This window comes from Papaver somniferum, chromosome 1, assembly GCF_003573695.1.
Source record: "Papaver somniferum cultivar HN1 chromosome 1, ASM357369v1, whole genome shotgun sequence".
NCBI lineage: Eukaryota > Viridiplantae > Streptophyta > Magnoliopsida > Ranunculales > Papaveraceae > Papaver > Papaver somniferum.
In genome coordinates this window covers 171,507,448-171,579,536 of record NC_039358.1, presented here as the reverse complement: position 1 = coordinate 171,579,536, position 72,089 = coordinate 171,507,448, and the positions used below count along the sequence as shown (strand labels likewise).

Genomic DNA, 72,089 nt, shown 5'->3' with positions numbered 1-72,089 from the left:
TATCACCGATTGGGGAGAGATGATTAATTCTTTCTACAGAAAATACTTCTTCGTGTCAGAGCAAGTCGCTCTCTCTGATCTATGAAGGATGATTTAAAGGAGCAGTGAACATCCCAATGATTATTTGAAAGGGTTCAGAGTTCAAGCCTTGGACTGTCATTGTACAAACGTCACGGAGCAGCAAATGGTAGACTTGTGTATCAACGGCATGATCCCGGTCTACAGAGCTTTATTAGAAAATCTTCGTTTCCAGACCTTCTCAGAGCTTCATGAAGCGGCGAAGAGATCGACAACTACTGTTCTCGCTTTACTGGAAAGAAAAAAAGCTACAAAGTCTAAAGAACCGCGAGACACTCGAGATGGCAGACGTATGATCAAGAAGCAGTAAAACCTCCAGCCTTCCACAAACACTATTAAAGAAGGGAGCAAATGGAAAGCCAAACCGCTGCGCAAGCATACCCCAACTCCTTCAAAAGCACAAAGGAAGGATGAGCAAGATGCACAAACCTCTGACCAACGCACAAGAGTTCCTGATCAAGAAGCACCTGACTTTCCTTTTTTCCATTAAAGAGGTGATCAAACTCCTGGATGTATGGGTCCAAGATTGTGCAATTAAGTTTCCATATATCAAGAAATAAACAACTGAAGAAGACATGGAAAGTCCTCGTTACTGCCGCTTCCACAGGTTCGTCAATCATCCCACAAGCGACTGCGGAGTTTCGAAGCACATTTTCAAAGAGAAGGTTGATCCACAATAGCTTCAACTGGGGACTGAAGGAGTACACAAGAATCCTCTCCCAGTCAGAACCTTTACACTCTTTGAACAACCTATCAAAGTGGCAGTTCAATCCGTCGAATGTGAATTGCTTTATCTGTCGAAGGCACAAAGGAGAGACATGTGCACAGAACCACATCGTGTCAAGAAGTCTATTCCGGAAATACTTCTTGAGCCTCCAGCTGCAGATCAAGAGATGCACGACTGGGGACTGCTTACCACAGTCAATCTCAGAAGAAACGAATTTGGAAGAACGTTGATCGATGCTGGCACCGCCGTCAACAACATTCCCCTGAAAACCATTGGATCCAAGGGCATCACTCGACAAGAAGCTACTCATGCTCCCATCTCAATCAGAGGCCTTGAAGGAGCGCTCAGAAATACTTATGGCTGCATCACTCTCAAAGTGAACATAAGTTCAACCTGGACAGAAAACAAGTTTCACATAATCAGGAAGATCCAGGATATGACATATCCTTCAGACGAGCGTGGATCCACGCTAAAAATATGGGTACTTAAAAAGCGCCTTTGGTTACACATCTCTCCAACGAATAAAGTTCTGATCCAGAAGATTTGACGGACATTCCATCATCAGAGTACTTTGAGGAATTTCAAACTTTGACGAGGTTGAAACAAGAACCTGCAAAAGATGCATAGACATTCATCAAGAGGTTCCGCACTCAGGAAAGTCACATTCCATGTCTATGTCATTTATTTCCTCGCATGTTATCCTAGCATGGGGACTTAATTATGCTAGCAACTCTACAAGACGTTATGAATGGTAGATTCACCGCATTAGTATTTTACCAAGTGGTTGAATCTGACGTTTCTCCGAATCAAGCACTGAAACATTCATTACTGACGTCCAAACATGGCAAAGAACACTTTGGGAGTTTCTCCTGCAAGTCCATGTGTTCCACAAAATCAGAAAGCTCTGATGTCTGCACAAGTGTCGAAGAACTTGCGCTTTCAGACATCCTCTGAACTCCGTGAAGCTGCTAAACGCTCAGTTGCGACAGCACCTGCCTTGCTAGAAAGAACAAGCCTTCCATTAATGAAGAGCCTCATGATGATGTTCGTGGAAGCATACATCTCACCAATAGGCAATACAACTTTTATCCTTCTCTAAGCAGTTTCGCTGAAGCAGCAAGAGGACAACCACCGAGATACAACATCTTGCGTGTCCAAAATCGCCAACTCCAACTCCAGTACCACGACTGCCACAATGATGAAACAACGTCCAAGATATTCCATATCTGTATCGACGGCAGAAACATCAACGAGAGACGCTTTCAGAATTTTGTTTCCCGTAGAAGAAGTAGTTGCGTTACCAAAGGAGATTGCACATGGGACTTAAGAGGTACATACAGATTCTCCATGAAAAGAGCTTCATCATATTTGCAGAACCTATTAATTAAGTCACTCGCATGAAGGAACTTCCCTACTCCTCAAAGACACAATCCAAAGATGATAATGGCAAAGGAGTGTGACTGGGGACTGCTTAGCACTGCCCATCTCAAAGATGATGAATTTAGAGAGATGCAAGCACGCTATCATTATGATTCCAAGATGTCCAAAGAAGAGGATATACTCAAGAGAGCAGACGTATTGTCAAAGACCAGTGATGTTCCTGGACGTCTATGAAACGCAATGCAACCGTAAAGACGACCTCATGAACCCAACGTGACAACGTCTATCAAGTCGAAGGCTCAGTAGATACTAGTGGGCAGGGGACTATCTCCCTATTTTTCATTCCATGAGGCAACATCAAGGAATTTATAGGTTAGATTTTCCCTCTAATAACGAGACAAGATCTACCACTATATGAAGACTGTCAATCCCGAGCTTCACCATAGAAACAACCACTACGGACAGAGGTAATACGAACTTATGCATATTTTATTTTCCCATGGAGAAATAATAGAGTCACGGAGGCGAGATGGCGATATCTTTATTATGGTAAACCCACCGACCATACAAGATAGAACCATATAAATCACGCTTGGGGACAGAGGCTCAGCATGAAATTCCTGCGCCGTCAATCAAGGACTTCTTCAACACAAGAGAGATGGTCAATCAAGAAGCATGTAATTCGCAAGGGGAAGTCAAACTGAAGAAAAGCCGCTTCAACACTCTCTCCAGAAGAAGCCGCTTCAACGCTCTCTCCTGAAGAAGCCACTTCAACGCTCTCTCAGAAAGAAGGCGCTTCAATACTCTCTCCAGAAGAAGGCGCTTCAACGCTCCCTCCAGCAGAAGCCGCTTCAACACTCTCTCATGAAGAAGCCACTTCAACACTCTCTCAGGAAGAAGGCGCTTCAACACTCTCTCCAGAAGAAGGCGCTTCAACGCTCTCTCTGGGACCCGCTTCGAAGTTCGCTCCAGAAGCTGCTTCAACGCTCTCTCCAGGAGCCGCCTCAACGTTCGATCCATAAGCTGCTTCAACGCTCTCTCCAAGAGCCGCCTCGACGTTCGCTCCGGAAGTTACATCAATGTTCTCTTTGGGAGATGCTTCAACATATTTTTCAGAAATTGCTTCAGCAGCCCTTTAAGGATATTACTCATGATAGGGCTCGTCCTCATCAGAGTCGAGGATTGCGACCTCGTCATGAATAGTTTGAGAATCCAACCAACCATATGCCTAATCTACCTGGGGACAACCGACATCATGGACGAGGAACGCTCACCTGGACGCCTCTTGAACGTGACATGCTCCAATGACGGGACGACCCATCTCTCCTGGTAACATCAAACTTTGTCACATAAGTTTTATCTTTATTTGTCACCATCTAATGCCTACCCCGTAATAGTGCAACCATTGTGTGCTAGGCAGGGGACTTAATGTTGATGGTGGATTTTAGTTCAAGGATAAAATTGTAAAACCAGTATTTTATGCGCTGTCACTCTGCAAAGAGAAAAGTCGTTTAAGAAGTGATGAGTGCAGAAAACCTCTCCACTTTATTTGAAGCAATTCAATATATACATGAAATTCACCCAGAATGATGTGTGCAACAACAATCTCAAATATTCTGTGAATTTATTAGCATTATTAATTAATGCATGATTTTCCTAGTATTTCCCGTGCTATGTTCTCATCCGAACTCTCTTTATTGACATGACATGACGAATGAGTGTTCACTCTCAGTAGAGTAACATGAATCTCCGTGCCAATATTGAGACATGCATGAAATACCCACACGAGCTGCATCACTCTCTGACAAAGAGAATTTCGAATCGACGCGCTTTTGATTAAACACAGCTCGATCGAACGTACTTGATTTCCTTAAGGAAAATCTGGACTGTCCATATCAGTCTCAGAAACGATCGTGGCCACGCAAGTTGGCCGTGCAATTTAACAAGCCTAGCCAAACCCTGGCAAAAATAGGCAATTGTTGTGATGACCACCGATGGGCCCATTTATTCCCTAGCCGGTCGAACACCACACCATATTCCCCAGCGCCGTCAAACGCCAACCCAACGAAGGGTGGCCGCGCTGTTTTGGGAGAGGCTCGAACGAGCAAGACTGTTCAGGGCAGTCTTAAAGCCATCGTAACCGTCCAACTTCGTCGGCCTGGTTGGACGGATTATATCATCCAATGAATGATCAGGGAAGCGCTAACGCACACTTTGACGGGACCACTTCTCCTTCACCCGATCGGTTTTATCACGACGAGGCCATGGAGCAATGAAAGGATTTCTCAAACCATGGAAAAGCGTGATGCTTCTAAGGGTCAAAAAATTCCAGTAGTGTCTTAAATCGATCACAACCATCCAACTTAGCCAACCTATTTGGATGGCTTAGATCGTATTTAGGACATCAGAAAGGTGCACGCAAGTTCACCGTCGACCCAACATGGGACCCATGTGATCGATCTCCCCAAAGAAGGTCACGGCTTGCCAAACCATTTGGCCAAAGTCACGTGTGCGTGACTGATTCAAAACCCTAATTAGGGTTTGCGACAATGCACATCTGTCGTAGTTCGATCATGACCATCCATCTTCGCCAACCTAAATGGAGGGTGTAAATATAGACTCAAGAGGTCCCAAGGATGTAAACGTGATCACCGTGGTCCCACCTTTGCGTGTGACCGTCCGGCCTATGCAGACTAGGGCGCGGCGCCTCGAAACGCAAGCCCAAAAGGTGGCATGCCACACGACTTTTAAACTTTTGCGGCAATGTATTTTTATCACAAATCGATCACGACCACTCATCTTTGCCGGTCAAATTGAGTGGCCTAGATCGAATCTTTGTGGGACCGAGAGGCATAGGCATGCACGCCGACGGACCGTCTCCATGCATTCCTGGTCGATCCCACCAAAACTAGTGCCCATGCTTAGATTGGGTCAAGCCAAAGAGGGGATGTTGTGCACCTCCAAATCCATCAACGACAACAAATATGTGCCGTAAATCATCTCGTCCGTCCAACTTTTCCATCTTGTCGGACGGCTTGGATTAAAAATTAGGCGATCAATGAAGCGCCTCAATGATCACCGTCCGCCTGTCATAGGGAGTGATCGACCAGATGGTGGCCCTCCCATGCGGCTTCCAGACGATCACTCAAAGATGGTTGGACGTGCTGCCATTTTAAGACGCTTAATCCGCGACTTATTCAATCAAGCATTAAAACAACGATGCTTTATGCATATCGATTGTTTTGAGATGTTTGCTTTAAAACGGTGCATTACATGCATCGAACATACACGATATTTCATGGATATCAATTCCATAAATAACGCAGTTATTTAACTTAATAGCCGTACGCCATTTCCTGCGTCGGGTCGCACGACCTGACCCACTCAGTCGAGACATCAAACATGTCACAAACTGGGGGATACTTACTGGGGTATTGGTCTGGCGGTTTACAGCATGCGGCGTGCAACACGCCCATTACGAGAACGTGTTAGGAGGCATGGACGGTTAACGATGATGAGGGAAGTGGGCAAAGGCGTAATCGTGTGACAATCACCTACACGACCCCACTACTCCATCACTCAACTTCCTCCACTTCCTACGAGATGAGGATTGCGCTCAAATGACTTGTATAAATAGGTTCTTCAACCTATTTTCAAGCAAGACTGAGAAATCAAGTGTTGTCACAGTATCCAGAAAACAGCTAGAACTGATGGCTTCCATTGTGCAAGACAGTTCATCATTCTGATACAAGTCATAAACATCCAACACCTTCATAATCTCAACACCTTCTTCGCTTCCCTCCCTAATATCAACCCCATATCCTTTACTTTGTGACCGAAGCAAGTGTGGAACGACCATTTCTTGGTTTAGGCCAGAATTGTATAGATTGATCTCTCGAATCAAAAGCGCTCCCGTGCAGTGCATTTTTTTAGGGTTTAGATTCGTTTCTCATCCACACACCCAAATTTACCAAAACCAGTAGAAACAGTTTTAGCCATAAACAATACCATCAAAATCTACCTCTTAAAATATACCCTTATTCAATTTTTAAAATACTCCTACCTTCTAAATGGTGGAAACAACTAGCACAAGTTGCTTCCAGAAGTGGACGCAACTTTATACAAGTTGTATCCAAAAGTGGAAGCAACTTTCTCAATTGACTCAAAAAAAATATATTTTTCACCCCTCGAAAATATTTGTGCAAGATCAACTAAAATAGAGGGAACTTATAACAATCCCGTCAAGTTAATTTATCATTATATCCTCTACTTAAATTAAAATGGGATCAGGTGATAAGTCTTTGAGAACTATTACTTAATAAAATTAATAAAATATTCAAACTAGATGACTTGCATTGCATGCATTTGGGGTTAGGTGTCATTATATGTAAATAGCATTTTAGTTAGTTACCAATTTTTATATATGTCTTTCGCCATCTCCAGAGAGGCAAAGAGCAGAGAGTTAGAGAAAAAAAGAATAAAACAGGGATACGAGGTTTAGCTAGTGATTGGAATAAGGGTGAAGAAGAGGATTCAAAATAAAGAGAATATATAATGAAATGAAAATAGTAATGATGAGATGTTTAATGCGAGATATCAGCCAAGTTTTTTTAGAAAGATTGATGAGATGATTGCAGTGAGAAAAACAATGGACATGCATATTACAGAAAACAAGCGAAGTGTACTCACTCCTCTCCACTTCAGTTTCAGTAATCAGAAGAAATAGTGTAGTGAAGATATTTGTTTTCAAAAAATTATCGAAATTAGAGATTTTGTATATCTTTTATGATATGTATTCTTAATTTATTTTGTAAAAAAACATATTAATATATATTCATATCACTCGAGAGATTTTTAGTTATACAGTATCATAGAGTTCAGGTTTTGTTGATATCACTCTATATAATTATGATTTTCAAAATCGATAAGATTTGATGCTTCAATTAGGTTGTAATCCTATTAGCTAAGCATGTGATTAGGTTGGGATGTCACGTTTAGTTGAGCCGAGCCTCATCTCATGATGGGACAATCGTCCCTCGCTTCCACGGCCGGTTCTGTTTGGGTCGAGTAACAATTTTCCCACTGGACAAAAAGTGAGTTTGTCCGTCCACCTGGCGTCGCAAACCATCAAATTTGGGTAGTCCCATTGGACTTGCTCTTACGGATAAAAAATCTTGAGGGGAATAATTAAAACCCTCATAAACAGGTGTAACACACGTGCAATAAAAGGGGAGTGTTAAATTTGAGCGTCAGAGGAAGGCTTAAAATGAGGGTGCATTCTAAGCCAGAAATTTTGTTAACGAATGAAAGTCAGAAAAAAACCCCGTGAAATAGTCCAGAACGTGAATACCACACTGTATTAAGCCACTACAAAGACTAGTCTACTATCAGACTTCGCAGTGGAATGTAGTTGAGACCGAATCGACCCAACGAGCAATTCAGTTTCAGTTGTGATCATTTACATCTCTTGGATCTCAAAAGACCCAATGCAACACGATTTCTATAGCTGACTTCTTTTGCAGGCCAGGGAGTTGCTTAAATCTAAATGAAGACTTTTACGACTACTCTGTCTCTAATAAAAAGCATATTTGTTTGTTTCTTTTTCAAAAAGATATTCAATCAAGGTATATAAATCTATATTCTTATGAGAGATCTTCAGGAAATGAAAATATCAAGCAAACTCAAGATTAGGTTGGACTTATTCTCTTCAAAAGGTATAAAGATGCCTAATCAATTCTATTTCATAATAATGATCTAAACAAATCAAACGAGAAGTGATTCAGATATGTATATTGTGGGATCACAAAGTCTGAGACGAAGAAGACTTTATAATTTCTATCTATCAATTTCATGATCTAAAGTTTCGAAAACTTAAAAGATCAATAAGAACGAGATTCGGAAAACAAGAACTATCAGGTAAAAGAAAATCTGACCGGGCTTCACGAATCCCTTAGTGAATTCTTTCAAATTCGTAACCTAATATAGTTTCTCCCCAGGAAACCTAGGTTTTAAAAAAACGACTTTATCCAAAACTAGGACAACGGAGTGCCATAATTGAGTTTCTAGTGTGCAGGGAGTCCTTATTTATATTTATGAACAATGCCAAACAAAACAGGTTCGTGGACTAGATTGTGTGTTGACGAATTTCTTTGTATTCAAGCAAGCTAAACTTCTCCATATAGATTGTGTATAAAAGCATATGAAAAGTTTGCTTTGAATTGGAAAGAAGATGTGTGCAATAATAATGCACCAAGTGTTTTGCTAGAGATCCATGCATAGTGCTTCTGAAACCATTAAGCATAAACAAAGAAATTATCACAAGACCTAATCAGTTTGTGAACTGTCAAAAGAGTTTGCGGACTCAAATTCGTACCGTAACTCAGGAACCTTTTGATTTTCTCAAGTCAAAATAGTTTGTGTACCCGGAAACAAACAGTGTACATGAAACATTAAAAATCAGCTAGTTCGCAATCTGTTTGACTAATTCGCGAAATAAGCAATTCAGTTCATGTACATGAGTTAATTGGGGTAAAAAAATCAAGTATTTTATATTTATAATTTCAAGTTCATGAATTGGTAAAATAGTTCACGAGCAAGTAAAATAGTTTGTGAACTTTAAGAACTAACTTGCGTTACTTCTTAGCTTGCATTCTTCTTTGCAAATATTCATCACTGTACTAAAGTCAGACGACTTGTCTCGGTAGATAGAAATAATAGATAATATGATTAAATAGGATATTTAGTCTTCACATACCTTTGTTGATGAAGTTCAGTTGACATAGTCTTCAGACTTTAATCTTCAAGGTGGATTGGTGAATTCTGATACTCAACTACATGCTCTAGTCCTAGTCCGAGATAGACTTTAGTAGGATATAAATCAAGACATAATTTTCATCAACTAGAACTGACAAAAAGCTTGACATACCAAAAGTTATAAGTTTGACCGTAGGATGCTCCAACAATAAGGCATCCCAGTCGAGACGTTAGACTGTCGGTTCGCAAGAACTGACTGAATTGCGCTGGAAGATAACACATGTCCTAAACCTTGGTTTGTACGATGTTCCCAACCAACAGTGCAATCTCATCCACATTCTTGGATTCTCCTGAAATGTTTTTATAATAAGGCTCGGCTCTGATTGCACGAGCTCCTTTGGCTTCTCTCGACCAATTTAAGGTGAGCACTAGCTTGCTAGCTCGCCACTTGGACCAATCAGGGTCTCTGGGTTATGTTATCTTGGGGTAATTTGTACACGTGGTACTTCCTTCCTTAGCATCTTTAATTAAGTCATTCTATTGTTATTTGATGATTCAACCTAAAAAAAAATACAAGAAAACTCGCAAAAAAACACATGTATTCGACCCTAGATACATATACACTTATCAACGAGACCAGAATATTTGTGCTCTACACAAGCACCAAATTGTATCCTATTAATTTACGAACGTGCAAGTTTATAAACTGACTAGGAATAACTAGTGAAACAAACGGTGCATGAAATCAAAATCGAAACACCCGTCCTTTAAGCAAGCAGTGCACCTAGATATGCACCCGTCCTTTAAGCAAGCATTACAGCTAGATATTTAGCGAAGAGATAAAACACTTTCTAGAGAAAAAAGTAATATTCAAAAGTGTTTTCCAAAAATGGTTACATAAGAGTGAAAACGTTATGTAATTTTAGAGGATAAATAAACACACGAGACAAATAATGATATGATAGTAAGTAAATATTATTTCAAATAAATCAAATACTAGCTTGTTGAGCTCCTAAATACTTAGGATTACATAGTAAACACTTTTCATATTTGGTACCAAATTATTTTTTCACCTTAGGATAAAGGTTATCGTTTCTATTTATAGTTTTAGGTGCATAGGGCCAATAATATGGAATGAGAAAACTATTCAATTTGCCAATTTTGAGCTACAATAGGATGGGCATGTTCGCAAAATGGATGAGAAAATTGGAAAATTTTCCAATTTATCGATCTTATCTCAACATCAACCGCTGAAACTATACACTTAGGTTTTGTATTTGACGCCCAACGGTTATATCGTCCAATACCAAACTTATTTCACTAATATATACCTAATAAAAAACTCGTTTCACCTTACACATTCTCTACATTTCTTACAAATTTCTTCTAATCCCAAATAAAACTTATTTAATTTTCTTTAATATGGATTCTAGTTGCCAACCTTCTCGGTCTTCACAAGGTAGCTACATAGTTTGGGGTTCCGGAAATACATCAAACAAAGATGAATGCAACTGTAATAATTACGTATATATTATACACCATAACATCAATGACTTCCAACAACAAGCCAGCATGCTCCTTTTAGGAAACGTATTTCGTAAATTTCAAAAATAGACAACGAACATTAGACATTGTGACTAGAAAGGTTGTTAAATATTTTTGTGCAATCAACAAAAAAATGGCCTTATATGTGGGTACAATGTTACAAGCCAATAAATTTAATAAAAATGTTAGAGTATTTTAATAGTATGTTTAATCTTAACGTAATAGTTTTCGTAAGAGCTTCACTTAGTATTTAGTTAGTTTAATTTGGATTAATACGTACTTAGTTTGATTTAAATGTATTTTAACTAAAATGTAATTGTTTGTTTCAACTGAAGCGATAATTTATTAATTACTTGAAATTCATATTACATTACTTGAAAACTTAAAATTAAATGACAATTTAAACAGTAGACAATTCCTACTAAACTTTGCATACAATTTAAATAGTAGACAATTCATATCCACTAGAGTTGACCATTGTGGATAAATTCCATTTGCTTGATATTATCCATGAGCGTAGCGATTTCCGTAGATTGTGTAATATAATTTGTGGAAAATTCTATACTTTAGGTCTTCGTACAAATGCGATTTGTACAAAATATTTATGTCATTTTGTGAACTCGGAAGAACAAACAAAGCATGCGATATCTAATATTCATAGGTAGCAACAACTTCCAAAATAACATTTGGTTTTCGATAGTGACCCTTATATTGACCTACTAAAAAGGTGGGGCATCCCTACTGTACCTAATGCATACTGAAAAAACGGGGGTCTAACAACCACACCCAATATTTCGCTTAGCAATCTATATGGACTAACTCCAATATACTTTCAAGATAATCAACTAGACATTCAGACTCAATCTTAAGAAAAGTATATCCAAGAGTTATATCTCAATTTCTCAATTCAATCTGCAATCAAACAAATAGGAATTTACGAGCCCGATTGAATATAAGAAACAACTTGGACGGTATCAAAAACCAATATACAAGTGTCAATCAATTTAATCAAAACCAAAGGTTGGATTCACAATTGGTTGAACTTATGCACAACCTGTGATATTTCAATTATATAAACAAATATAATGCGGAAAAGAAATAACACATACACTAGAAATTTTGTTAACGAGGAAACCGCAAATGCAGAAAAACCCCGGGACCTAGTCCAGATTTGAACACCACATTGTATTAAGCCGCTACAGACACTAGCCTACTCCAAGTTAACTTTAGACTGGAATGTAGTTGAGCCCTAACCAATCTCACAGTGATAAAGGTACAGTTGCGCTCCTTACGTCTCTGAATCCCAGCAGGACCCTACGCACTTGATTCCCTTAGCTGATCTCACCCACAACTAAGAGTTGCTACGACCCAAAGTCGAAGACTTGATAAACCAATCTGTCTCACACAGAAAAATCTATTGAATAGATAAATCTGTCTCCCACAGATATACCTATGAGTTTTGTTCCGTATTTTGATAAATCAAGGTGAACAGGAACCAATTAATATACCAGACTTATATTCCCGAAGAACAGCCTAGAAATATCAACCACCTCACAATAATCTTAATCGTATGGTAGCGAAACAAGATATTGTGGAATCACAAACGATGAGAAGAAGATGTTTGTGACTACTTTTTATCTTGCCTATCAGTGATTAAATCTCGAGCCAATCTTAGAGAAGATAATACTCAATCACGATAGAAAACAGCAAGATCAGAACATGCAACTACAGAGAAAATAGTTGGGTCTGGATTCACAATCCCAATGAAGTCTTCAAGTCGTTAACCTACAGGGTTTTGGAAAAACCTAAGGTTAAAGGAGAATCGACTCTAGTCGCAACTGGTATCACACAGGAGGTGTGGGGATTAGGTTTCCCAGTTGCTGGAGTTCTCCCTTATATAGTCTTCAAATCAGGGTTTGCAACCAATGATACCTTGGTAACAAAACATTCAATATTCAACGTTAGATGAAAACCTTATTAGACTCAAGATAATATCTTTCAACCGTTATGTTACACACAAATGGAAAGTGACTTCATTTTAGATATGAGTAACCGTACCTAAACGTGTACACGTTTGTTGGCTCAACAATAGTTAACCGAAGTTATCTATATGAACACTTTGATATCAACCATATTCATCTTAACCATAAATAGTTCTAAGGACTCAAATGAAACTAGTTCCAGAGTTGTTCAATTGTTTATATTCTCATAGAAGTATACCAGACACAATTGAAGCAAAATCGATTTTGATTCACTCGAATCTATTCATGAACATTATAGCCATGATTTGCAAAATATTGCATTCCTTAATATATAAATGTATTAGTTCATGAAAAAACCGATTTTAGAACATAACCTACTCGAGTATGCAAACGGGTACACATACCTAAGTAGCCGGACTTGGATTGTGTTCGCCAGTATGCAAACGGGTACGCATACTGTCGTTCACATCCGAACTCAGTTGAATGTAGTGCGCGTACGGGTACGCATACTAAAGTTCCCGGACTTCAACTGACTTCGCCACTACGCATACGGGTATGCATACTATAGCTCCCGGATAGAGCTGGCAAACAAGCCAAAATCCACGGGTTAACCCGTGCCCGACCCGTGAAAACCCGAACCCGGCTCGGTTTGTTTCAAAACAAGCCGGGTTAGGGTTGGAGAAATGTCGGCCTGTGGAGAAACGGGTTAACCCGGCCCGTCTTGTAAACTCGCGGGTTTAACCCGTTACCCGCAACTCCATTTCCCTCGGTATATTGCACCGTGTGTCCCCTGCTCTGAGTATAACGTGTCATCTCAACATTACTTGCTGTTCTTCTTCCCTTTCTTCCTTTTCTTTTCTTTATTCTTCTCCGTATACCAGTAAAAGTGATATAGAGAGCCAACTGAAACACCCAGAAACAAATCAAAAACTACAATAACTTAAACCATAACTGATTATGGGAAGATATAAGATTTGGATACGTAATCTTCAAAGGAATTCATAGCCTTCACCTTCTTGACGTGTTTTTCATCTTCTAATTTGTAAGTCTTTGCCATTAAATGGTCGATATTTACAGAAGCAAGATAGATCGAAGCAACATATGGATTGAAGTAGGGCTTGATTTGTGAACTGAGATCTGAAATTGATGAGGATTTAAGAATTCAGAATAAGAAATTTAAGATTCTTTTGTTGAATCCAAGATATGGGTATTGATTGTTTTAGAATCCAGATTGGCAGAGAGGTGCGATATTCAAAACACAACCCTCTTCCCGATTTGTAGATCTGTATACCCAACTTCGAATTTTCGTAAACCTAGAAAAAAAAAGTTTCTGAAATCGAAAACACAACGTTGTTGATAGGTTATCCACAATCCCAACTTTGTTGACAGGTATAAATCACAACCTTATGGCTTAATCATGTTTGATTTTGACCTAACTTGTGTAATTTTTTATTTCAGTTGGTTTATCAGATTTTTTTTCGGTTTCAGTAATTTTTATTTCTTCTTTTTGATTTAATTTAGTTTGCTTTGTTGATGATGTTTTTCAATTAATTTGTTTAGTTCACCGTACTTTATTTGTGAAAGTTTTATTTGAAGAGTCTGTGGCATGTAATGCATGGTAGGATTTACTTTGTCTTAGAATTAGTTTGCTTTGTCTTTGAAACTTTGTTTGAAGACTTTATGGTTTGTTTTGTTGATGTTGTTAAGATTCTGCTGAGTTCAACTCTTTAGATGCATAGTAAATCAGTGATGGTGGGATTTAAGTGGGGGTGGATGGTGAAGGTGGCTGGTTGTGAGAGCTTTTGAGTATAGCTACCAAGTCCTGTTTATGTTCTTTGTGGAGTATATGAACGTAATAGTATATGGGTATTCTTAGGATGCTTATTTTATCTTTTCTTTCTTTTTGTTTTCTTTCGTCTTCTTCTTCCGTAATTGTTGTTGTCTTTACCATTGAAGTAAAGATTGTAGCAGTGTGTAATGTAGCAGTGTGTAATGTCTTGAATGTGTGAGTGCACTGAATGAATTAGATGAATGTTAGGTTGCACGGAAAATGCTTTAGATGGCCTGAATGTGGCCGAAAAGAAACCAGGAAACAGAGGAAACTCTGTCAACATCAGTTTCTGGCAAGTTGACTGACCAGAAACGGGTTAACCTGTGAGCCCGCAAGCTTAACCCGTTACGGGCGCGGGTTTAAGAAATGACCACCCGTGAAGAATATCGACCCGCAGGTTTTGGCCCGTGTTAACCCGAACCCGTGTAACCCGTAACAAGCCATCCCCGACCCGCCCGTTTGCCAGCTCTACTCCCGGACTTCACCTGACCAACCAGTACGCATACGGGTATGCATACTAGATTACCGGTCTTGGACTATACATATGCAAGTACGCATACTGTGTTTATATCCAATCATGGTTAGTCGTTCTAAACTCCCATTTCAATTATTGAAACATTCTTGGAAGATGGCAATAACTGTCTCACACAAACTATTAGCTTCAAAGCAATTTTCAAGTGATCGAATGATCAATACGAAACATTCCGAGTCTACATTAAATGACTGTCTCGCACAAATCATGTAAGATGTTACAAGGCGATTTTCACATAATCATCTTTTGACTTTCGTCAAGAATATAAGATGAACTTGGTTAAAGCGAAAGCTTACCAACACATATTTCGAGAAATATGTAAGCGAGTTAAACTCAGCTCGAAATATCAAATGTGTGTAATCGAAGTCTATATAACTATATGACTTTTGTCTCAAATAAGAGATAGAGTAAATAGACTTTTGAGTGATAGATGAGTTCAAGTATCCACATACCTTTTGTTGATGAAGTTCCACAAGATCCCATCAGTAGTTCTTCGTCTTCAATCGATGAACGCCGTGAAGTCTAATGCTCAACTACACTTTCTATCCTAATCAGAGACTTAGCTATAAGTAGACTAGAAATCAAGACTGATAGTTTTGATAACTAAACTTGACAAACAATATTGAGATAACAACACTTGCAATTTCGACCAAGCAGTGGTCTAACACATACAATCAAAGACTACCTAGCATGTTTGAAAATCCTGTATCATCGTTTTACAATTGTATTTCTCTAACAGTTGCCTGGGTTGGTTTTGGTAAAAACGTTGGCTAAAAAATGATTAATTTTGTTTCACAAAACAATAACAAGTACTTGTATGCAGTTGTGTAGCTCATATTAACGTACTCATCGGCGATATCCACTAGCATGTCATAACTTGGAATCCTTAGGGCTTCCGTAACCTTTTGTTCAAGACTATGACTATAATATTTTGTGTATCATAATGATAATGAAATAAAGGTTGTACATAACAAAGAAAATCAATAATGTTTATCACAAGTATCGGACCTGCAAGATCGATCCCAGAATTTTTTTATCAGAATTCATACAACTGGGAAAAAAATAACCGTGCATCAGCCTTAAATGTAATTGCATCGTTGTCTCTCCTCATCCGACTCAGCATCCAGTTGTTGCAATATCTTAATATATTTTTTTTGGTTCGTCATTAAACCGATTGATACTCATTTGCGTCCCTTCATCCATTTGTTATGATTTTTAAAATAAGTAAACAAATAAATTTAGGTACGAAATAGGAAAACAATTGTGAAATTTTGTGTAAGAAAGATGTGAGTTAGTTGAAGGTGAAATCGGGTGTACATGATAACATCGCCATTGGACAATGTTTATAAAAATAGCGGTTAACGACAAAACTACGCCAAGCAGTAGACTTTTACGCGTAAAACGACAAACTCTTAACCGTTTGGCATTGTTACTACAACTGTTTAACTCGAATTTCCACACTCGTCAGGCACATTTGCCACCCACCTGGCTTGGAAAATTTGTTCATTTGCCGATCACCACAGATCATTCAATCTGAACGACAGGGCAACTGTCCCCACTTTTCTGTAAAATCTTCCTGCCGTTGATTGATTGTGCTTCCCAAAAAATAACAACCTTTCTCTCTCCTCTCACATACTCCTTGTTTTTCTTCAACAAAACCATCAAGAAATAGACCAGATCTGAGCAGATTTCTTCACTATTTCTTGTTTTCTAGGTTAATCAGTAGTTTTAGCTTAATTTTTATTATGTTTTTTACTTATCTACACCATTATGGTGGTTTTATATACTTGTTGATGGTGGTTTTTAGCTTAGGGTTAAAATTATAAAACCTTGTATCTGATGTGACGTCACTATGTAAGGAAACGGAGCCATGAGTGTTAACCTCTCCACTGGCATATTTATGCCGCTCAGTATATTTACATGAAATTTATCCAGACTGGCGCATGTAGCAACCATCCTAGATGTTCTGTAAATTTCGGCGCCCTGCCTATATTACTTATTAATATAAGATTCAATGAGTACTATTCATGTGCTATGTTCCCCGGCAGAACCCTTAATATCGGTATGGTATGACGGATTTGTGTTCACTCACAGCAGAGTAGCACGGATATCCAAGTACCAAAGTTAAGGCCATTGCACAAAACGCTCAGACAGAAAGCACACTGCACTCTTTAAATAAGGAATTTTGTGGCAGCACACAAAATCCAATTATAGATGGTGGATTTTCAACAAAGGGAAAACCGTAAAATCATGAGGCATGTTTTTGACATGGCTTTCAAGCATGCAACGATTCATATTTTACGAAGCCATGACGAATATGTTTTCGAAAAGCCTCCACTAGATGAGCGTTCGATCCCTGGCATTTCATCGTGCCCTCTATGCATAATAACGTATTTGGGCGGTTCTCCGTAGATTGAGAACTTAAACGCCTTCAGGACGTCGATGATACTCACTGTTCCCTGACTGCAGGAGAGAGACCCACCTCCACATAGAAGAATAGTTGGGCGGAGGACGCCTTCAGGACGTCGGTGACACTCACCGTTCCCTGATTATGTGGAGAGAGTGTATAGATTCAGGCCGTTCTCCGTAGATTGAGAACACTAACGCCTTCAGGTCGTAAACAACGTCGTGACTCCCTGACTGTGCACCATTCAGAATGGATGTGACGCTTTAACTGGCTAATATCTTTTCTGAAATAGATTACTTCTGCCGTGACATTCACTACTGAATTCCCAGAATAATCTATCATTGCTCCTATTCCATGGTGGAATCCACGGCCTGGTCCCATGGAATGGAAATAATATTGCTCCTATTCCATGGTCGAATCCACGGACTGATCCCATGGAATGGCAATAACAATTGCTCCGATTCTATGATCGAATCCACGACTTGATCTCATAGAATGGCAATAAAACACAACTGTGTTATCTCATTACTCCAATTTCATGATCGAATCCACTGATCTCATGAAATGGTAATGGATAATTTTAATTACTCCGATTCTATGGTCGAATCCACGATCCCATAGGGTGGTAATGCTCATTTTATTATTCTGAATTCGTAGTCGAATCCATAGCTGATTCTATGAATTAATAATGAACAATTATTCATTTTTTATTACTCAGTTTCATGAACAATTCTCCACTGAATTTCATAAATTAGTAATAAATACTCCGCAATCGGGCATCTGGACCATCACTGAGTAAGCCCCACAAAAATGGTGCGAGTTTACTCGACAATGCACGACTGAGCACCCGGATGCACGAACGAGCGTCCAAAAACATGAAATAATGAGGAATCCTACGCAAAAATAGGAGAGAAAAAATAATAATAAAATAATGGAGAAGCGCCCATGGGACGGGCCCACCGACCGGCCTGCCGGCCGTGCCCTAGTTGTGGCCGGTCCCATGCTTCCTCCATTATTTTTCCTTATTTTATTTTCATAAACTCATGAAGGTTTCCCCATCTTAGAAAAATTCCTTATTTTGTGCAAAACTTGTGAATTCTCCATGACATGGTGGATTCACCAAATAATATTATAAAATAAGGAAAGGTGTGCGGGACCGGGCAACTTAGCCGGCCGGCCATGCCCATGGCCGGTCCCACACCTCACAATCCTTAGCTTTTTATAATTATTATTCCCAATCTTACGAAACTCCTCCGTTTCAACAAAAACTCATGGATTCTCCATATCTTCAAGGATTCTCCATAACTTCAAAGATTCATGAAAAAATAATATTATAAAATAGAGAAGGTGTGCAGGACTAGATATGGTCGGTCCCACACCTTGCAATCCCTAATCTTTCATAATTATTATTTTTCTCAACTCGTGAAACTCCCGGATTTGAGCAAATTTCATGATTTCTTCATATTTTCTCAAATATTGCTCAAATCACGAAAAACCAAAAGCCAACTTGGTCACACGACTGGCTAGCCTCCCACGAAAATTTTAAATATTAAAACACTTTTATTTTAATATTTTCAAAATATTGATGAATTGAGCATACATGCTCATTCCACCAAAAAATCGAGAATTCTCAGTCAAGATGAAACTCTTCTGAAAACTCACAGTATTGCTCAAACGCGCATCAGAAAATACTGAAACTCTCGGTATGGAGACACGGGCTTCATGGCAACACGTACATGCCTCCATGACCGACTAGGTCGTTCCTAGGGGTTGCACGAAGCCGGTCCCACACGTTTTCGCAATTCTTACCTAATTTGCTCAATTGCTCATACTGGCCCGAACTCTCTCTAACCAACTGGGGATTCTCCAAATGACCAACAACTGGTCCCGTGACTACCAAGAGCCGGTCCCATTCCCCTTGGTCAGTCCCATCTCTCATACTTAGGTTTTACCACTTAATGATGAATCCATGAATATTTTCAGTAAATGGTGAAACCACCATTTAATCATCATTCTTTCAGCAACTCTCAAACTGAGAACCCTGGTGCGTGCTCACTCGAGCACTGGGCATCATATGGGCGTTCATCATCCCATGTGGTCGGTCCCTCTTCATTCATGACTAATTTTCAACAATTCTCCAATTGATGGAGGATTGATCAAAAATTAGGGTTTCGAATAAACGCTCTGTGAAACCATCATTCTGAGCAATTTGAAACACTAATAAATTTATGTTGATCCACCAATCATCATAAAAATTAATTATATAATATTCGGTAATCTACCGATATTTTAATTAATATTTTATTGGGTCACGTCACCAATAAATAATTTTCCAAATCGAGCAATACTTGCTCAATTGCTCGAATATTGATCAATATTCAGCAACTTATCAGTAATTTGTCGAATTGAGCAATACTTGCTCACTTGCACGACAGACTATCAAAATCACTAATTTGATGAATTGAGAAATGCTTGCTCAGTTGCTCATCAAATCCTCAATATTCAGTAATCCGCAGAATTGAGCAATACTTCCTCAGTCGCTCGTCAGTAATTCATCAATGAATCAACAATACTGACTAATCAAAACACGTCTTCCCTGCAGACTCCACGACTTGTGAGACATCAATCACGTCACAAATGGGGGGGATATCACATAGGGTTTTGGTCTGGCGGTCTACGGCACATGGATTCATCCACAACGAGAAATGTGCGTAAGTCGTGTAAACGGTTGAAGGAGTTAGCAAAGTAGTGGGTGCACGATTAAAAGTCTCCACACGACATGGAACTGACTTTACCACGATCTCCCACTTTTCCACTCTTTCACTCAAGAAACCGTCACACTTACAGGGATCAAGGTGTTCACGACTCTGACAATATAAATAAGTCTCTGAAACCATGATTGAACAGACAGACTCTCGTCTACGTAGAATTTCTCGAGCTATCACTCTCAGGAATTCATCAATCCATCAGAACTAATTAGAACTTATCAGTTCACCATTATTTCAGAAACTTCAACACACCCACAATCCTCGATCATCACTGATCACACACAATTCTCAGCTTCCCTCCTACAAATCAACCCATCTCCCTCTTTGCGACCGAATTGACTCTGGAACGGCCATTGTCTTGGTTTAGGCCGGAGTCATACAGATTGATTTCCCGAATCTAAGCACCCCCTTTGCAGCGTTGCATCTGTGTGAGGATTAACATTTTTCCCGGCTGAAGAGTCTCGACAGCACGCTCGACTCTCCACTTTCCCGAAAAATCGGCGACCCTTTTTTCCCCATCCACAGATTGGCGACCACACTGGGAGATTAATCTCTCGGTTGCAATCTCTCATTTTTCACAAGATGGTCGATCTTAGGTCAGGTTCAGTTACAATTCCCAACACCAACAACGCTAGCACCAGCAACAACAGTGGTGGTACTCCGGAAACCATTCCTGCTTCTAATCATGGTGTAGACATTACTCCTCCTCACACCAATGTCGAAAATCATCCTCTCTTCGGGCGGCATCCAGAAGAAATCAGAGAAAATCCGCCTACCATATCCGATCTCATGAAGGTCCAAGAAGTTCTCGCCAAGAATCAAACTGACATGGATGCTACTCAGAAGGAACTATTTGAATATCTCAAAACTCTCACTGACAAGATGTCAGAAAAAACTCAAGAGAAAGGAAAAGACAAGGAAACATCTCCAACTGCCGATCCCGAAGTTATTCTAGTCCCTCACGATGATGAAACCGCAAAGATGCACAACCTGAACCTGCCAGTTTCATCTCCCGTGAAGACCTGGAACGTTTTATGGAAAATCGAGGAAGAGTCCATGCACCGTCCGTGCACCGTCACCAACCTCCATATCCCGCTGTTACGCAATGAATCCCTCTCCCAAAGGGTTACACTTCTCCAACGTTCACACTCTACAATGGGACGGGGAATGCTCGAGAACACATTTCTCGGTCCCTGGAAGTATTAGGAGAACATGAACATAACCATGTTGTCCGTTTGAAGGAGTTTTCAAAATCCCTGACGGGTCGAGCGTATACTTGGTACAACAACATTGCACCAGGGAGCGTAGCTAATTGGGGAGAAATGATTAATGCTTTCTACAGGAAGTATTTCTTTGTTTCTGAGCAAATTACTCTTTCTGACTTGGGAAGGATGGGTCAGAAAGCTGCCGAAAATCCAAATGATTATGTGAAGAGGTTATGAGTTCAAGCTTTGGACTGTCATGATCCCAACGTTACTGAACAACAATTGGTGGACTTGTGCATCAATGGGATGATCTCAGTCTACAGAGCTTTGATGGAAAATATTCGTTTCCAGACCTTCTCAGAACTTCATGAAGCGGCCAAGCGATCGACGACTACTGCTCTGGCCTTGCTGGAAAGAACTAAAACAGTCAAAGTAGAGGAATCAAAAGATAATCGAAGCAGCACCTCCCGGCGTCTGATCAACAAGCAGTACAACGTCGAAACTTCCATGAATGTTGTTGAAGGGAGCAAGAAAAAATCCGAGGCACAGTAACATAAGAATGCTGCTCCGACGTCTCATCCTCCGAAATCTCCAAGGAAGGACAACCAGACTAGAAATGCACAACCTCAGCAGAATGATCAAGAAGTTCTTGACTTCCCTTTTCCCATTGAAGAAGTGATCAAACTATTATAAGTCTGGATCTAAGATGGTGCAATCAAACTACCTCATGTCAAAAAGTAACCAACTGCGGAACAAATGGAAAATGCACGCTAATGTCATTTCCATAGGTATGTCAGTCATCCAACGAGTGATTGCAGAAATTTGAAGCGCATTTTCAAAGAGAAGGCCGACTCAGGAGAACTGGGGACTGAAGGAGTGCACAGAAATCCTCTCCCAATAAGAGCGTTTGCACTCTCCGAGCAGCAAGTCAAATAAGTAGTTCAATCCTTAATTGAGCACGTTTGCGAGTTGCTGTACTTGTCAAAGGCTCAAAGAAATGATATGTTTGCTGCACTGAACCATATTGTGTCAGGCAAACGACCGCCAGTGATGGACAAAGAGATGTACGACTGGGGACTTCTCACTATGGTGCATCTCAAGGAAAATGAATTCAAACGAGCATTGATCGATATTGGCACTGCTGTTAACATCATCCCTTTGAAAACCCTCAGAGCTGCTGGAATTACTCGACAAGAAGCAACTCATGCCCCTATTTCAATCTGAGATCATGAGGGAACCTCTAGGGAGGCTTATGGTTACATCATTCTCAACATAAGAAACGATTCAGCATGGACCGAAACTAAATTCTTCATAATTAAGGAGGATCCGACATATGACATGGTTCTGGGGCGAGCATGGATTCATGATGGAAAAGTTGCTGCGATATCTTCATCATCTTCAGTTGCACAATTCTCCGTAGAAGAAAGCTCTGACTCGGAAGACGATCAACCTTTCGAGCATTTGGGAAAAGTCAAAGCCTTGATGGAGCTCGCACAAAAACCTGGGGAGAACGCCCACGAGTTTTTTGGAAGGTTTCGCAATCAGGCAAGTCTTATTCCTCATGATGCATATGTGTTACCAACTTTCAAATATGCTACTCTGATCCGGGGACTCGCTCAAAACCTAGCCATCACCAAACGCTATGAGTGGTTAGTATCACCTCAGCAATACTTCACCAAATGGTTTGACACAGAGCCCCTCCAAATTCATCATCTCACTAACACAGTCATTGCTAGAATAATGACTGAATTTCACAATCAATATCCTAAGTATTCTCCTTTGCATGAGTGTCCACATGTGCCGCAAAACTGGAAAGCTCCACCAAATCCACGTGGAATTCTAAACCAGCAGAAGATATTCAAAGCACGTACAACCAAGCCTAACAAATTTCATGAAGGAGATTTGGTTCTTAAGGCATCCAGACGCAACTTGCACTCCACAAAGAGTTCTAACTGGGAAGGACCTTTTATGATTACTAAGACAGTTGCTGGAGGATGCTACAAATTGGCTGACATCAAAGGAAAGATAAGTGTACCAGTGATTCATGAGAATTGGCTCAAGATTTTCGACGCATGAAGCATTCAACATTGGATGTTTTATATCCAAGGCAAACGCTCAAAGTATTTGGCGTTCACACCTTAGGATTTTCTTTTACTTGTATTTTTTAATTCCTCCAAAACGTGTGCATACTTGCACTCAATATTTGAAATTCAGCAATCTATCAAAGTCTTTTATTTAAGAAAATCTCTATCAAATCCAAAATCCAAAAGAAAATCCTCAGCCACTCATAAATTCAGAACCTATCAATAAAACCTCACGTCTCTCAGAAGATTGTCAAAGGAAAACTAAAGGAAGTCATCAACGAAAATTTTCTGCTCCTCTGCCTCCTCCAAGACTTTCAAGGCTGCATTTTCTGCATCAGGTTCTTGGTTAGTTCAGCAACTTCGTTCATCTTCTTCAACACAGCATCACTAGTGGGGAAAGGAGCATCACCCTCTAATGCTTTCCTGATAGCCTCAAACTTTTGACGAAGCCACTTCAGATTGAATCCAAGTTCTTCAGCATTCTTCAAGTTGTACTCTCAATCAAAGAGTACATCTCGGGTAACAACATTTCTGGCTGTGATTCGGATAACATTTATAACACGCAAGATGGATTCTACTTGCCTCGTCAAGAAATAACTGCATCCTGGATCCTGAGTAACAACGATGTGTCCATACATTTCCCACAGTCTCTCGTACATGGCAGCATATCCGATGGGAACGCTAAATCCGCCAACAAACTGGTAATATGGGAGCAACTCACCAAATTTAGGAGCAAAAGAAATCCCTGCAGTGGGATACTCGTGTACTATCATACGGTTCTCAGTTACTGGAGCAGTGTCAACAATCATGGGGACAACTTCAGTTGGAGTAGCTTCTACCATTCGCGATTCAGATTCCACAGTCTCAGGCACAATTGGGGTTTCCGCCACCTCCACGGCATCAAAAACCAGCACTTCATGACCCTGAGGTGCAGGTATGGAAGTCTCATCACTGACAGCTCCAGGATTTCCCAAACCATCACCATTGGATCCGTTACTCCCAACTTCGGCATTTGGCACCTAATGTGAAGATTACATGGGATTAGAATGGTTTGAGCATGGAAACCCAATACGACCATAAAATTAAGGAAGTAAGTGAACTAACATCATATAAGTTCCTTATTATGCATCTAAGTCATGCACAAGTAGTGCGAAAGTGATGAAACACGTTTTCAAAACAAGCTCAGCTGGAAAAAGTTTACACTGCCATGTGTTCAATGACGAACTGGGAGAAATTGTTAGGGAATATAGAGTTGAGTTATACACCATTCTCTTCGTATGGAAGTCCTCTACAACATGTCAAAAATTTCATAATAATCAGAGGAACGAGCGAAGAGATGTGGCCAAAACATTGGGTAACATGCAATCTGGGAAAATCCTGAAAGTCTCCTGGAACTTTACTGTTTCGCCTTTTTCAGGCCCTAAACATTCTCAAAAGTCAAAAATATTCTATGTTAAAGCTTGGAAATTTCCTGGGCTTGAATATGCATATGCAGATATCGAAAATTCGACTCAAAACGAGGATTCCACAGCATTTTTACTAACAGACTGAAGTCTGAAATTTTCTGGTGACGTATTTCGGAAAAATTACTCGTATATTCACATGGATTTTCACTCATTCATTCATAAATCAGCAATATCATATATCTATGAAGAGGTCACAGGAGGTATACTTACTAGGGGAGTCTCTAAACCATTTGAAGGCTCGGCAACGTTAAAATCTTTGTTGGCAACTCCGTTATCTTCATTCGGTTCGGGATTTCTGGAACTCTCCATATCTTCATGACTCAAAGAAGAGTGTGATTCATCAATATGCTGCTTGTCCGCAATGATTTCCTCCTGAATACATCAACAACAATCATCACTAATTCGTCCAAAAGCATGTTACAATGATTAACCGAAAAGAGAATACTTACGTCGACTTCTTCAGTGCTGGATCCCTGAATTATTCGACCAGGGGCAAAACGAAGACCATCAATAACCGATGGAGCAAAATTTTGGAACGAAATGACAATATTCTTTCAAGATCCTAATTATATGGACGAGAAAGTCACAATGGCAAAGAAGGCGCTAACAACTCACCAAAGAAGCGGCAGGGGATTGTATATTGTTCGGTATCATCCTATGAGATGCCCTGCTCCTGCCTTCTCCTCCTTGAGGAATTTCTTGAAGGTTTGGAGAGTTTACATCAATTCGAGGTCTCACAACACGACCATCCTATCACAAGGTCAACAATACAATTAAAAGTGTGATTGACATACTTTGGCTGAAATCGCAAAAAAGGGACTTACTTGTGCCGCACTTGGAGACGTTTTCCTCTTGTCGCCACTGGAAAGGTATCTCAGCCTGGGTCGATCAGAAATCATGTCATAGGAAGGGAATTCTCGAACTGGGGACTGAACATCCATTGCAAACTGGTACACACGCTCAAGTTGCTGACGCCAAAAGTCTATGTAACCAGGGGTTGCGATAGTATCCCGGTCAGAACATGGAAACAAATAATCGCTTCCTTCCACACGTGTGCAGTCTAAGTGAGCCTTCAGGTAATCAATCTCTGGCTTATTTGTCTGATGACTCGGAATACACTGATCAAGACCCATCTGTCTAGGTGCTCTATCAATGTTGTATTCTTCTACCTGGAATTCTCCATTCATTACTGATATCAAGAAACCAGGAGTACAACTCAAGACAAAAGATCTCTCTCCTTCGCTCAGACCAGCACCAGTACTCAACGTGATATTCTCTTCAGCAGTATTAAAAGTGATCAGTTGTGAGAAGAGAGAAGGAACCGACACCCAGGGGCGAAAGTTGAACTCGGATTCAATGTCCAAAACGTCAGTAATGCATATCTTATATTGAGGCTTCTTTCTAGACCAGCGCATGATCCTGGCATTGTTCTTCTCAAGGAAAGCATGACGAGTGTCGACCTTGGGACCTTGCAAGATACTACGGGGAATGGGGGCATAACTCTCAATATGCTCCCACATTAAGGCTTGGAGGAACATGGTATTGGCATATGTCTCGACTTTCATGAAGCCGTCAGAAATACTGGAGTCTATAACTAAAGAGTCTAAATTGGCGAACAATGAACCCAAGAATAGACTGCCAATGGGAATTTTCTCACCTTTGGCCATCTTTATGGCAAAACGAATCACAAACGGCTTCAGCAAGTGTCCACAATCTTCAAGGATATCCCTGGAGAGCCACAGACATAAGAAAGCAGCAATTGTTAAAGTGCCATCAACCGGTTCTTCAGGAATTCTATCTCTCGGCCACCAATGCGATAACCATTGAGCATAGAAGGATATGGGTGACTCATTGAATTCGTGAATCTTGGCCTCCAATACATTAGATATCTCTTTCTCCTCTGTTGAAAGCTCTTCAGGAAAATTACCGGTAATTGGAAAGTGCAACAAAGCAGCTACATCCTCTAAAGTAATAGTAAATTCTCCCCATCTGCATATGAACGTGTGAGTAGGAACACACCAACGGGCGAGCAAAGCTACCATACCTGGTATATCATGATTGATGATCAAATCTCCAGCAGCTTGAATGGCTCGTGTCACCTGAGCACGATCCAACACGGTCCTCACACGGCTATGACCCAGCATGTGTCTTGCCCATCCAGAGAAATGCGTCAGAGGTTTTCGTGAAAGCTTAAACTCCACGTGAGAAGCCGAAAAGTGTTTCCCTTGCAAACAAAACCGAATTACTGCTTGAGGAGATACCAACTTATTCTGAGTAGTTCTCCTGGGATTTATCAGCAACTGAAATGAGGAGCCTAAGGGACGCTTTTCAGGTCTATACAAATACACAAAGAATTTTTCCTCAGCGGTTGGAATGTTCTTAGTACTGGGGCTCTCTGCTTTCTCCTTAGAAATCTCAGAATCATCATTTCTGGAGGAACCATCATCTCTGGAAGATGCTTCCGTGGAAACATCCTCTCTAAAGGAAACATCATCTTCAGAAACGCTACGGGACTGAGTCATCTCTGCAAAGTTGTTGTGACATCCATACACGAATTTCATCAACACAATGGAATTAAAGCAACGAGACAATTATGATGCTCATATTGACGTCTACAACAATGGTAATCCTCAACTCTTACCTATTTACGATTTCACGAACTTAGTGATAACAACGTAAAACCCCAAATTTTCTCGTTCTATCAAACCTGCAAAATCGAGCATAAAACATATTATTCAAGAGTCAACACTGACTTTTCGAGAAACTATGAGTAATTCACATAACCCTCTATGTGAACACTCGCTGATTTTTACGTGTACATACGCTATAAAATCACTGGATTCACACATACACTGTGAATTCACCAATTCATAAATTGCCTGTTCTCAAAACTCGATTTATATTTAATAAGATGTAAATAAGTCACGCGCATAAAAAAAATCGTGAGTTAATGAACTCTCGTAAATAAATAAATTTTTTGTGAGTTAACAACTCACGTAAAAAAAAAAATTTCTCAATCGAGCATTCGTCTGTGAAACGAGAGACTTTCCTATTTTTGAAGAACTCTCCACACTTCAAATAAATTTTCGAAAGTTCTCAAACAAATTTTCATCATGAACTCCAGGTCTTTTTCAAAATTCCTTTAACCCTAAGGATTATCATTTACTACTTTTACGAACAAACTTACGTTCTCAAAAGTATTTGCGAAATTCATGCTGCAAAAATAAACTTGAGATTCCATGAAACCTAATAAACAAAAATTTTGCTACTGCAACTAGACCATGTCTATTCAAAATTTTATGCGTCTCTTCCATATTTGGGATTTTTGCTCGTTCCTTCAACTAACGGACAAACGGTATATACGTATGTTTTCTAAAAATCCTTCATAAATCCTACGCGTGCATGCAACCATGGGATTTTTGGTTTTGTGAACAACTTATGAATTATAAAACTTACAGAAAAAAAAATCGCATGGACTTACCTGTCAGCGCCAGCCGGAATTCTGCCGGACGGTGATCGGACGTCGGCGGGGCTGACGTGAACTTTTCCTGCTGTTGCTGAACTCGTGAGGGTGATGAAGAAAGGGAGTGCTGGTCGGTCAATAAATTTTTTATTTTAGGGATTCTTCCCTTTTATATCAAATTTATTTCCAAAACCTAATAAAACATGGGTTTCCTTTTTTGGGCTCGGGCCTGCAAATCCTAAACCGACCATAACTAAACTTCGAAACGCCCAAATCAGCAGTGCCTCATCTCTCCACGCTCATATGACACTCCACCTCACTATCAGAATCCTCATCTGTGCATTTGCTCGTACATGACACCATTGGGGTAAATCGAGGATTCTGAAACTACCTTTGTAGACTGAGTTCAACCACTGATCTCGTCGACTGAAAATCACCATTTAATGCATACTGCGGAACATGACTGTTCCTCACTAAGCAGGGGACTTAGTGTAGATGGTGGATTTTCAACAAAGGGGAAAACCGTAAAATCATGAGGCATGTTTTTGACATGGCTTTCAAGCATGCAACGATTCATATTTTACGAAGCCATGACGAATATGTTTTCGAAAATCCTCCACTAGCTGAGCGTTCGATCCCTGGCATTTCGCCATGCCCTTTATGCAGAATAACGTATTTGGGCGGTTCTCCGTAGATTGAGAACTTAAACGCCTTCAGGACGTCGGTGATACTCACTGTTCCCTGACTGTAGGAGAGAGACCCACCTCCACATAGAAGAATAGTTGGGCGGAGGACGCCTTCAGGACGTCGGTGACACTCTCCGTTCCCTGATTATGTGGAGAGAGTGCATAGATTCAGGCGGTTCTCCGTAGATTGAGAACGCTAACGCCTTCAGGTCGTAAACAACGTCGTGACTCCCTAACTGTGCACCATTCAGAATGGATGTGATGCTTTAACAAGCTAATATCTTTTCTGAAATATATTACTTCTGCCGTGACATTCACTACTGAATTCCCAGAATAATCTATCATTGCTCCTAATCTATGGTCGAATCCATGGCCTGATCCGATGGAATGGCAATAACATTGCTCCTATTCCATGATCGAATCCACGGCCTGATCCCATGGAATGGCAATAACAATTGCTCTGATTCTGTAATCGAATCCACGACTTGATCTCATAGAATGGCAATAAAACATAATTGTGTTATCTCATTACTCCGATTTCATGATCGAATCCACTGATCTCATGAAATGGTAATGGATAATTTTAATTACTCCGATTCTATGGTCGAATCCACGATCCCATAGGGTGGTAATGCTCATTTTATTATTCTGAATTCGTAGTCGAATCCATAGCCGATTCTATGAATAATAATGAACAATTATTCATTTTTTATTACTCAGTTTCATGAACTATTCTCCGCTGAATTTCATAAATTAGTAATAAATACTCCGCAATCGGGCATCTCCATCACTGAGTAAGCCCCACAAAAATGGTGTGAGTGTACTCGACAATGATGCACGACTGAGCACCCGGATGCACGAACGAGGGTCCAAAAACATGAAATAATGAGAAATCCTACACAAAAATAGGAGAGAGAAAATAATAATAAAATAATAGAGAAGCCCCCATGGGCCAGGCCCACCGGCCGGACGGCCATGCCCTAGCCGTGGCCGGTCCCATGCTTCCTCCATTATTTTTCCTTATTTTATTTTCATAAACTCATGAAGGTTTCTCCATCTTAGCAAAATTCCTTATTTTGTGCAAAACTTGTGAATTCTCCATGACATGGTGGATTCACCAAACAATATTATAAAATAAGGAAAGGTGTGCGGGACCGGGCAACGTAGCCGGCCGGCCATGCCCATGGCCGGTCCCACACCTCACAATCCTTAACTGTTTATAATTATTATTCCCAATCTCACGAAACTCCTCTGTTTCAACAAAAACTCATGGATTCTCCATATCTTCAAGGATTCTCCATAACTTCAAAGATTCACGAAAAAATAATGTTATAAAATAGAAAAAACTGTGCGGGACCGGGCAACATGGCCGGCCGGCCATGCCCTAGCTATAGTCGGTCCCACACCTTGCAATCCCTAATATTTCATAATTATTATTTTTCTCAACTCGTGAAACTCCCGGATTTGCGCAAATTTCATGATTTCTTCATATTTTCTCAAATATTGCTCAAGTCACGAAAAACCAAAAGCCAACGTGGTCACACGACTGGCTAGCCTCCCACGACAATTTTAAATATTAAAATAATTTTGTTTTAATATTTTTAAAATATTGATGAATTGAGCATACATGCTCATTCCACCAAAAAATCGAGAATTCTCAGTCAAGATGAAACTCTTCTGAAAACTCACAATATTGCTCAAACGCGCATCCGAAAATACTGAAACTCTCGGTATGGAGACACGGGCATCATGGCAACACGTACATGCCTCCATGACTGACTAGGTAGTTCCTAGGGCTTGCACGAATCCGGTCCCACACGTTTTCACAATTCTGACCTAATTTGCTCAATTGCTCATACTGGCCCGAACTCTCTCTAACCAACTGGGGATTCTCCAAATGACCAACAATTGGTCCCGTGACCACCAAGATCCGGTCACATGCCCCTTGGTCGGCCCCATCTCTCATACTTAGGTTTTACCACTTAATGATGAATCCATGAATATTTTCAGTAAATGGTGAAACCACCATTTAATCATCATTCTTTCACCAACTCTCAAACTGAGAACCCTGGTGCGTGCTCACTCGAGCACTAGGCATCATATGGGCGTTCATCATCCCATGTGGTCGGTTCCTCTTCATTCATGACTAATTTTCCACAATTCGCCAATTAATGGAGGATTGATCGATTATTAGGGTTTCGAATAAACGCTTTGTGAAACCATCATTCTGAGTAATTTCAAACACTAATAAATTTATGTTGATCCACCAATCAACATAAAAATTAATTATACAATATTCGGTAATCTACCAATATTTTAATTAATATTTTATTGGGTCACGTCACCAGCAAATAATTTGCCGAATCGAGCAATACTTGCTCAATTGCTCGAATATTGATCAATATTCAGCAACTCATCAGTAATTTGTCGAATTGAGCAATACTTACTCAGTTGCACGACAGACTATCAAAAATCACTAATTTGGTGAATTGAGCAATGCTTGCTCAGTTGCTCATCAAATCCTCAATATTCAGTAATTCGCAGGATTGAGCAATACTTGCTCAGTCGCTCGTCAGTAATTCATCAGTGAATCAACAATACTGACATCCCTTCAGAGAACTACATGTTCAACCTGTGAATCGCTGAGCATTCATCATTCATGCTCGATTCAACGAAACTCAGACTTATTGTCAATAATTGACTAATCAAAACACGTCTGCCCTGCAGACTCCACGACTTGTGAGACATCAATCACGTCATAAATGGGGGGATATCACGTAGGTTTTTGGTCTGGCGGTCTACGGCACGTGGATTCATCCACTACGAGAAACGTTTGTAAGTCGTGTAAACGGTTGAAGGAGTTTGCAAAGTAGTGGGTTCACGATCAGAAGTCTCCGCACGACATGGAACTGAGTTTACCACGATGTCCCACTTTTCCACTCTTTCACTCAAGAAACCGTCATAATTACAGGGGTCAAGGTGTTCACGACTCTGACAATATAAATAAGTCTCTGAAACCATGATTGAACAGACAGACTCTCGTCTACGTAGAATTTCTCGAGCTATCACTCTCAGGAATTCATCAATCCATCAGAACTTATTAGAAATTATCAGTTCACAATTATTGCAGAAACCTTCAACACACCCACAATCCTCAATCATCACTGATCCCACATAATTCTCAGCTTCCCTTCTACAGATAAACCCATCTCCCTCTTTGCGACCTAATTGACTCTAGAACGACCATTGTCTTGGTTTAGGCCGGAGTCATACAGATTGATTTCCCGAATCTAAGCACCCCCTTTGCAGCGGTTCATCCGTGTGAGGATTAATATTTTTCCCGACTGAGGAGTCTCGACAGCACGCTCGACTATCCACTTTCCTGAAAAACCGGCGACCCGTTTTTCCCCATCCACACCAATTAAATTTGTGATAACTCACAAAAAACTCATGAACTTGACTAATTTTCAAAATTAGGGTTTTTGCGGCCTGTGCAGTACATTAGACCCCGTTGGTCGAAATTACGCTTAAGCAACTAAGCAATTGATCCACCGCGGATTAATAGGTGCAGAGCCCTGCCCAAAATCAGAAAACAAAGAGTAGCGGATCCGCGGAGAAGGAGCAACAATGAGAGGAAGCGTGGCCACACCACAGGCCAGCCGGTGCCACTTGGCCACGCCCCATGTTACCTAACCGACCTTATTCCTTTGTCGGCCAATCAGGTCGCCTTAAACCTGCCACACTCCCACGAGTTGTGGCTGGGCCCATACTTTTCGACCTTATTCCCCATCGACCAATCAGGTCGTATTAAACCTGCCACACGCACCAAAAGGGTAGCCACGCCCATGCTTGGCCGGCTCCCTACTTTCATTGACCAATCAGGTTTCTCTAAACCTGCCAAATCTTAAAAGAGGTGGAAATTGTGTCAAGAGGTCGCCATACTAAGTTGGCTTCCCAAAACCATGCCAACATACTAACGACATACCAAACATGCCAAAAACAAACATGTCGGGCGCACATGCCAAAAGCATGCCAATCGCACACGCCAAACAGGCATGCCAAGTGCACATGCCAAACGCGCCACTTACCGCAATAGCATGCCAAAACTTGCCAACCCACTCTCCGTGCGTGACCAGCTTCACAACGGACTTCAATTTGGCTAGCCTGAACCCTAGGCGCGGCCATGCTCTAGTGGCAGTGGATGAAACCCTAATTTCTAATCATGGCCCAAAACTATGTCACCTCGGGCCCGCAACATGCCGCAAGCCGTACGGATTTAGAAAACCCTAAAAAAGGCGCCACACCATGGCCACTTGTGGAAATATTTGTTCATGTGGACGTTTCTACATGTTTGCCTGCCTATGGCTCCTCCGGCATGACTCTGGCATCGTTTGTATAAAATTCCATGTCGCGACCACCTACCGCATGCTACATGCCATATATGCTAATTAGGGTTTTGGCATTCCAAACCCTAATTTAGGCAAAGTTGCCACGCCAACCGAGCCAAACAATGTTCCACAGAGCTAGCATGGGGATCAATGTGGCCATTAAAACCGATGTTTCCACACCACGTTTGAGTCTAACACCAACGTGCCAAAATTTCAGTGGCCATGGCTACGCCAGGCGCCACTTACACCATCGTGTCGCTGGCATGCACAAACTATGCCAGCCACTCCATCACGCCACTGGCATGCACGAACTATGCCAGCCATGCCGCAATGCCACTGGCGTGCGCTAAAGGCACCACTGTACAATTATCAGGCGCCAACAGAAGGTAGCCATAATCGACGACTACCCTTCCTCATGAGATGCAATCTCAGCCATCCAAATTCTCCACCGAATTGACAGACTTGTGGCAAGTTTTAGGCAACCAGCCACTTAAATCTCGTGGCCAAGGCTACATCAGGCGCCACTTATACCACCGCACCACTGGCATGCACGAGTTATACCAGTCGTGCCGCAGTGCCACTGGCATACACCAAAAACGCCATTGTGCCATTACCAGGCTCCAACAGAAGGTAGCCATAATCAATGGCTACCCTTCCTCATGAGATGCAATCTCAGCCATCCAACTTCGCCATCGAACTGACGGACTTGTGGCAAGTCTTAGGCGACCAGCCAAGACGTGCCTAATAGCATCACATTGTATTTTCCTGCGACAAGACTCTTGACTTTGATTTGCCGCACATAGCAACCTGCTACACGTTTCCACGAAAACACTCGAGACATCAAACATGTCAGAAACTGGGGGATACTCATCAGGGTATTGGTCTGGCGGTTTACATCGTGCGGCGTGCAATACGCCTGTTATAAGAAAGTATCATGAAGCGGGACAATTAGTGGTGGCAAGAAGTAACGGGTGTAAACGGGTCCACTTCCTTCATCATGGAAGCATGGGGTTCTGACGGTTATACGTTACTCCACTCTTCCATCACCCAATCGTTCCCACTTCCTACGAGACCAGGGTACATTTAAAGATGACTTGTATAAATAGGCTTCACTTATTTTCCACCAAACAACAAGTTTTTGGTAAGCAGCAACATAGTATCCAGAAATCACCAAGAACTGATAGCTTTTCACTCTGCAAGCCAGTTCCACTTTCTGATACAAGTCACAAAACAAGACACATCTTCAGAATTAACCAGTCTGGTCTCAACACTCTCTTCGCTTCCCTCCCTAAGAACAACCCTTCTGCTTCACTTTGTGACCGAAGCAAGCCTGGAACGGCCATTTGCCGAATTTATGCAAAGCCGCCAATGCAAGGATCACAGATTCTTCATGCCTCCTGACAAAGGTTTGCCAAATCTTCCTGACAATCTCTTCATGACTTGCCGTTTCGATTTTATCCTTGTCTGTCACCATCTCATGCTTACCCCGCAACAATGCCACTGTTCCGAGCTAAGCAGGGGACTTAATGTTGATGGTGGTTTTTAGCTTAGGTTTAAAATTGTAAAACTTGCATCTGATGTGACGTCATTCTGTAAGAAAACGGAGCCATGAGTGTTAACCTCTCCACTGGCATATTTATTGAGCCGTTCAGTATATTCATGAAATTTATCCAGACTGGCACATGTAGCAACCATCCCAGATGTTCTGTAAATTTCGGCGCGCTGCCTATATTACTTATTAATATAAGATTCACTGAGTATTTTTCCTGTGCTATGTTCCCCGGAAGAACCCTTAATATCGGTATGGCATGACGGATTTGTGTTCACTCGCAGCAGAGTAGCACGGATTTCCAAGTAACAAAGTTAAGGCCATTGCACAAAACACTCAGACAGAAAGCACACTGCACTCTGTAAATAAGGAATTTTGTGGCAGCACATAAAATCCAATTAATTTTGTGATAACTCACAAAAAACTCATGAACCTGACTAATTTTCAAAATTAGGGTTTTTTCGCCCTGCTCAGTGTATTAGACCCCGTTGGTCGAAATTATTCTTAAGCAACTAAGCAATTGATCCACCGCTGATTAATAGGTGCAGATTCCTGCCAAAATCAGAAAACAAAGAGTAGCGGAGCCGAGGATAAGGAGCAACAATGAGAAGAAGCATGGCCACACCACAGGCCAGACGGATCCACTTGGCCACGCCCCATGTTACCTAACCTGCCCTACTCCTTTGTCGGCCAATCAGGTCGCATTAAACCTGCCACAACTCCCACGAGTTGTGGTTGGGCCCATACTTGCCAGCCCTATTCCCATCGACCAATCAGGTCGCATTAAACCTGCCACGCGCACCAAAAGGGTAGCCACGCCCATGCTTGGCCGGCTCCCTACTTTCGTTGACCAATTAGGTTGCTCTAAACCAGCCACATCCTTAAAAGAGGTGGAAATTGTGTCAAGAGGTCGCCATACTAAGTTGGCTTCCCAAAACCATGCCAGCATACTAACGGCATACCAAACATTCCAAAAACAAACATGCCAGACGCACATGCCAAATGGCATGCCAAACATGCCAAAAGCATGCCAATCGCACACGCAAAACATGCATGCCAAGTGCACATGCCAAACGCGCCACTTATCGCGATAGCATGCCAAAACTTGCCAACCCACTCTCCGTGCGTGACCAGCTTCACAACGGACTTCAATTTGGCTATCCTGAACCCTAGGCGCGGCCATGCTCTAGTGGCGGTGGATGAAACCCTAATTTCTAATCATGACCCAAAACTATGTCACCTCGGGGCCGCAACATGCCGCAAGCCGTACAAATTTATGAAACCCTAAAAAAAGCGCCACACCATGGCCACTCGTGGAAATATTTGTTCATGTGGCCGTTTCTACATGGTGGCCTGCCTATGGCTCCTCCGGCATGACTCTGGCATCATTTGTATAAAATTCCATGACGCGGCCACCCACCGCATGCTACATGCCATATATGCTAATTAGGGTTTCGGCATGCCAAACCCTAATTTAGGCAAAGTTTCCACGCCAACCGAGCCAAACAATGTTCCACAGAGCATGGGGATCAATGTGGCCATTAAAACCGATGTTTCCACACCACTTTTGAGTATAAGAACAACGTGCCAAAATTTCAGTGGCCATGGCTACGCCAGGCGCCACTTACACCATCGTGTCGCTGTCATGCACAAACTATGCCAGCCACTCCACCACGTCACTGGGATGCACGAACTATGCCAGCCATGCCGCAATGCCACTGGAGTGCGCTAAAGGCGCCACTGTACCATTATCAGGCGCCAACAAAAGGTAGCCATAATCGACGGCTACCCTTCCTCATGAGATGAAATCTTAGCCATCCAAATTCGCTACCGAACTGACAGACTTGTGGCAAGTTTTAGGCGACCAGCCGCTTAAATCTCGTGGCCATGGCTACGCCAGGCGCCACTTATACCACCGTGTCACTGGCATGCACGAGCTATACCAGTCGTGCCGCAGTGCCACTGGCATACACCAAAAACGCCACTGTGCCATTACCAGGCGCCAACAGAAGTTAGCCATAATCAACGGCTACCCTTCCTCATGAGATGCAATTTCATCCATCCAAGTTCGCCACCGAACTGACGGACTTGTGGCAAGTCTTAGGCGACCAGCCAAGACGTGCCTAATAACATCACATGATATTTTCCTACGGCAAGAATCTTGACTTTGACTTTTCGCACATAGCAACCTTCTACACGTTTTCCACGAAAACACTCGAGACATCAAACATGTCAGAAACTGGGGGATATTCATCAGGGTATTGGTCTGGCGGTTTACAGCGTGCGGCGTGCAATACTCCCGTTATAAGAAAGTGTCATGAAGCGGGACAATTAGTGGCGGCAAGAAGTAACGGGTGTAAATGGATCCACTTCCTTCATCATGGAAGCATGGGTTTCTGACAATTATACGTTACTCCACTCTTCCATCACCTAATCGTTCCCACTTCCTGCGAGACCAGGGTACGTTTAAATATGACTTGTATAAATAGGCTTCACCTATTTTCCACCAAACAACAAGTTTTTAGTCGGCAACAACATAGTATCCAGAAATCACCAAGAACTGATAGCTTTTCACTCTGCAAGCCAGTTCCACTTTCTGATACAAGTCATAAAACAAGCCACATCTTCAGAATTAACCATTCTGGTCTCAACACTCTCTTCGCTTCCCTCCCTAAGGCCAACCTTTCTCCTTCACTTTGTGACCGAAGCAAACCTGGAACGACCATTTCTGGTTTAGGCCAGGATTGTACAGATTGATCTCTCGAATCAAAAGTACTTCCGTGCAGTGCATTGTTTAGGGTTTAGATTCATTTCTCATCCACACACCCAAAATTACCAAAATTAGCAGAAACAGTTTTCACCCACAAACACTACTCTTTTGAGGTTTATCTTGGCTATAATGGGGATTCTTGGTTATTGGGTTTGGTTCTAAGATCGACAGTGATGCTCTCCAACGACTTCTTCATCTTTATCGGTGATTTCTTTGACGACGGAAGCTCCATCACTAGTTACAAGAAATTTAAGCAAATCACTCTTATTTGGGAGTATGTCTTTCTAAAGAAGAATAACAAACTAAATGGCTGGGATTTACCTTCGAGAAAAACCATTCTTCCTGCAACTTAATCGGATCTTATTCATACTTGTACTTGTCTTATTCCGATAATTCTTCTTATTCTCTTGTCGGATTTTTCGGCTTTTACGACATGTCCTTGTTACTTTGTATTCTCTTATTTTCGATCTTAAACTCATTGTAACCTTAAATTTCCATTAATGATTCCTCGTTCTGAATAAAAAAATTGTTCTTCCCTCCCTGATCTCTCCCTCTCCGGTCCGGACAACCACTGTTTAGCCTTCATCAGGCCCAAAATCTAGTTGGTCGCGTTGTCCATGAAGTGACACGCGTCCAAGACTCCGAGGCTCACAATTCAACTTCGAATTACGGCCCTATGGTTAGATATTATTATGTGAAAAATACTAGAACCCCCTACTATATGGGTTCAATATATAGAATCCCCACTAAATGGATCCTCCCCTATCAACTCCATACTTTCACTTTTTAATATTTCTAGGCCCAAAACTTTAGATTTCAGGGCTTGGTAATAAAGTTTAGGGTTTGGGAGAAATTCGTAATACCAAAAATGCCCTTTACTATATATACCTAATGAAATAGGCTATAGGTTTCATTTCCAGATTCATTTTCATTTTCACTTTCTCTTACTTCTCTCTCGTCTCTGCTCTGAAGAAAATTAGGGTTTTTTTATCATGCCGAAAGAAAACGATTGTAGAGAGCAAGAAAACGATTCTCGCTCCACCGATATCCGTCGATGACGTTTAATTCAACGCTTCTTCTAGTTTTATTGTATGATTTTGTAGTAGAATAAACGAATCCGAGAGAAGATTTCAATCAACTAATCTGCAGATTCAACTCAGATTCATCAACAAGCTAATTATACAGGTAAGTATCCTCTTCTCTTTGTGATGATGCTTCGGTTTAGAGATTTTAGTTGATTTATTTTGGATTCAAATTTCAGAAAAGTATTTCAAAACCTAAATCTTCAGATGCTTTTCAATCGACTTATCTGAATCGACATCAGAGCTTAGATTCACCATCATCTACTTACTCTGGTTGTTTTGATGTAGAATTTTCGGAAAAAAATTTAACAAAAATTTCCGATCTGTTCATCGTCAAAATCGTTGTATACCTCTATTTCTATCTTCGATCTAATAACTGATTTGAGATTCGATATCAGTAAATCATCCTCTCTATTACCCATAGATTTGATTTGAATTTTTTTCACTTTTAGTTTTGATTTTCATTTATACATGATAGATTACATGAAATGGTGGTAGGAATTTAGTTGAGGTGAAGGATTTAGAGAAGGATTTTTGAGCTGGTGGTGGTGCTGGAGCTGTAGGTAGTATGAGTGGTGAAGAAATAAGTAAATTGAATCCAGGCACGAATTTGTTTGTTATTGTTGATGTTTTTATTTGTTGTTGTTTACATTTCAATTTGAAAATGTCTGTGAAATGAACTCATAATGCGATTTCATCTATTCTTTGAGGCGATACAAACTTAAAACCTCTAGTTCAAGTATTTAGATATAAAATCTACTGGTAATATCACAAGATCGGCTTTGATTACTTGTTTCTGACTCAGATTCGACTCATTATGCTGTGTTAGAAACTCAGTTGAATGAGAAACTGTTCAATGACGATATTCGTAAGGGGTCTGTGGTTCAATTATTTGATTACATGAGTCATACTATTCAGAATCGGAAGTAAGTTTATTTAAATTTCGATCTAATTTTAGGTTTAATTTCAATTTTTTGGTATTGCGAATCTTTGAAATGATTCTCAATTCAGATTATTAGTAGGTTTAATCTGATATTGGTGTTGGTTAAACTAGAAATTATACTGTGTTATTGTGTTTATCATCTAAGAATATAGATTTTGTGGTGTGTGTGCCTGCCGTTTGATATGGATTACTAAGCACTTATATATATGAATACTCTGTTGAATGCTTGGTGAACTATTAAGCAAGTTGGATCCAAACAGTTACAGGGTATCCGTAAAGGTCTACGTGGTGATTCTGTTGTATTGATGGGAAAGAACACTATGATGAAGCGTTCTGTTATACTTCATGCTGAAAAGACTGGAAACTAAGGTGAGTGAGGAAGTGGCTAAGTACAAGGTTTGTTTACTTGGATATGTTTTTAGTTTGGATTTGTTGTTTAGATTAGAAACACTTGTTTATGCGGTATTATATGCTTGATGAAGTTACATAAATTAGGTACTCTAAAATGATACTGAGTCCTTTGGATCAGCTTATGATCGTTACTTGCGGTGTGGAGGAGTAAGTAAATTACATTACATTACAAAAGAGTGTTTTCTGGATATTCGGTATGGTACTGAGTTGTATGGTTTTGAATTTTCATTCAGCAAGCTCCGTCGTTTAGTGGTGAAGAATCTGGTAGATCTTTAGGTGATGGAGGAATGCTTGGTCATCAGATGGATGATCCACGTATGCTTGGTCTTCGGAGATTTCCCCTTCTTCCAGGCATGGTTCCTCCTAAGAGCAGGTATATGGGACTTCCAAGCATCAAACAAGAGATTCCCCTTCTTCTAGATGCATCTAACACTTTATTTGTGGAAGGGTTGCCTGCATTTTGTACACGACGCGAAGTGTCTCGTATCCTTTTATCTGCAGACTATATCTTCATGTATTTCTTTGTTACGCTTTTTTTCATCTTGTCATCAGTTGTTAGACCTTCATTTGGGCTTGCAAATATCTTTCTTCCTTTTGTAGGTTTTAAAGAAGTGAGACTTGTGAGCAAGGAGTCTCGTCATGTAAGTGAATCCAGTATCCTTGTACATAGTTAAGTTTTTATTTTCGTACTCGTGGTCTCAGGATAATTTTGTTTGTTGCAGTCTGGAGAAGATCCACTTGTCCCGTGTTTTGTTGATTTTATCAATCCTGCACAGGCAGCAGCAACTGTGTTGGACACCTTACAAGGTGAAAAAAAAAGCTTACTCTTCTTCTTTCTTCACTTTATGTGAAACTTAGCACCATCTGTATACACAAATTCATTTTACCTTGTCTCCTTACTATCTTATCATGCTACAATAAGCAGTAAGTATACTGGATTGATGTCTAAATAATTTTATATACCATTTACCATAAACAACCTATTTGCTGCAATGTGCTTAGTATGGTATGACTGCAAAAGCATTGGAAACAAAGAAATAAATACAACTGAAGCTTCGTCATTTGTGCCTCTATATGCTGAAAATATTGCAACAAATGTTTTTGACATCCCTGAGTTTTGCTTTCAGCGACTGTGCTCTGCTAATCTCTGTTTCTGCCTTAAGGGGTTTTGCTCTAGAAGCTGGGGACTTGCCGAAGTTTAATCAGGTTGGTTATTGTCTTCTTTTGTAAGTTATCTGACTTTTTTTGGATGTGTAACTATTAGTTACACATGCTAATTAGATGTGTAACTTCTAGGTACACAAGCTAAATGGATGTGTAACTAAGAGTTACACATGCTAATTAGATGTGTAACTTATAGATACACGTTCTAATTGAATTACTAGTTAGTTAGATGTGTAACTTATAGATACACGTTCTGATTGGAGCAGCAATGGTTGAGGCAATGGGGGAGCAGCAATGGTTGATTAGATGTGTAATTTCTAGTTACACATGCTAAATAGATGTGTAATTTCTAGTTACACATGCTAATTAGATGTGTAACCTTTACTTACACATACTTTGCTTTAGGTAACTTAGGCTTGCAAGTTCATGATGAATGACATATTCCATATACAGGTGTAACTCCTAGTTACACAAGCCAGATGCATGTGTATCTCCTAGTTACACATGTTATATGCATGTGTAACTCTCAGTTACACAATTCAGATGCATGTGTAACTACTAGTTACACTAGTCAGATGCTTGTGAAACTGAATATACATTGGTGTATGTACTGTTCATTTTGATCTTATAAATATTGATTGCTTGTTGTTATATTTCAGGTTTCAGATAACTTCATAAAAGCTAATTGCTTAAACGTGGTAATGGTCTCGCTGGAACTGGAGTTGACGCTGAATACACAAGTCAGATGCATGTGTAACTCTCAATTACACTAGATAGACACATATGTAACTCTCAATTACATTAGACAGATGTGTGTGTAAATTCTAGTTACACATGCTAAAAAATTGTTGTTAATGAATATTAAAGTAATACATGTATTTTTTTTGTGTTCTATTTTTGATGTCTATTTTCTGCATATATATACAAGTGTAACTTTGCATTACACATGTCGTAAGGATGTGTAACTTTTGGTTACACTTGCCATATGCATGTGTAACTTCTATTTACACATTCGCAATGTGCTTTAATAATTTCGGGTCTAGATTTAATAATTTCGGGCCTAGATTTAAATTTTATTTAATTATGGGCTTGACAATATGCATAAGGCTATCAAGGTCTTTTAATAATTTGGGGCCTAGATTTAAACTTCTTTTAATTAAGGGCCTCATATTATGGGTTATCCATGGGTGGGGCCTGAGCATAATTTTCCCTATTATTATTTTATTTTATTTCCGTTACAAAAAGCAGTGCTATAAGAAGTAACTTTGAAAAATTTGACCAAATAAAGGAAAGAAAGATGTAATTAAGATGGTGAAAAATAAATACAAGGCTCTAGAATCTTCTACAACTTTCCTTTTTCCTCTTCTTCCAGATAAATACAAAATCTATCGACACCCCAAAATTGAAGATACCAACGACAGAACAGCATTAAAAAGGGTTAGGAGAAAACCAATTCACACAGAAAATTGTTTTGAGCAGGATTTAGCAAAAGAAATAAGAGAAGGATGGGAGTAGATTATTACAAGATATTACAAGTTGATAAGAGTGCAAGCGATGATGATCTTAAAAAATCGTATAGAAAACTTGCTATGAAGTGGCATCCTGATAAGAATCCCAATAATAAAAAGGAAGCTGAAGCCAAGTTTAAACAGATTTCTGAAGCTTATGAGGTGAGTAATTCTTATCTATTTTTTCTTAATTTTTCGTAGCTTTTTTCTTTGAATTTGGTCTGTAACAATACCATTTTAATTTGATGCCCTTAATTTTATGTGTGATTGTGCTTTTCTCTTGCGATTTTTATTACTGTCAGACAAAAAATCACTTCTGAGATTGATTGTTTATAGATTCTTATGTTCGTCGTGTTTTTATTTGAAATCTCTAGGTTCTCAGTGATCCACAGAAGAGAGCTGTATATGATCAGTATGGGGAAGAGGGATTAAAAGGTCAAGTACCTCCATCGGGTGCTGGAGCTCCTGGTGGTGGTGCTTCTTTCTTCTCTAGCGGAGATGGTCCTACAGTATTTAGATTCAATCCAAGAAATGCAGATGATATCTTTGCAGAGTTTTTCGGGCACTCTAGCCCGTTTGGAGGTATGGGAGGAGGTGGAAGTCCATTTGGAGGAATGGGAGGTGGAGATAGTGGTGCCAGGGGAACTCAACGGTTTGCTAGCATGTTTGGGGATGATATGTTTGGTTCACAATTCGGGGAGGGATCAATGAATCAGGCGGTTCCTCGTAAGGCTCCTCCAATAGAGAATATGCTACCTTGTAGCCTTGAGGATCTCTATAGAGGTACCTCCAAGAAGATGAAGATATCCAGGGAAATTGCTGATGCCAGTGGGTGAGTTTTGTTGCTCCCTGTCAACACTATAATTTTTTCAATTTTAGATAAATTATTTTTGCTTTTTTGCTTCAATTTCGTAGCTAGTAGGTCTGTTTGTCAATTTGGTGCTAGAATGGATTACTAGTAGTGCTCCCACGGATGTCTTATTGGTACATAAGCAGTGTTGCCTAACAAGTCCTTCCTTGGATGTTTTGCTGGTACATACGTTGTGTTGCCTGTTTGGGTTTCTTTGCGTATCCATCTTGACTGAAAGAATGCAAATTCCATCCTTGCAAGTTAACATGGTTATAAGTTATAACAGATGCTGCTTCGTTATACTTGTTCTTCTATTATAATGGCGACTGCCGCTTGGTACGAAGGTTTCTTACTGTTAGCTTACACTTCGTTTATTTCTCTTGCTTCAGGAATACGTCGACTGTGGAGGAGATTCTGACCATTGACATCAAACCCGGTTGGAAGAAGGGGACAAAGATCACATTCCCAGAAAAGGGCAATGAAAAGCCGAACATTATTCCAGCAGATTTGGTTTTCATCATCGACGAGAAACCACATAGTACATTTACTAGGGAAGGGAATGATCTGGTTGTCACACAAAGAATATCGTTGGTTGAAGCTCTGACAGGGTACACTGTACATCTCACAACTCTTGATGGAAGGACTTTGACGATCCCCATAACTAATGTTATCCAGCCTACTCATGAAGAGACTGCTCCAAGGGAAGGAATGCCATTGCCCAAAGACCCATCAAGGAAGGGTAACTTGAGAATAAAGTTCAACATCAAGTTTCCAACAAGACTGACAGCTGAGCAGAAAGCCGGGGTTAAGAGGTTGTTAGCCCCGTAAAACAGGAAACAGAACCACAATGGAAGATCATCCGAAGGAGAATCTGCACAGGTTGGATTCCCTGTGCTATGAATAAATAGAAACTTTTGTGCATTAGTTGTTTAAATGGCAGTTGCAGTTGATGAACATACATAAGGATGTTTTATAATTGTACTTGAGAACCAAACCAATTTGTTTGATAGGATTATGAGTTCATAATTGTCCCATTTGCAGCACATCTCTTTTCTTGTGTTTGTGTGCACGCGTTAGGGAAGATTAAGCCATAGTTGTCAGTGTTGTGGGTATAAAGCTCTCCTTTCTGGATCCCTCAAACGCAACTATTGTTACATCTCAGCTTCTTAATTTAACCGACTCAAATGTTAAAACCGAATTTTCCTGCGATGATTAATAGAGTAGTGCTAAACGCCTAAACCTCTGGTTCAGCGTGGATGGTGTAAGGCGCTGCTAAAACCCCTTTGCTCAAAAGAGCACGCTGAAGCATCATTAGGAAAATATACAAGCTCTCTTGTTTTGCGTAACTGTGTTGCTTCCTTTATCGTTGGGAAAATATATAAGCTCTCTTCTTTTGCGCAACTGTGTTGCGTCCTTCTTCCTTCTGGTCAGTTATTGTTATTCAGTGTGGCGTAATACTCTCTGTATGGCATACCATAACTCTCACTGAAGGTGCTACCCCACCAGTTAAAACAGTTCCAACGCTCCTATCACTTTTTCATTTTAGGCTAAGATGAAAATCACGGAGATAGTAGAAGATAGTAACAGACATGGGCAGAATGGAGGATTGTCAGCACCACCTGAAGGGTTGAACAAAGTCTTGGATTAGAGAAGTAGGCAAACCTTGCAATGAATTCCCTGATGAACTTGATTGACTGCAGGTACACTTTGCAGTACTTTCTGGGATCGGACGGTTTTTTCCGCCCTTAAGCATGTGTTTAGTTGCTTAATATCGTTCTGTGAAAGCCCCTGGATACCCCTTGAACGCAATTCTCATAGTCACATGTGTCCGACCACCATCTACCCACTCAGAACAATATAGTCTGGTTCACCACCTACCCACTCAGAATAATATTTGATTCTTGGGCTCAATTCCAGAGCATTTCAAGTACCCAAGGCGCTGCAAGAAGTAAAATTCTGACTCGGCTTGGGGCAAGATATAAGACGTGCACTACTTTAAAAGTTAGAAGTACTAAAAATCTGATGCAGGGATGATGATAATTCACGAAGCAAATTCTTTGTTTTCCTTAAAATAAACTATCCGCAATCCAACCATCAGATAAACGTGGTTTTCTAGCTTCCAACTTCAAGTTTTAATGGAAATACCGAGTTTCTATTTTTCGTCACAGTTGATGGTTGAATCAGCTGTTATTGGAACTAGAAAGCAGAAAAATATAGAGACGTAGATGGGAATAAAGAAAGGAAAAAATCTAGCGAGCGAATGCAATAGGTGCCTGAATTGGTAATTAGACGAAACTGCCATTTACACTTGAACTGGTTTTTCCGCCCTTAAGCATTGGTCCTCTCTTCCTCTTAGGCAGCCTTTGCTTGCTGACACCAGAGAAAAATAATTGTGTTAGGAAGAATGAGAGAAAACTACTGTTGTTTTAACGGACAAATTTTCCGTCTTAGGTTACTATAGCTGATATCTTTTGGAACCGTCTTCCTCAGTGTTTGGAAATTGTTAATGAAACTCACCCGCTTCTCTTCTTCAATCTTGGCTTTGATGTATGAGTAAAGAGCTACACCAGCAATTGCAATACCTGTTCCAATACCAGTTTGGGTGGAAATCTTGTTGCCTATACGAGAAGAGTTACATTAGTTAAGTTGCAGTGAGTGAAAGATTCAATAAGCAACAGGAAGCGGATAGATGGCTTAAAGCAGGAAGGAAGCTACAACTCACCGAAGATTACAATTGAGAAACCAATTACAAAAACACGCTTCAAGACATTGCCAACTGCGTGTGTAAGAGGTGCCACTCTCTCGAGGGTGTTGGTTGCAAGCTGAAAAATCCAGGAGAAGACATTTAGTGCTGGTTATCATGAAAGCTTCATCATACCATTCAATTAGAAAGCAATACATCTTCCGAATGTACATGTTAATGTAATTTCTATGGCAAAAATGGTAGTTCATTTCAGAATAATAGTTGAAGTAGTACTTAAATTCATGGTTCTAAAGTGACAGTAATGCATAGCTTAATAGCTAATGAAAAGAAGATTACCTGATTGTAAAGATGGTAAAACATTCCAACCCAGAAGAGACCCGAAACAAACTTGACCATACCAACTTTAGCAATTGCATCACTGAAACCAGACTTCAACAGGGTTGGCCCCTCGATCTGTAAATAATAATTTGTGGGTACAATTTAATCAACTACAGCTCCATCACCATTTGGTTAAAATTAAATGTGTACATGTGGCAGTAGATTAAGAATTTTACTCACGAGAATAGCCGGTGGAAGACAGAAAAAAAGGGCAATGATTGAAATATAGGCATAGAGATTGGTACTGTCCATGTCAGTCTGCGGCAGAAAGCATAGAAGTTAAGAAAGGTGTTTTTCGAGTATGATTCAAGCTGTATAAGATAATCAGACAAGTACAAAGAGAATATTACCATGGCTTTCTTTGAGTAGATACTCCTGTAGGTAAAGGAGATGTTTGAGATCATAGCACTAATGAAACCCAACCAGTTGAATGATAGTTCAGTTAGTGATGCCATGGACACACCTGCATTTCCCAATGTGGATAATCTGCTTAGCTATATAGTACAACATTACAAACAAGAAAGAGAAAATTAGCTTACCAAGGACAACGGGAATCAAGGATAGCCATAGGGTACGGGTATCGGTTGTCCAAGTATGAATTGAGAAGCGGATGCATTGAAGAAGGGTTCGAGAGCTGAAACAAATCCATTTTAGACATAAAATAGTCAGTGTGCGAGTAACAGTACTTATCATTGTTTTCTCCATGACATATAAACATACATGTAACACACTCTGGCAACTGATCTATACATGTTTGACATGACATGAACTCGAAGCACAATGTGTTTGTCTGTAAGATAAAAGGAGTGGAATGTTTGTTTTTTTGGGCATAAATACAAATGAATGGCATTAAATCATGAATTTTCGATGCCGGGTCAAACCCCTTCCGATCCATTTCAGCAACAAAATATAACCACATCGCTTAGTGTACCTTTGATTGTGTGGGTGAACGAGACTGCGACTGCAGCAAACGAGACGTTACTCGTCACGTGACCAAGAGCATGGCAGGCAGCAACAGGAATGAGTAACTTAAGTTGGTTACCGTCCATAGGCTAGTACAGTACAAAAGAAGGAGAAAAATTATAACAATGAAATCCAGCTCTTCCATACCATCTCTTTGTTTTTAACTCAAATTAATCAAGGGCAAATTAGTCTCTTCAATAGATAAAGGGTTAAAAGGGCGGTAAAATGGTAAATTAATGTAATCGTCACTTTAATCGTTTTCCATCTGTCCATTATTGGGACCCTACTCATGGGATTTCCATGTTATGCTTTATCCACCAAAAGTAACAAGCGGCTATAAGAATCCTTTCATCCAATCTAATTTATATGATTCGATATGAAAATGTAAAATTAAAAACTACCATCACACATTAGACGGCGCTGATTAGCTAAAACTGCAAAATTTTGATACCTTGAAGAACATTATTTAATTAAGACAAAACTATAGTTAAACATACACGTGTCAGCAACTTACAGCGCGTTTAGGAAGACCAACAACCCAGCTGATTAAACAGTAAACAACACCCACTGCCAAATGGACAACCGATACGAAACTGCGCACCCCAAACAAAAAGAAAAGAACACACTAGCTTAATCCACTAAATTACGCCATGAGCATAGGATTATTAGGAATTATTATTGACAAATAGCTGAAAACCAAGAACAAGACGACCGGTACTAAGGGTAAGGGAAATAGTTGTAAATCTTTTTGTTGAGAATGTTGAATATCACATTCAGGAAATACCTGATGATCATAAATGAAAGATAATTCAGTAAGATAAAATATGCAGACAGCATAGAATTATTATGATACACCACTACTTGCCACATGAAGAAGAAGAAACCAGTAACTAGAGCTGGATATTTTTCAAGAAGCCCAACTTTAGCTTCCCTGATTATTACCAAAAGGTGTCAGATTTTATTTTTCCAAAATCAGATACAATTCCGATGAAAACCGGAGGAAAACGGACCTCACCCGGCTGAATCGCTGGTAGCACAAATTGGTTTAACAAATTCTCTTTTGGATGATGGTGTTGATGAAATTGGATGAAATTTCTCGACAAGTAAATAAGTTGATCGAAGTTGTCTTCCCCAAGTAAGATTTCCACCACCACTAACATCTCCAACAGATGATGATGGTGACTTAGTAGATATGATGGAACTAGTAATAGTTCGTCTAATGGGTTTCCTTAATTGAATTAAACCAGTACTGGAAAATGGGTTTGTTCCTGATGATAAAATTCTCGATTCCATTTTATTTTCTTTCTCTCTTTGAATTTTGTTTTCTAAAGAAAGAGAAATAGAATAAAAGAAAGAAAACGTACTCAGTCTCATGAAATGTTTACAAGAAATGTTTACACATGAGTCATGACGCATGGGAGAGAGATGATGTTAGCATATATATAAAGGATGATCCGTGTTTGTTAGTTGGATACTTGGATGCTGAGTTGAAACGAATCACGGATGACGAGCTGTATAGTTGGATATTTTTTTTCGTGACTTTTGTATTAGGCTGTGTTCAGAGGTTTTTTTTTTGTTCTTTTGAAAAGGGTAGTGAACGCGACTCAAGGACCTCCCACGAGGTCACTCAAGCACTTTTACTGCAAAATTCTGATAGGCTTACTTTAGTGTTGATATGATCGATTGCTAATAATATTATGGATCAATTACAGAATGGTCATATTTTTTGTATTCGTTCACAAAATGGTCATACTTTTATAATCCATTTGCAAAATGGTCTTTTTTCATTCGATTTAACACCTTTGAATAAAACGGTTTATCTTTTCCGAAAATACCCTCTCAAAATACCATTTCTAGTTAACTAATTGGTTGCGGTGGTGGTGGTGGAAGCTTAAGAATCTCCGCTAAGCCCTATAGCAGAAGCGATGAACCTTTTGGGTAATGCGGTGTAACGATCCTGAAAGCGGGGTAACGAAACTGAATGCGGTTTTACGACCCTGAATGTGGTGTAACGATATGTAAGCGGCGCCACCACCACCTACAAATAACACCACCGTCAAAAAAATTATGATGAAGGCAAAATTTAAATTTGTGTATGGAAGGATAAATAGGTAATTTCATTAACATATTTAACTTTGAGTCACCACTTAACTCTCTTCCTAACGAAAGTATGATCATTTTGTTAATAGTTTGTAACATTTGGATGCTTTTGTGAATCGAGTCCTAATACTACTGTTTTGTACATTTTCCTAATATTATTAACAATTTCTTGGCGATGGATTATTGGAAATGATGTCTCAACTTATACCAACATATTAGGTCGTTGATCCGGAAATAATACGAGAAGAGATCTATGGTTCATCATGAAACTTAATTTTCATATCACTGTGTTTATTTTATTTCCCGAATATATTTGACATAGGTTTTGTAATCACACAAATCTACTCTTTGTATTTGAGCGGTGGTATAATTGTGGAGTATATATTTTTCTTCACACCGGTCTAGTTGTGCGGTTTCATTTCTCTATTCTATAAAGAGAACTAGGCTAGTTTGAAGCAGTAATTTTTTTTCCTGTTTACCCTTGTCGAAATTTTTTTGAGGAAAAATCATACTTTAACGATAATATTTCTCTTATATATATATATATATATATATATATATATATATATATATATATAGAATCACCTTTGGATATATTTATTTTGTGGGTCCATTTACTTTATTTCTGTTATATTATACCCTTATTTGTAATTAATTTTTATAAAAATGCCACTTCAGTTTGTGGTGGCATTTACATTTCAACATCTAGGGAAAAGGCCACAAACACCATATGTGAAGTGTTCTGGTCTATTGTACAAAATAAAGCTTGGCTAAGTTAGGCTAGATAAGTGGCGTTGTAGACTTGTCCTTACAAAAGATAAATTTACTGTCTCACTTTGATGTTAGTGCATGCTTATCTCTTTTCTTTGTACATTTGGTGTTTGGTTATTATATCTCAGTCTTTTCTTTAAAGAGAGAGTAATGGATGACAAGAAGAATAAAAAAACTTTATCTTCATTGTTAAAGATAAAACCCTAGGTATCTCCTCGATTTGGTTGTAGATATTGAAGATTTATCTGTGTTTTGAAGATTAGGTCTTCTTTTCTCGATTGGTATGATAAAAACTAGAGGAATTTTCTATGGAGAAAGAAAATGGTTGGTAATGACTGAACATAACCAAATGAAGAAGAAGAAGATGGGTAGTACTGACCGAACAAAATCAAATGAAGAAGAAGAATATTCATAATAATTTTGTTTGTAGGGTTTTGGCAAGCTATCAAATGTATGATATTATGTAAACATAGCAGAAAAGCTAATTAATCTCTCATTCCCAAAAATCATAGAGTATCCCATCGAGAGTATATTCCGATAAATGCCTTGTGTTGGCGTATACTATAATGATGTATATACGAGTATTATCCTCCAAGAGCGCCTATTGATATTTGTAAATTTAGGTTAACCAATGCAACAAACGCACTATGAGTTGTGTATTTAACAATGGCCACATCTTACATGCAACTAACGAGGTCATCACTGACATCAATAAGCACACTTTGCCACTTGTAATCAGAAATATTCAGTTGTTCCATATTAACAACCCTAATTTAGATTTTAATATGAATACATGCTCAGTTAATTTACATCTCAAATAAACAAACATTCAATTATTAATCATCAAGTACAATAGTCAAGAATCGTCTACAATCAGTATAATATGAACGATAATTAAGAAATTAGTTTACAAAACTTACAAATATTAATCAAGTAACATGTCTATGATATCAGACTGCTTAGTTAACTACTAATAAAATTAGTGCAGCATGAGTTAATTAACTCAGAACCCATGGCAAATAATCAAAGAGCAAAGTAAAGCAAATCTAAATTATTGTAGAAAATATCCAATTCCCCAAAGCTCTCTAATCTCTTCTATTTGTGTAAAAGTTTTTCAATTGTGATTTGAAGTGTTTCTTAAATCTAAGTCAAGTTTTATAAGTCATTCTTAGTTATTGAATCAATATGTAAAGCAAGTCGTTGATAAGGTTAATTAAGGTTTATGACATACCATAATTAAGAATCGCGTGGACCTCGTTCAACTAATGGATTACCAACGTCAGTATTATATAAAAAGAATAATGTTTATATTACACAACTAAATAAAGGCTAAATGAAATACGGTTGAACGAACAATGTCACTCTAAAATCTTCTGGTAGATCAATTGCATAAAAATAATGAGATCGATGTTCAGCAAGTACGCTCAAGCAACAATCTAACTGACTTTTCCACTAAATTATTACCGAATTCTACTTTCAAGAAATTGGTTCATAAAGTCGCAATGTGTCAATATAAGAATTTGTAAACCAAGATTATGCTGAAGCATTCATCAGGCTAGGGAGAAATTTTCATAACGTGTTTAACCGAAATGTTTATCTTGGAGTATTATGTTCTCATCAGAAAGGTTATTTCACATAGGCTTGTTACCAACATTATCGCAAGTATTTATGTGCTTCTGCTTTATCATGTTTTGATCTCTTTTGAGTCCTATGGGTACCAGGGGTGGAAGCACAAGTTGACGAAACCTGGATATCCCCCTCCCACCCCCACCCCTTTTACTTGCAAACTCTCACCAAGGTAGTAGTTTACTGATAGACGCATTTATGTGTCTATTTTGTTCTCAATTTTCTGTATTGTTAGACTCGATTAAGTACTTATTGTGTTATTTTGTGTTCTTGTAGGAAATTTTAGAGAAATAAGCCCTTGCGGCGAAATGGGCTCAAAAAGCAGTGTTTTACACCCCGGAGAAATGTACCGTAGGCACCCCAGAAATGCACCGGAAGCGTCCCAGAAATGTCCCGGAGGAACCCATAAAAATTACTATTTCCACCACAATTGATATTCGTACCCCAGCACTCTGGATAAGGGGCACCTTCTTCAACAATTTGAATTTGTGTTTTTGGCGGGAAATGAAGTTTTCAACTGGCAGAATTTTGATTGTCAAAATGAATGGGTTAGAGTGCGATTCAATCGCTGAAAATTGGCAGAAAGATGTGATTTGGCATAAGGAACAAAGTTTGGGTGTCGAATTTGATCGGAATTGGCTGGAAATATCGATTTTATTCTCGAGCTCAAAACAGAGCTACACGGACAGAACACACCCTGTACACGCTGTTGTGTGTGTTTTGGCTATGCATGGAAGTTACTAAGGGATGTTCGACGACTTACTAGGCGTGGGAGAGCTGAATTGGAGTGTGCAGAACCAATTCTAACGTGTGACAGAGTTAATTTTGGAAATTTTCGTTATTATTGGCAGCCGAGAATATTTGGATTAAATGGAGAATATATGCAATCAATGGTCGGATTTTTGGCTCCAATTCACTATAAATACAAGGCAAAACAGTTTGGGAAAGGTTGTCGAGAGTTTTGGGAGCTAGGGAGAGCTAGAGAAGACGAAATCAGAGTTTAACAAAACTCTGCTGCTGCTGCTGATGAACACCAAGAACACGAAGAACGGACTCGCGATGGCAGTCGTTTATGAACAGTGTCTAAGACGCGCATTCGTGGGTCGCAGCGAAGTCTAAATATCAGCAGCACCTGTCTCTTATCGTTCTTTTTGTGACGCCTTCTGTTGGTCGTACATTCACTGTTTTACTCATTTTTATCATTTAAATAAACTTTTGAGCAACATACATGTATTTTGAGATTATGATTAATATGAGAAGCTAAATCTCAACACTGGGGCGATGGAGGAAGCCTTATTTCACACTTGGGTAATTATATTTAATTCTTTTCATGACTTTTGCATTAATTTTAATTGAAATTATGATTTAAATTAATTAGTTGTGATTTGATTTGATGGGTCATGCTTAGCTTAGATGATTTGATGTCCCATGCTTAACATTTACACCTAATATTTTGAGAATCTATCTTGGCAATAAATTAGAGTCGATATATTTAATATATTTTTCGATTTATTATTGATAAAAGAATTATTATTTGAACCTTAAGAAATGAATTTGGCGGAATCCTAGTCCCAGTACCTCTCGCCCATTGTTAATATTTTTGTATATATTTTTGTTTTAAAAATCTATTCAAGTCCGAGAAACGAAAACCCTTACTTATCGCAATATTATTACTACAATAAAATGGCGCCGCCGACGCGGACTTGTATATAGATTTATTATTTACTCTTATACAAAATAAAAATTATCAGTTTAGTCCACCGATCTATCAATTCATTCCACCAAGTTAATCAATTTAGTCCACCAAGCTAATAGTTTTTGTCCACCATATTCATATCATTGGCTTCTTATTAGTCCACCATATTCATATCGGTTGGTTGGGTAAGTGTTTGTTGTTAATTAGTTCTAAAACAGCACTCCCTTCGTTTTGGAAAAGAGATACTTTCATTTTTTCATTTTAACCTAAAAATAGGCTAAATTGAAAAAGTGATAGTATCTCTTTTACAAAAAAGGAGGTAATAAATAATAAGGGATTAAATGGTTCTATAAATTATATGCAAATTGTTTGTTGTTAGTTATGAGACAACAAATTTTATGCTTTGTTTGTTTGTTTAAGAACTCAATAGTAACAACGTTGAATTATTGAAACTTAGATTCTTTTTTTTTTGACTTAGCAGCTTAAAAAGTTACCCCAAGACATGAATGTCAAACTGCATATCAACAGAGAGACTTATAGCCCAATGAACAGAGGATTTTGTGTTCATGTTCTCGACAATCACAATATTATAAGGACACTTATTATGTATACATATGTCTGAGCTTCTAACGAGGTATGTGCTAAGGCATGTATCCATTGTTATTTCTTCCATCATTATTCGTTCGTCGATTACTATTAAGTTATGTTTATTGTAAATGGATATGGATAATCTGGCTATAGCTTCATCACTACGCCCACCACCATGATCATTTTCATATTCTCTCATGTCCGAGTTCATTTACTATTTATATAATTTTCAACCATGATCTTATTGTATGTTAACATGTAGACCACATATGTGATGAATATTGACCAAGGCGTGACAATATTTTTTTTAACCCCTGTTCTGAAATCCTAGTTCTGCCACTGTTGGTACGATATTAATATATTAGACATATTGGTCATCGGGGGTTGGGGTGTTATAAACCTAAATTTATTACTAAGATGTCCTTTATTTATAACGGTTTACATACGTAGAAAAAATATAACATCTTGATTGCTAAACATTCTTCAATAGTATACGGATTATTTTCAAACTTCACACTGGATATAAATATTTACTGATGAAATGTTTTTATTTTATTTTAAATAATTATATAAAAATAAATTGCTTAAATTGATATGATGACATCAACGTTTACCCGAAAGTATAAAGAAGATTTTGTATAGAACCTTTTGTTGGCCATGTTATCACTCATATTATGTAAGATCTCATCATTGGGGATGGATTCTCTCTAATCGAGAATCTAAAATCCCGGGGGACATAGAAAAAGAAGCAAGATTTCCTAAAATTATTGGAATGCTCCTAGATACTTTTTGTTATTTGAGGTATTCTATGAGATTTTATAAATGAATGATGTTGTTTTTACGGTGATAAGAAAGGGTTCGATTCTCAGACTTATAAAGATTTGATTCTAGATTTAAATTCTAAGACTAAAAATAACAATCTTTTACTAAAAGTTGATATCAAGATTATTGAGAACATTGAGGCTAAGATTCCACTATTTACCAATTTATATGTGATTCAATATTAATAATTAAGGTTATTTAACGATTAGTACCCAGCAAATGTCCAACACCTAGCTTTGGTACCCAATATTTAAAATATTAATGGTCGGTACCTAGACCAGTCGTTGACCGTCTAAGTTAACATTTGACCATCCTTTATTTTGTATTTTTTAATTTTTTATTAATATATTATCCTATCTTACGATTTTACCCTTGAAGAAAACAATTGTCTTCTACAACCATCTCTTTTTCTAAGCTGTTTGTTTTCTTTCTAGCCTCAATTCCAACCTGCTACCTACTTATTTGAACTTCAATCAAGCCATTATTTTTTTGAACTTGAAATGACCCAATATTTCGTGTCCATCCCGGAATGGAGAACCAATGCTAATATTCCCAGAAAGGCTACTGAAATAGTTTTCTTTGTTATGAGAACAACGTTTAGGAGAACTTTTGGAGTTCATGTTGAAAAAGCGGGGGTCTAACAACACCACCAATATTTCTCTTAGCAATCTGTATGGACTAACTCCAAAATACTTTGCTAGAGAATCAACTAGATAAAAATATCTCAAGGAGTTAATATCTCTCTCTTGATTTGATTTTTACTCAAGCTAAAACCAATAGCGAGTCTTAATCAAATACAAGGAATAACTTGGACGGTACCAAAGACCAATATCCAAGGATCAATCAATATCAATCAACAACCAGAGGTTGGATTTCCAATTGATGCTCACGAACGCACAACCTGTATTATTTCAATTATATAAAATATAATGCGGAAAAGAAATAACACAGACACCAGAAGTTTTGTTAACAAGTAAACCGCAAATGCAGAAAAACCCCGGGACCTAGTCCGGATTGAATACACGTTGTATTAAGCCACTACAGACACTATCCTACTCCAATCTAACTTCTGACTGGACTATAGTTGAACCCCAATAAGTCTCCCACCGATCCAAGGCACAGTTGTACTCCTACGCCTCTCATACCAGCAGGATACTGCGCACTTGATTCCCTTAGATGATCTCACCCACAACCAAGAGTTGCTGCAACCCAAAATTGCAGACTAGATAATAAACAAATCTGTCTCACACAGAAAAGTCTATCAAAGGATAAATCTGTCTCCCACAGATAAATCCTAGGTTTTGTTCCGTCTTAAGATCTGAAATCAAGGTGAACAGGAACCAATTGATAATCCGGTCTTATATTCACTAAGATCAACCTAGATTAATCAATCACCTCTCTACAATCCTTCCGGACTACACAGGCGGTTTGTCGAGGAATCACAAACAATGAGACGAAGATGTTTGTGACTTATTTATCTTTCCTATCGGAGAACTCTCACGATCTCAAGCCAATCAAAGATTGTACTCGTACGATAGAAGATGCAAGATCAGATCACACAACTACGATAAAAGTAGTATCGGCCTGGTTTCACAATCCCAATGAAGTCGTTAACCTGGTTTTAGAGAAGAAAACCAAAGGTTAAAGGAGAATCGACTCTAGCGAGCGCACTAGTATCACACAGACGTGTGGGGATTAGTTTTGCACAATTCTAGATGTCTCCTTTATATAGTCTTCAAATCAGGGTTTGCCTTAGTTACAAAGAAATCCATATTCACCGTTAGATGAAAACCTGGTTTAGATTCAAGCTAATATTTCTCAACCGTTAGATCGAAAACTTAGCTTGTCACACACACTTGGGTAGACGTTTACTGGGTTTGTGAAAACCATGCCAAAACGTGTATGTTGGTTCAACATAGTAACCCAAAAGGTTAACCATATGAGCATTTCATATTAACCTTGTTCTTCTTCACCATAACTAGTTCAATTGACTCAAATGAACTAGTTAAAGAGTTGTTCAATTGCTATGAGATCTTATGTAACTACACAAGACACAATTGAAACAAAGATGATTCGATTCGATTGAACCGGCTCATGAACTTTATAGCCACGGTTTGCATAAAGCATTCCTTAGTAATTTAAGTTTCATGTTCAGAGCACATCTTTAGATCATAACCTCTTAATCTCACAAACAAATTCGCGAACTTAAGACAACCGGTGGAGTTTTCCAAACTCATCAGAAAATCTCGGCAAAGAGACTTTCGCCAGTTCGCCGACTGAGTTCGCGGACTTACACGCAAAGGAGTTTTTGGAAAATGCCAACAGAAATTCTCGGTACAAGAACTTCTGTCAGTTCGCGGACTGAGTTCGCGGAGTGGGTTCGCGGACTTTGCAAAGCCAATTCCTCCGGTTTCTCTCAATCAACAAAGTTCGAAAACTTCGGATTAAGGAATACATGGTTATGTAATATAAACTTCTCATTCCAATCATTGAGACATTCTTAGAGGACGTTATATAGCCATTATTCACAGACCGTTTCGCGTCAGAGCAATTCTCAAAGTAATTGAAACTTTTCATGACTTTCGTCACTAGGTGAATATGAACTTGATCAAAGCGAAACGCTTTACCAACACATGATTTCGAGATATAGATAGGCGAGATATACACGGCTCGAAATATCAAATGTGTATGATCCTGTCTATATAACATACGACTTTTGTCTCATAAGAAGTAGGAGAATCGTCATGAAGTCCTTGAGTCTCCACATACCTTTTTGTTGATGAAGTTCCACGGTTCCTTGAGTAGATCTTCGTCGTTGTATGATGAATCGCCATGAAGTCCTTGAGCTCAACTACACTTTTCTATCCTAGTCCGAGACTTAGCTATGTAGGCTAGAAATCAAGACTCATAGTTTTGATCACTAACATTGACAAACATGCTTGAGATAGCAACGCATGCGAGGTCGACCGAGCTATGCTCTAACAATCTCCCCCTTTGTCAATTTTAGTGACAAAACTATTAATACATATGGAATACAAAAAAGATAAATTTTAGTGGTTCCTATTCCATAGTCTAATGATTAATATTTTTGATTGTGATTGTAGTAAATAGGATTCGTTTCATACTTGTGAAGGAAATGGAATTTTTAGATTTAATAAAATTATATATACAAAAATATTAACAATGGGTGCGAGAGGTGCGAGAGGTAACCAAGACACTAGATTCCACTATTATGCAAAATTGAATGATAAATATTTCAAAACTCTATTCAATTCTTAAATCCTCTTTTATCTTTAATTCACTATCAATCATACAGATTCTCAAACATTATTTGTAAACCTTAAGCATAGATTATCAAGGATTAAACCAAGCATAACCTATCAAACTGAATAACAAATAATTAAGACAATCATTCAAACAATTTAAAACTCTGCAAAAGCAGCGATTAGGTGAATTATATAATTAAATGAAATAGTTACCCATTTATGTTGCGTGAATATCTTCCTCCATTGCCTTGGTTACGAGGGAATTAGCTCATCATAGTATAAATGCTCTCAAAATAATTTATTATGGCTCAAAAATGGTATACAAATGATGAGAAGAAGAGAAAATGGTGTAAACAACTAATGTGCGACCCACAGGAAGCGTCACACTAGAACGATAAAAGAGAAGTGTTATTGTCGCTGTGGTTCTAAGACCCACACCTACGACCCATGAAGACTTATCGTTGTCACTGTTGAAGAACGACGGTTCCTGGACGTCCGTTCTTCATGTTCTTGAGTTGCAGCAGCAGAAAACTTTTCCTGCAACTCGTGATTTCTTTGTTCTCTTGTCTCTGCTAACTCCCCAAACTCTCGACACCCTTCTCCTCAACCCCAGCAACATATTTATACTCAACAGGTCGACCAAATCTTTGTAATAACTTCAATATAATCCGGCAATGAAGAGAATATTTCCGATATATTTTTTTTATTCTTCTGACTTGTTACGGGATTTGTTTCCTGGTTTATCTCTTTCACGCGTCTTCTCTGAGCTGTAGAATTTGTTTCCAACCAATACAGTCGACCCATGCACGTATCTTCCATCCAAAAATTCCGAGAATAGAATATTTTCCTGTTTTGAGAATATCTTCCCTGTTTTGCATCCCACGATTATCTAGCCCAAATAACTCGATTCGAACACCATACCATCCCTGTTAGGCTATAACAGGTCCAACCCAATGAAAAATAGCCCTTGGATCTCCTTATATCACGTCCAAAATTTGCTTCAACAATTACGCAGGTGAAGAACTATTTTTCCCGCCAAAACCCGGTTGAAATGGGGAAGAAACTGGTAGCCCCCTATCCAGAGTAGGGGTGCGAATAACAGTTGCCTTGGGGGTGACCTGGGGGTCCCCCTTAGTAATTAGGGTAGCCCTTATCCAAAAGCGAGAGTCCGAATAACACTTGTCCTCCGGGTGCCAAAATCAACTTTTCGAGCCGAATTTTCCAAAAATGTTTATTTCCTAAAAATACATAAAAACACAATATTAGTACAAAAATAGAGTTCCAACAATACGGACATTGAGGACAAATTAGACACAAAAATGTGTCTATCATCTAATCTTCAACGTTCCCTGAAATCTTCGTCCTTCCAAGTACTCCAATGATCCCAAAGGTTGTAAGTTTAGCATCACCGTTGTTGAAGATCCGTAGCTATAACAATGAGAGAAATCGAGATTCTCGATCATTATTATACAGTGTCATAGTATTATTATGTAACATCAAAGTCCAATTGTATCATGACTTTAACAATAATACTATGGTGATATGTATCACTCCCCCTTAGTCAATACTCCATCTCGATCATGGAAACCACTCCCCCTTACACAATGATCCGAAAACCATATGTATTTGTAGTATGAACTACAATATTTCTCCCCCTTTTTGTCAATAAAATTGGCAAAGGTACAAGAATGGGATCATAATGAAATTTCCACAAGAGACATTTCATAGACTAAAAGAAAAATACATACCAACTTAATTTAGATGCAATCATAAAGCCGAAGTTGAATGCATTCATCAAGGAGTTTTAAGATACAAGATAACCCCTATAAAATTCCACAGCCGCACACCTCGCAAGATATTACCATTAAGCACAAGTTCAGGAGAACTCTCCCCCATTTGATGTCATTCCCGAAAGAACAACAAGAGCGACCTTAATTTCGAAAGAAAATAAGGATTTTTAAATTGGACACCAAAAACCATAGAAACGATTTTCTATATCCAAAACTCAACCAAATTAATCACAAGAAAACCCATGATTAATTTAATTGGAATACGCAACTAAATCAAACCACAAAAGTGATCAATTTAATTGAAGGTGCTCAACATAAGTAAACTTACGGAGCTACGACTAAGATAATCATACAGAGACGACTAACTTAATCGTTCACATACTCAACATAAGGAAAAACCTTACGGACTATACGACTACATCAACCAATAGAACATGATTTGTATAGCCGTTCATATACTCAACACAAGAACTTATGGAATATATGAAAACTCAACTAGACTAATTACAAGAGAACTTGTAATTAATCTAATTGGAATACAAACAACCAAACTAATCACAAAAGTAATCAATTTAATTGTCAAAGGATTTGCTCGACAAAAGAAGACTTTCGCAGCAAATAACTAAGTAACCAACCAAGATGATTAATTTAATTCATAATGCTCAATATATAGCACCTTATGTAACAAACAACAAAGCCAATAAGAATAATCGACTTAGTTGTATCGTGCTCAACATAAGACACACAATGGAGCCTTCACGGTAAAACATAACAAAATGGATCAATGAAGATCAATACTGTGGATAACATACAAGGATCTATTCTATTTTCCATTATAACGACATAATAGACTTTATCCTTGTCAAACAAAAGATTTTATCCTATTTTCCATCAAATACATGACTGCATAGGCAAAACTTTTGTAATTGTCAAAAGTCCATTCGTCCTTTCATTAATACGAATACCAATTTATGAACAACTTTACTTTTGACAAAATATGGGACCTTCAAGTTCACGGACCCAAACAATACATATCCCATAATCAAATTGCAATATCACAAAATCATAACGATCAATATTGCAATAACATCATCCTCCAAATATTTTTAGAATTTAAAAACCAATAAACCTAAAAAATAACATAAGAAGATGAAAACAAAAATAGCTATGTGTAGTCATAATCATCGCTATTCAAAGCACTAGTTGTTCTTCCAGCTAATGCAAAAGAAGACATACTAGGCAACAAAAAACTTAGTTTTCCTTGATGATTTCATACCTCTGAAATGGTCCATTAAAGTAGGAGTCATTGATATCCTTGACCCTGTTGACCGTAGAGACACCATGTTCAAAATTTAGAACATTGACTTTCCGATCAATGGTGCGAGCATAATGATGAGCCTTTGCACAGTCAAGAATAACTTTCTTCTGATTTCTGATCAAGATATTCTGAGTACCAAGGATTTTCGCCTGTCCATCAATAAGCTGGTTTATCTGCAATTGAAGGTTAGCCAGTTCAATCTTAACTTCATTCTGAGTACGAAGCAGATCCTTGACAGATTCACCAATCCAAGTGTTATACTCTTTTCTTTCAAGCATCTTCTTCCGTATAAACTCTTGACCAGAATCACATCCTTTGAGATCATCCTCAACCATATGGTTAACTTCATCTTTGGGAACAGATTCCATGGAGTTCCTTTCATAAGAATAAAGAACCACATATAAGACTTATATATGTTCGTGAGTACCCTAGTTGGAAACCCTAAAGTTTCTTGAGGATACATGGACGTTCGTGGTCCAACCAAAGAACAAATGGCCCAAAAATAGGAAAACTGCATACCAAGTTGCTTTTGAAGATTCTCTATCTCCAAACGATCATAGTGACAAAAGAAAGAAGTACTAACAACAAAACATCATAAGATATACAAACTGGAGAAAAATAGCACAATACTTGAGCATCTCTCAAATCCTTATCCTTGTATCTCAAGTTAGACACAAGAATATAACATTTTGTTGTTAGGTAGCAGAGGGAGACATAGTCTCACCATAGGTTCTGAGAGAGTAGCTGTAATTTCCTACATGATATCTTATCTCAGCATTTCTTGTCCTTTCACTGCAGCTTCCAGGGAAAAGGGTTCCTCTCGCAGTCCTTCTAGGAATCACTGGTGAGAAACCTTTCTGATAACAAAGTTTAGGACCTCTAGAAATAGGTTCCAGGGGATTTTCCGAAATTGGTCTCCACACACTAGACTTAGATTTACCAGATTTGTTCTTATAAGCACATGACATGCTTTCATTGGTATCCCGATATTTTACAAATGTCCTGTAATGATTTCTAGGAGAGAGATCATTTTTATAAGATACCTGGTTTCTTGTGAAAGGGACCTTCACTGTAGCAGTCGTCCGACTATTTACTCCATTGACAGTAGAAAGAAGCAATTTTTGAAGTTCAGAAACACGTTTCTTTCTGGAAAAACAATGGATATCATAGTGATTTCCTTTTCCATAGAAGGTACAGATTGGTATGTATATGAGATTTTGTCCACAGACTCAGATTGCCACAAACACATACTTATAAGGTCTTTAACGTGTTTGCCTGCTCTGATACCAATTGAAAAAACGGGGGTCTAACAAGACCACCCAATATTTCGCTTAGCAATCTGTATGGACTAACTCCGAAATACTTTGCTAGAGAATCAACTGGACAGTCAGACTCAATCTAGATAAAAATATCGCAAGGAGTTAATATCTCTCTCTTGATTTGAATAACTTGGACGGTACCAAAGACCAATGTCCAAGTATCAATCAATATCAATCAACAACCAAAGGTTGGATTTCCAATTGATGATCACGAACGCACAACCTGTATTATTTTAATTATTTAAAATATAATGCGGAAAAGAAATAACACAGATACCAGAAGTTTTGTTAACGAGAAAACCGCAAATGCAGAAAAACCCCGGGACCTAGTCCATATTGAATACACACTGTATTAAGCCGCTACATACACTAGACTACTCCAAGATAACTTCGAAATGGACTATAGTTGAACCCAAATCAGTCTCCCACCGATCCAAGGTACAGTTGTACTCCTACGCCTCTGATACCAGCAGGATACTGCGCACTTGATTCCCTTAGCTGATCTCACCCACAACCAAGAGTTGCTGCAACCCAAAATCGTAGACTTGATAATAAACAAATCTGTCTCACACAGAAAAGTCCATCAAAGGATAAATCTGTCTCCCACAGATAAACCCTGGGTTTTGTTCCGTCTTAAGATATGAAATCAAGGTTAACAGGAACCAATTGATAATCCGGTCTTATATTCCCGAAGAACAACCTAGATTAATCAATCACCTCTTTACAATCCTTCCTGACTATACAGGGGGTTTGTCGAGGAATCACAAACAATGAGACGAAGATGTTTGTGACTTCTTTATCTTACCTGTCGGAGAACTCTCACGATCTCAAGTCAATCAAAGATTGTACTCGTACGATAGAAGATGCAAGATCAGATCACACAACTACGATAAAAGTAGTATCGGTCTGGCTTCACAATCCCAATGAAGTCGTTAACCTGGTTTTAGAGAAGAAAACCAAAGGTTAAAGGAGAATCGACTCTAGCGAGCGCACTAGTATCACACAGACGTGTGGGGATTAGTTTTGCACAATGCTAGATGTCTCCTTTATATAGTCTTCAAATAAGGGTTTGCCTTAGTTACAAAGCAATCCATATTCACCGTTAGATGAAGACCTGAGTTAGATTCAAGCTAATATTTCTCAACCGTTAGATCGAAAACTTAGCTTGTCACACAAACTTGGGTAGACGTTTACTGGGTTTGTGAAAACCATGCCCAAACGTGTATGTTGGTTCAACATAGTAACCCAAAAGGTTAACCATATGAGCATTTCATATTAACCTTGTTCTTCTTCACCATAACTAGTTCAATTGACTCAAATGAACTAGTTAAAGAGTTGTTCAATTGCTATGAGATCTTATGTAACTACACAAGACACAATTGAAACAAAGATGATTCGATTCGATTGAATCGGCTCATGAACTTTATAGCCACGGTTTGCATAAAGCATTCCTTAGTAATTTAAGTTTCATGTTCAGAGCACATCTTTAGATCATAACCTCTTAAGCTCACAAACAAATTCACGAACTTAAGACAACCGGTGGAGTTTTCCAAACTCAGCAGAAAATCTCGGCAAAGAGACTTTCGCAAGTTCGCGGACTAGGTTCGCGGACTGAGTTCGCGGACTTACACGCAAACGAGTTTTTGGAAAATCCCAGCAGAAATTCTCGGTACAAGAACTTCCGTCAGTTCGCAGACTGAGTTCGCGGACTTGGCAAAGCCAATTCCTCTGGTTTATCTCAATCAACAAAATTTGAAAACTTCGGATTAAGGAATACATGGTTATGTAATCTAAACTTCTCATTCCAATCGTCGAGACATTCTCAGAGGACGTTATATAGCCGTTATTCACAGACCGTTTCGCGTCAGAGAAATTCTCAAAGTAATTGAAACTTTTCATGACTTTCGTCACTAGGTGAAGATAAACTTGATCAAAGCGAAACTCTTTACGAACACATGATTTCGAGATATAGATAGGCGAGATATACTCAGCTCGAAATATCAAATGTGTATGATCCAGTCTATATAGCATACGACTTTTGTCTCATAAGAAGTAGAAGATAGAAGAGATAGGCTTTTGAGTGATAGATAAGTTCAAGTCTCCACATACCTTTTTGTTGATGAAGTTCCACAGTTCCTTGAGTAGATATTCATCATTGTATGATGAATTTCCATGAAGTCCTTGAGCTCAACTACACTTTGCTATCCTAGTCCGAGACTTAGCTATGTAGGCTAGAAATCAAGACTCATAGTTTTGATCACTAACATTGACAAACATGTTTGAGATAGCAACGCATGCGAGGTCGACTGAGCTATGCTCTAACACATGTGGTTGAGGAACATCTGATATAAATTTGGAGAAGATTAAGTTACGTTGAAACTCAAATAATAGCAAAAAAAAAACAGGACTGAAATATTGTTGTTGTCGTCGATTTGGAGGAGAAAAAAATGCTAGGAATGGATGAAAATGTGTTGGATTTTCTGTTCGAGTGATGTGAAATAATAGATGTTTGATTAGGATTGTTGTGTTTGTCCTAAATTCAGATTCTGCAGGTTGAAAAGCTATAATAAGTTACACATGATCAACAACAAATTCACAAATTTCCACCAGCAGCTCTTGCCCAGAACCTGTTTGTTAAAAGTTTCAGCTGGCGTAGCTTGTTATATCTCACGAATATCCACCAACATCAAACACCCTTCAATCCTCAAACCAATTAATTAAACACTACCAAGTTTATTTCTTACGATTAAGTTGGAAGATTATGCTGTAAATGGTCTCTGATAAAATATGCAAACTTGGTATGCGACGGAGGTTTGGAGTGGCGGAGATAGAGAAACATTTTTAGGTTTTTTTATTAGGGATAAATTGGTAACTTTAAGCATTTTTATTATAAAAATTTGATAAAATAAAAATAAAATGGTCAAACGTTGACTATAACGGTCAACGGCAGATCTAGGTACCAACCCTTAATTATTTAAATATTGGGTATCAAAGCTAGGTACTGGACATTTACTGGGTACCAAACGTTAAGTATGTTATGTTGTCGATGTTTTAGGAAGATTCTAGAGTATTCTAGAATCGTCTAGGTGTTTCCTTAATTTAGTATAGCTAAAGGTTTCCTAATTTAGTTAAACTCAAGGTTTCCTTTTGTAGCTATGTTTAGGTTTCCTAGTATAACTCAGATACTTGGAAGACAAGTTTGTAACCTATATAAATAGGTGTACAAGTCTTAAAGGAAAATACACAACACAATTCAGAGAAGAGTTCTCATAACTACAGAATTTTAGGGTTTAAAACGTTTGGTTCATAGAGAATTGTTTAGGGTTTGTGAACAACATCCTGCTGGTCATAGTTGTGGTTTATTCTCTGTAATTCGTTATATAATAAGAGTTGATCGTAGCCGTTTGTGGACGTAGGCATATTGCCGAACCACGTTAAATCTTATGTCTTTCTTTGTTTCGTTTAGTGCATCTTATTTCTGTTTTCTTTAGTTCTACGTTGATCCAAAGAACTATTAGTGTCTTATGAGGTTAATCCTAAGGCATTAATCCTAATAAGTGGTGCGGTGAAGGTGGAGAGGATCATAGTTGGAAGTGAAGATGTCTAGTTCTACATCAAGTGGAAGTTTTTCGAAGGTGCATGGATTTGATATTATCAAATTCAACGAGAAGAATAATTTTACATCATGGCAAACTGATGTTAAAGATATTCTTGTTAGTATGAAACAAATCAAAGCGATCAAGGACAAACCAGCAGTGTTACCAAAGGAATGGAGCGATGAAAAGTGGGATGACCTTGTTTTGGAGGCGTGTTCAACTATTCGGTTATGTTTGTCAAGGGAGATCACTCATAATTTTTCGAGTGAAACCTCTTCAAAGGTGTTGTGGGATAATTTAGAGAAGCTCTACTTGCAAAAGGATTTGACTTCGGAGCTTTACTTGAAGCGCATGCTTCATGCCTTTCGGATGGCTTCAGGTAAGCATATGGTTGATCATATTAACGAGTTTAATAAGATCTATTCTGATTTATCTAACATCTGTGTGACTATTTCTGATACGGACAAATCTATGATATTATTATGTTCTTTGCCTCCATCGTATGATGCTTTCGTTGACTACTTGTTGAGTGTGAAAACCGAAGGAGACAATAAGTTGGTTTTCGATGATGTGGTCGCTGCTTTACAAGCTAAGGCATTAAGGAAATAAGAGTTAAGCGATGAAGCACAAGCCGAGGGTTTGTTTGTTGATAGAGGAAAGAATAGTAATAAGAAGAAGAAGTCGAAGAATCGTTTCAAGAAGAACGATATTGAGTGTTATTATTGTCGTAAAACTGGTCATGTTAGGGCTGATTGTCTCAAGCTTAAGGAAAGAGATGAGAAACATGAGAAATCATATTCGAAGAATGTTGTTGCTTCGGTTGCGGAAGGCAGTGAAGTTTTAGAAGACCCAATGTGTGGTTTTAATGAGGAAGTGTTAACCGTTACATCAAAGAGTTATCTCAATGATGGTTGGATGCTCGATTCCGATGCTTCGTATCATATGTGTCCTTCAAAGGATTGTTTCACTACTTATATAGAGGTGAATGGTGGTACTGTTATGATGGGAAATTCTAATGCCTGCAAAACAGTTGGATTTGGTATGGTACAGGTTCGTTTGCATGGTGTTATCACAACACTTTCAGAGGTTAGACATGTTCCAGATTTGAGGAAGAGTTTGATTTTGTTAGGAGTACTTGAATCACTTGGATACAAGTATGTTGCTGAATATGTATTCTTGAAGGTATACTACGACGGTAGTTTGAAGATGACCGGTGAAAGACATGGTAATTTATATTTCTTACAAGGATATATAGTTTGTGGTGGAGCTATGGTTTCTCAATCAATTGATGAGAAACATGTGGAGTCAACACGTTTATGGCATATGCGTCTTGGGCATATGAGTGATAAAGGTATGTCCGTGTTGAGTAGTAAACGCTTACTTGGAGATGAAAAGACTTGCAAGCTTGATTTCTGTGAGCATTGTATCTTCGGGAAGAAATGTAGGAGCAGTTTTGGTACCGCTGTACATCAAACACAGGGTATGTTAGATTACATCCATTCGGATGTTTGGGGTCCCTCTCGTACAGTTTTTAAGGGAGGTGCTAGGTGGTTTGTGACCTTTATTGATGACTTTTCTAGGAGAGTTTGGCTTTACACCATGAAGCATAAGAATGAAGTAACCGAGGTGTTTAATAAATGGAAGACCGTGGTAGAGAAACAATTTGGTCATGTGATTAAGAAGATACGTTCCGATAATGGTGGTGAATACATCGAAGACCCATTGAAGTAGTTTTGTGAGGAACAAGGTATCGTTATGCACTTTACAGTCAAGGGTACACCACAGCAAAATGGAGTAGCGGAAAGAATGAATCGAACGTTACTTGAGAGAGCAAGGTGCATGTTGTCAAACGCAAGTTTAGACAAGATTTGGTGGGCTGAAGCAGTTAATACGGCGTGCTATTTAGTGAATCAATCACCGTCAACATCTATTAAGTGTAAGTCACCTATGGAGGTATGGACCGGTAATCCCGTCAATTATACTAATTTGAAGGTGTTTGGTTGCCCAGCCTATTTTCATGTGAAAGAAGATAAGTTGGGTGTTAGGGCTAAGAAAGCAATTTTCTTAGGTTATCCATTAGGTGTTAAGGGGTATCGGCTATGGTGCCCAGAACTGAATAAGTTTATTATCAGTCGTGATGTGACCTTTAATGAGAAAGCGATGCTTGATTCAAAGAAGTTCACTGATTGGGACTCTCAAATTGAAAGTGAGAGTAGTAGCGGTGTTGAAGATGATTCGATGCAGGTGGAGCAAAGGGTTCCTAGTTCATCTACTATAAAAGAAGAAAAAGAAACTCTTGTAGAAGATGAAGTTGAGTTTGAGGTTCCTAGTGAGGAATCTACACAGCAACAACTTGAGAATATTCCGTCCTTGACGTCTCAACGTGAGAGACGTGCACCAGTCCGTTATGGTTTTGATGAGTTTGCATCTTATGCATTCTCTGTTTTTGAGGATGAGTTGTTTACCTTAGAGGAGGCAATGACTAATACTCATGTCGTTGAGTGGAAAACAGTCATGGATAAGGATATGAAGTCTCTTCACAAGAATCGCACTTGGGAGCTTGTTAAGTTGCCTAAGGGTCGAAAGAAGATTGGGTGCAAGTGGGTCTATAGGGTAAAGGATGGAATTCCAGATTCCAAGGGTGTCGTTAGTGGTGTACCATACAAATCAAGGTTAGTAGCTAAGAGATACGCACAAACGGAAGGTGTGGATTATAATGAAGTTTTCTCTCCGGTTGTTAAACACACTTCTATCCGAGTCCTTTTAGCATTTGTGGCGCAGTTTGACTTAGAGCTCGAGCAATTAGATGTCAAAACATAATTCTTGCATGGAAATTTGAAGGAAGACATTTATATGTCACAGCCCATTGGTTATGAGGTTGCTGGTAAGGAAGATTATGTGTGTCGACTTGATAAATCATTGTATGGTTTGAAGCAATCGGCAAGACAATGGTACAAGAGGTTTGATACACTTATGTTGCAGTAAAAGTATACTCGTAGTAAATACGATCAGTGCGTGTACTTTAAGAAGTTTCCAGATGGAAGTTTTGTTTATCTTTTACTCTATGTGGATGACATGCTCATAGCTGCAAAGAGCAAGTCAGAAATTGATGTTTTAAAGAAACAATTGAGTTTAGAGTTTGAGATGAAGGATTTGGGTCCAGCTAAGAAGATTTTGGATATGGAGATTACTCGAGACAGATCTAAGGGAAAGTTATGTATTACTCAGAAATCCTATCTTGAGAAGGTTCTTCGTCGCTTTGGAATGCATAACTTCAAAGCTATTAGTGTTCCAATTCCGCTTACAGTTAAGGTATCAAAACAGTTGTTTCCTATTACAACTGAGGAGAAAGAGTTTATGTCAAAGTTTCCCTATGCTAATGCGGTAGGTTCTTTGATGTATGATATGGTTTGTACTCGTCCGGATATTTCACAGGCATTTGGTTTAGTTAGTCGTTATATGGCTAATCCTGGAAGAGCACATTGGTATGCGGTGAAGGGAATTTTGAGATATCTTCAAGGGACCTTGGATATTGGTTTAGTGTTTGAGAAGGAGAAGAATTTGAAGGTCTGTGGATTTGTTGATTCTGATTATGCGGTGATAGGGATAAGTGTCGTTCTACGTCAGGGTATTGTTTTACATTGAGTGGAGGACCTATCAGTTTGAGATCTATGTTACAACCAATTGTAGCTTTTTCTACTACGGAGGAAGAGTATATTGCTGTGACGGAGGCTGTTAAGGAAGCATTATGGCTTCGTGGTTTAGTTAAAGACTTGGGGATTATACAACGGAGTGTTGTTGTAAACTGTGATAGTCAGAGTGCTATTCATTTAGCTAAGAACCAAGTTTATCATGCACGCACCAAGCATATTGATGTTCGTTATCATAAGGTACGAGAAGTTGTTGATAACGGATTAGTACAACAATTGAAGGTTGATACTGAAGATAATCTAGCAGACATGTTGACGAAAGTCGTTCCGAAGGTCAAGTTTGAAAGGTGTCTCAGCTTGATCAATACTTCTCGTTGTTGAGGCCCTAGGGGCGTTTGAGGCTACGATTAACTTGAGAAGATCAAGCTCAGTTTGGTAGAAACATCGGCAATGTGGAGAATTGTTATGTTGTCGATGTTTTAGGAAGATTCTAGAGTATTCTAGAATCGTCTAGGTATTTCCTTAATTTAGTATAGCTAGAGGTTTCCTAATTTAGTTAAACTCAAGGTTTCCTTTTGTAACTATGTTTAGGTTTCCTAGTATAACTCATATACTTGGAAGACAAGTTTGTAACCTATATAAATAGGTGTAGAAGTCTTAAGGGAAAATACACAGCACAATTCAGAGAAGAGTTATCATAACTAGAGAATTTTAGGGTTTAGAACGTTTGGTTCATAGAGAATTGTTTAGGGTTTGTGAACAACATCCCGCTGGTCATAATTGTGGTTTATTCTCTGTAATTCATTCTATAATAAGAGTTGATCGTAGCCGTTTTTGGACGTAGGCATATTGTCGAACCACGTTAAATCTTGTGTTTTTCTTTGTTTCGTTTAGTGCATCTTATTTCTGTTTTCTTTAGTTCTAGATCCAAAGAACTATTAGTGTCTTGTGAGGTTAATCCTAAGGCATTAATCCTAACAAAGTAACCGTAATAATTATCATGCAATTCATACACTCAATTGATTCTAAAGTATTGCCAATAATAGATTTTCAAAATACTAGTTGTTAATCTGAAACATGGAACATCAAGAGAACTAAGCTAAGCATGCACCATCAAGTGAAGACACAACTAGTTAATAAAAATCATTTATTTCAATTTTGATTCAATGCAAATAATCATAAAAAGAATTACAGAAATTAATTAAATAAATGTTACCACATAATTGTTTGAAAAATAGCTTCCTCTGTCACCTCAGCAAAGGGGTTTAGCTCCTCATATTAATCACTTCCTCAAAATATTGGTTCATGGCTCAAAAGTGAATAAAAAAAGGCAAAAAGTGCTTATGCAGATATTTGCAACGGATAAGTGTTGCGAAATCACTGTTACAGAAAACGATAAAGAGAAGTATCGTAGAATTAGCGACGGTTCTGATGCATCCAATGTTCTTTGTGTTCTTAAGCAACATCATCCAACAGAGACAATTCCTACAGCTCGATTTTCCTATTTCCTTCGCCTCTGTTAGGTCCCCAAACTCTCGATAACCTTTTTAGGGTCTCCCAACTCCTATTTATAGCCTAGGCAATCCTTGAATCTTTATAAACCAGAAAAACCCGTAACTTCTTCCTCACTCCGTTTTAATTAAACTCGGTGATCTAGCAAATTTTAGCCGAATCCAAACACCAAACAACCTTGTTCATCCCTAACAGTCCCAAAGCAATCCATATCCGCGATTGAATCTCGTCAAAGCTCGATCAAACTCTGCTTATAATATTATGCATGTTGAGGGGTGAATATGATATTGGTTCTACCCGTCCTAGTCACACCTAATGACAACACTTTTCTAGGAATGGTATGAGAGAGAGTTTGCTTTGCATTGTACTATGTACCTCCTTTTATAGACTTTCCCAAAAGCCCTTCTTTTTATGACAT

At 38.9% G+C, this 72,089-nt stretch overlaps 2 protein-coding genes and 1 pseudogene across 2 annotated transcripts; 2 read left to right on the top strand and 1 right to left on the bottom strand.

The window, feature by feature from the left end:
• The first annotated feature begins 39,984 nt into the window (after positions 1–39,984).
• LOC113354095 (RNA-binding protein 1-like) lies at positions 39,985–41,252 on the top strand. Its single transcript, XM_026597535.1, has 5 exons — positions 39,985–40,101; positions 40,284–40,533; positions 40,630–40,691; positions 40,773–40,857; positions 41,053–41,252. Exons 1-5 carry the CDS (start codon positions 39,985–39,987, stop codon positions 41,250–41,252), a joined length of 714 nt encoding a protein of 237 aa, XP_026453320.1.
• Positions 41,253–42,610: 1,358 nt separating this feature from the next.
• LOC113308042 (dnaJ homolog subfamily B member 13-like) lies at positions 42,611–44,617 on the top strand. The gene is made up of 3 exons (XM_026556514.1): positions 42,611–42,884; positions 43,097–43,554; positions 43,962–44,617. The coding sequence occupies exons 1-3, from the start codon at positions 42,720–42,722 to the stop codon at positions 44,398–44,400; spliced, it is 1,062 nt and encodes a 353-aa protein (XP_026412299.1). The 5' UTR covers positions 42,611–42,719; the 3' UTR covers positions 44,401–44,617.
• Positions 44,618–45,603: 986 nt separating this feature from the next.
• Positions 45,604–49,041, bottom strand: LOC113308031 (annotated as a pseudogene).
• Between the last annotated feature and the right edge of the window lie 23,048 nt (positions 49,042–72,089).

Bases quoted from the DNA above. Each gene is read 5' to 3' on its own strand.
- LOC113354095 (XM_026597535.1), top strand. From the start codon at position 39,985: ATGCTGAAAAGACTGGAAACTAAGGTGAGTGAGGAAGTGGCTAAGTAC. The intron at 40,102-40,283 runs GTATTATATGCT...ATTTTCATTCAG, and splicing joins TAGAAACACTTGTTTATGCG to CAAGCTCCGTCGTTTAGTGG. The intron at 40,692-40,772 runs GTAAGTGAATCC...TGTTTGTTGCAG, and splicing joins TGAGCAAGGAGTCTCGTCAT to TCTGGAGAAGATCCACTTGT.
- LOC113308042 (XM_026556514.1), top strand. From the start codon at position 42,720: ATGGGAGTAGATTATTACAAGATATTACAAGTTGATAAGAGTGCAAGC. The intron at 42,885-43,096 runs GTGAGTAATTCT...TGAAATCTCTAG, and splicing joins AGATTTCTGAAGCTTATGAG to GTTCTCAGTGATCCACAGAA. The intron at 43,555-43,961 runs GTGAGTTTTGTT...CTCTTGCTTCAG, and splicing joins GAAATTGCTGATGCCAGTGG to GAATACGTCGACTGTGGAGG.